Genomic DNA, 72,089 nt, shown 5'->3' with positions numbered 1-72,089 from the left:
TTAGCTTTTTGAATGCCATCTTTATCAATATCTCCATTCTTTTGCAAGATCAAGCGATATTACTTGAAATAATCACTTGAGGATAACTTCTTATGTCAGTAAACCTCGAGATTTTTTCCTGCATCGAATACATGAAAACTATTTTTGATGGAACACCAGAATAAGTTGCATTTTTCTTTTGAAATTGGAGTAATTTTAATCTCCGATGTGGTTTCATTATAGGTTTTAATGATTCTTTAGAAGAAAATGAAAATAAAAAATGTCAATCTATTTAGTTGTGACAGTGCAGGTCAATACAAATACATTTTGTGAATCTCTCATGTTATGCATGCTTAGAGTATCGTAGAAGTTTAAGCAGTTGTTTGGCTTGTACTAAAAAATTTTGAACTATGTAACTATATTAAAAGGGTCAATACAAATACATTTTGTTGATAGCCTAGAGTGATATCAAGAGCATGGAAAAAACCGTCGTTGTAGATGCGTTTGCAAAAATTGTTGCGGTGCTACGGAAAACAACTATAATGGAGTAATAACATGAATTGTGGCCAATGTGGTATGAATTTTTGTAAAATAAAAAAAAAAACATATTGAGGGGATAAGAGAGTTTTGAGTTTGTAAATGCTTTTTTGTTGTTGAACTATTATTATGCATTGTTATTGTCATAGTTGGTATAATTGCACTATATGAGGTACTATGGTTTTAGTGGATGATTATAACTTATTAGTTGATTATTTTGTTTAACGATTGAAATTTTAAGTAACTATTACATAAGTGATATGTAATAATTAAAGTTAATGGGTATTATTGGTTTGTTAATAGGAGATGTTAGAAGAAATTCCTTTTATAACCTCTTCTTGACAAATAACGTTGTAACATCGAAATATTCGTGCGTAACGTATAACGTAACATTCTACACAGAGTTTTGACGATGAAAATTCTTGCGCCGTTATGTAACGGGATTAAACGTCTTAGTAACTCTCAAACAGGTTACATAACGGTAGTTTCATGACATAACAAAGGAGTTTTTATTCCATGATCAAGATTGAAGAGTATTGAACATTCCAAATCGTAAAAGTTTAGAACTACGCTATTACTTATGTTGTTTCTTCTTGTATTCCTATTTTATCTTACTTTTAGTACAAATTTAACTCAAGATTATTTAATGAGCTATTGTTGTAGTCATGTTGATTGATGTATCTAGGTAATTGCAGTATCATATTTGTATAATTATTTTAAGGGGCTGAATCTATTTGAGTATACCATATGGATGATATATAGCATAAAAGAGGATTTAGTCTTACGAAATTAATGTGAAATGAGAGAACTGCTTGAAGTTCGTCATTTGCCTAGTTTCCTAACATTTCGTACTACCAAAAAAATGTATTTCCTTGTGTACTTAGGCTCAACATACACACACCGATCAGGCGATAACACACCAACATCTTTTTTGGAACATTTTTTTCTGTTTTTAAAAATTGTGCCAAAAGTGAAAGTTGTATATAATTTCGAGGAACGGAGTATAAGGATATTGTTCGCTGTTAATATTGGAATTGTTTGGTGTTGCAGGAGACGGACGTTGAAAAATTGCAGCTAAGAGATTATTCAAATCTTAAGGTGGGTTATATGGTGCATGTTACATCGCATAAATTCATCTTCATTCTTTTTTATGCCTGCATTTTTACGCACTATATATCTTCCACTAGATTAAAATGCTCATATCCGAGTATTCCTTTTGACCCTCTAATATTGGCAGGACGCTAGTTTACTGCGCTTTTTGGTTGATATGCGGGGCGCTGATGCTGATGACCGCCAGGTACAAAAGTGTAACACATGCTAGGCCTTTATTATTAAGGGTGTGTTTGGCAAACTAGTTTATTGGGCAATTTTAGTCTATTTTTGATACAAATTGAGGGTCGGGTAGTCAAACTATCCAATGTTAATGTAGTAATATTTTGGAAAATTAGCTAGTTGAAACAACTTATTATGAATACGCTGTTTTTGAATAAGCTGCTCATAGTAGTAGGTTCAAAATCAGCTAGTTAAACCAGTTAATAAAATCAGTTGGTCAAATCAGCCACTGTAATCAGCTATCAACTACCAGCTAACACCCCCTTAATAAAAGTAATAATATGTCCAATTTGTTAGTTCCCCATTTTTTGACATTTTGAATGTCTCTGACACTCCGGCGATCCAAGTTCTTGTGCATCATCCAATGAATACCCATTATTGCTGCTATTGTCCTATAACCATTTCATTTGTGTATTTCAAGATCGTTTAAGTCGACAAAACTATCTAGTTCTAGAAAGTAGATTTAACGACACTTCATGTTTATGTGTGTTTTAATCATTTGGGCAGCTGAGGGATGACCTGATGACGATGTTGATAGCCGGGCATGAAACTACAGCTGCTGTTCTTACTTGGGCCATTTTCCTTCTTGCTCAGGTATGACTAACCTTTATAATTTCCCGACACAAATTAAACCGGATTATCGTCTTGTTTTGTGACCCTTTTTGGCTTTTGTACTTTTGCTGGTCTTAATTCTGCTTTTGTTGCAGAATCCTTCCAAAATGAAGAAGGCTCAAGCAGAAATTGATGCAGTGCTAGGGAAGGGAAGAATAAGCTTTGATTCCCTTAAAAAATTAGAGTATGTACTGCTATTAAAGTTACCCTTTAATGTGCTAGTAAATTTGTAATGTAGTTCATTGATTCAATAATTCTTAATACTTGATTAATTAGTTACCCTAATCCCTATTTTGGGCGTTAAACTTTACCTGATTCAAAGGTTGACCCAATGTGTTGGGACTTGCGAACCATAACCAACCTGAACCTCACCTGAGTTGATTCGTGAACCAATAACTTTGTGCTCAGATGTGACATGCACTCGACCCAAGAACAACCTTCATGACCACGCCCAAGATCAATCTATTTTTCGACTGTATGATGTTGGTCGGAAATTCCGTCTGATTTCCTACTAAAATGAAATACTAACTACATTTATTCCGATTGTTTAGTATAGTCGGATAGTTGTCCGTATAGAGATTTTTTTGTACTGATCGACCTAGAAATCTTGATCACAAAAACTTGGACGAGACAGTCTCATTATGAGACCGTCAATTTGAGCCGGCCCAATTCGCGCGTGTAACAACATTTTAGTTTCTAGGCATTTATCAATTTTGACCTTAAAGGTATCAATTTTCAAAATTGATACCTTTAAGGTCAAAATTGATACCTTTAAGATCAAAATTGAAAAATGCCCAAGGTTGTTACACGCGTGAATAGGGCCGGCCCAAATTGACGATCTCATTATGAAGCCATCTTGTCCAAGACCAGTTGAATCTTGATAGCCAAATTCTACTTGTACGCAACTATTATCGACCCAAACTCGAATATCGATAATAGACGATAAATATATCCGATAAAACCAGTGTCGCAGTGACCTAGGATCCAATTTGATCTGACTTGTAAGTAACGAATCCGCAATTGACCCAACATGATGCGACAGACTCTGCCTAATATAAACCCCAACTTGACCTCAAATTAAACAAATTTCTTTAATTAGACGAAGTTTAACTAGAAGTATAATAATACAGATACAAATCAACTTGACTTGGCTTGGTAATGACCTGACTTGACTTTGACTTAACACTCCTGAACCTGAGTCTGAGCCTGATTTGGCATAAACGTTTGAGTTAACATGACCCATACCCGACCTGACCAGACACGATAGTACCAAATTGACCTAGTAACCAAATTTAGAACCTTAGTTATTATAGTGTCAGCTCATACAGCATGGAATAATGTGTAATCTGCTCATATATTTGACTGTATTACTAAATTAAATACTTGAATGGCTTACCATATTCCTTGATATCAGGTATATCAGACTTATTGTTGTAGAGGCTCTTCGGTTGTATCCGCAGCCCCCTTTGCTCATCAGACGTTCACTTAAACCAGATACATTACCAGGTACGTATGTGTTTGATGCATATATTGAAGTGAACATACCCACATTTATTTTTCCCGTTTCTTTCACCAAGTTACATGCTGGTTTGGTATCAGAAAAGTAATTGTCAAAAAATTTTGTGGTCAATTGTCTTTTTGGGGTGTACTTGAACCATGGTGTAAAAATGTGGTAACGGTCGCGATTGCAGTAACAAAACGCTGATGCGGTAATGGGAATGATGTGCTTCTCGACTTATCGTCACGCCTAAATATCGGTTGAATCATAAGATATCTTTTGATGAGGGCCCAGAATGTGAGTTTTTTATACCTTTACAATGTAGGTTTGTTTGTTTTGAAAACCTATACAACGCGGTAAATTCGATGCGATACAATGCGGCCTTGTTTTTACACTATGACTTGAGCAGTATTTAGCTAAGTGCCTAGTTGTAGTTCAGACTTCTATGAGATTTCATGAATTAGACATTGCTCGAATCTTGCAACTACGAATTATATTATTGAGTGGTCTTTGTTGTTCCCATTTCATATTGGTGTCATGTGCACTTCTAATACACCTGAAACAACAAATGATGTTTGCAATCAAGGGTCAACCTCTGTGTTATTAATTATCATAATGGCAAGGCTGATTTTGTAACTTGTCGATTGGGGCTCGTGTAATATGTTATGAACTTTTTGGTTAAGAGTACTTGGGTATTGTTATTTATATAGACTCGCCCCTCTTTCGCTGTATTATCTATCCGGTATTGTTCTCCAAGCGTTGTTGATTTCTCTCAACTTAGCGTGAGTGCATGTCTACACGCTGGCTTCACTCTTAACAATCATGTAATACGTTCAGTTATATCGATTGTGGCTATGTTGAAATTACTGATAGAAAGGTTCTCTGATTATGCAGGCGGATACATGGGCTCAAAAGAAGGATACAAAATTCCTACCGGAACTGATATATTTATATCTGTAAGTTAACATGATTCAGTACAAGCTCAACTCCATAGCGGAGATGGCTTTATCTGTTGCCTATCTTTGACTAAGCGAGGGATGACATGTACGCCAATTGTGTAGTATACGAAAAAATCCTATCCGAAAATATTCGTAAACGTGGTGAAACTCGTTTGAAATTAACATTGTAGGTATATAATCTCCATAGATCTCCATTTTTCTGGGATAGACCTGACGAATTTGAACCAGAAAGATTCTTGGTCAAGAAAAAAAGCGATGGAATAGAAGGATGGGCTGGCTTTGATCCATCTCGGAGTCTGGGTGCTTTATATCCTAACGAGGTAACATAACTCAGATTTTTAGTATAAACCCTAGTCCTTTTTTTCTGCAAAACAGTATTGGATTCATCGTGAATTTGCAAATATCAGATCGTATCAGATTTTGCGTTCTTGCCGTTCGGTGGTGGACCGAGAAAGTGCGTGGGAGATCAGTTTGCACTGATGGAATCTACAATTGCTTTGGGTATGTTGCTTCAAAAGTTTGATGTCGAGTTGAGAGGTTCGCCAGATTCAGTCGAACTTGTAACCGGGGCAACCATTCACACCAAGAATGGACTTTGGTGCAAATTGAGGAAAAGAGCGAACTCACAATAGATATCGAGCAATAGTCGATGTAATGCGGGATGCATATTCAACATGCGTCCCCAAGTAGGATGTCGGGTTGTGCAAACAGTGTCAGACTGTTAAGTAAATGTACATTATTGTATCCCTTAGGGGGAAGTTCTGTAAAAAACCATGTACATTACTGTATTTTTATAAATGACAAGTAAATAGAATACTAAGAATTATTTTACTTCAATAAATAAAACTTATTGGTATAATTGTAGTAAGGCCAAAACTAAGGTTATTTGTTATCAAAAATTATAAGAATAGACATTTTTGAGCCATACCTGCAATATTTTCTCCATCCCTATAAAATAAGGTTCCTTTTTAAGAGTTATTAGTTACCCAAAAATTTATGGTGGGAGAATATAATTTTGTTAATGCGATTTAAAGAAAGAGAAGCAAGTCAATTGCCAAAAAAAGAAAATAATGCTAAGCGGTGCCCGTATTATAGATAGCATTCCGGTAAAGTCACAGCCTCATAGGCCAAAGTCATACGGACTGAAAAATCAAAAGCAGCAGAGAATCCGTGAATAAGGACTAGCAAGGCAGAGAATCCATAATTAAGGTCACTCCGAATGTAATTCGAGTCAATAAAAGAACATCTTAAAATTCGGTAATACAAGAAGCCGCACATGCTGGGCTATATCAAAGCCAAATTAAGTCTGGGGAATGAAATTTGATGGTAACAGGAATTACATATTACTCCAAACGATGGACAAATAGTGAATTACAATCCACAATCTTCATAAAGCAAGAGCTCACTTCAAAAGCGTCTTGACAATGGACTTCACATTGAGCTTCTTCAAGTCGGTGTATGACTGTCCACAACCCACAAACATAACAGGAGCCCCTGATATATATACCATGGACAAAGCAGCTCCAACCTAAATGGTTCATTCAAATAAGTTAGGACTTTAGGAGTTTGCAAGATAATACCTCATAATGAAATGCAAAAATTACCCAATAGCGTTATAATATTCAATACACAACTTTCAAGAACTTCAACATGAACACATTGTCAAGTTTTCCATTATACTCTTAGTTTAGTACTTGGAAACTTATATGGCTAACATTCAATAACATTTAACTACAGAAAGTTCACTGAAAATAGGCACAACTCACTTCATCTCAACTCAAATAATGGTATTGCAAATTCAGAGTGATCAAAAGCAACACCAACAAAGTAACAAAAACAAATTATTATTCAAAGTTGTTTATAGTCATTCACCAATTCTGCCAATTTCTTATAGAAGAAAAGTTTAGCAGAGAATGCGAGAGAATGACAATAAAGTCGTGAAAGAACATTTTGTAAACACTCATTTGGGACTTATGATAGGGTGTCAAGAGTAGTTAGAAATCTTAGGACTATTCTGGATGAATCAATAGTTTGGACTTTACTCGGGGATATTCTTCATTTTCATTTATTCTCAAAAGTCAAGTGATCAGTATATATGAAAATGGAGTGGGTTTTTATTTCGGGGGTAGGGGTAGGGGGGGGGGGGGGGGGGGGGGGGGGGGGTAATTACATACCTTATCATCTATGGTGTCAAACTTGGTAAGGAGAATGCCATCTATCAATCTTGGATTAGGAGAGTTTGATAGATCAGCAAGTTTCTGCACCAAAGTAATAGATGTTGCAAAGATTCTACATCATACATAAATACAGAGTATAAATATCAAGGGGAAATGAAAGATTAAAGCCCGATACAAACCTGATTGAATTTTGAAAGTTGATCCACAGCATCATTACCAACAAGTGCTTCACCAACAAACAAGACAAGATCTGGATTGTTTAGGTATATTAGCTTTGACAGTGCTCGCATCAATGGCTCATTGTCCTGCAAGATAGAACAGCTCTTAAAGCTACAACACTGGAGGGAGCAAACAAATATACCTCAATTTGTTTCCTGACAACTAGATGCACAGAAAATTAGACTTGTATGCTTTGCGACTTTATACTAGCAGAGTTCAGAAAAGGTATGAGCTTAGGATGGAAAGATACCTGCATTCTACCAGCAGTGTCAACAAGAACCACATCCGAATGATTGCGGGTAGCCTCTTGGATTGCTTCCTTTGCCACAATAGCAGGATCCTTCTCATAACCTTTCTCAAAGATTGGAATCTGAAAACATGATTCAACTTCAGTTTTAAAACAAGCTTCAGGTAAATTTTTTTGCAGTGAAAGCAAGATACATAAGCTCATACATACCTTAAGTCTGCGTGCATGAGTGCGAAGCTGCTCCACAGCTCCAGAGCGAAATGTATCACAGGCAGCCATCATGACACTAACATTGTGTTGCTGCAGCCAGTATGCAACCTGTAGAGTAAACAGAAAAGACTTGAGTAAAAATGAGACCAAAATTCTGAAATACATTATTTGACCAAAATGTATGTCTTTTAAGGTTGTTAATGACAGCACTGACATATAAAACGCACACAAAACATATTCCCTAAATAATCAACCATCTAATCTTCAATTCACCCACAAAAGCAGCTTGAACCACCTCTAAACTGCCCAGACTAGCACTAGCATGGCTCTTAACACCAAGAAAAGACCCAAACACGAACACAATCAAGAACTCAAATCCTGGTCAACCAACTACAAGCGATAAGAAAATACAGTCAAACAACAAGTACATGACATATTTTAAATCAACTAAATTCAAGCCTCCAAAACCTCATATTATTGCTACCTAAATCATCATGAGTGTGAACTTCACACAATTCTATATTCATCAGGGGCGGTTCTAGGCCCATTCAAGGTGCCCAACAGGCTAAGTGTGGGCCTCATATATTTAAAAAACTCTTTATAGTTCACCAGTTACAACTACGCGTAGCTCGATTGGTAATGTGCATTCTCACAATATTCTTAAGCTTTTTTTCTCTCAATCCTCACACTAAAGATATCTTCTTCCAACATAGAAGGATATATGAGGATAAGTGTTTGATTAATTTGCACTAGATTTTATTTTGTTCCATTTATTTATAAATAAGTACTACTTGTTTACTAGTTTTAGTTACTTTTGTAGTTATATTTAATTTTTAGGTATATGGCATTAAAGTTTTAGCTATTTTTCTATTTATTTTATTTTGATAGTTTATATCTAGTTATTTGGTACAATACTAAAAATATGGTATAAATTTTTTGTCTAAGGCCTTTTCTAAACATCAAAAAAGTAAATATGGCCCCTATACTCTTTGCACCTCTAATATTCACATTCAAGAAAATCAGAAAATTGATTATAACTCAAGTTTTAAAAGAGATTTTGGTAATGAAATCAACAGTTCATAAAGAGGACGATATGATGTGGCAAGAGGGAATTTAAATGAAGATAACAGTTCACCTTAGCAAGGTTAGTGGACTTCCCGACTCCATTGACACCTACAAACACGACGACGTATGGCTTCCCTTGTTCTTTGGCAGCATGAACATCCCTCAGTATGTCTATAGAACGCTTAGGGGTAAGGATGCGAACAAGCGCATCTTCCATAGCAGCCTGAAATAGCAGAAGAAAGGCAGAAAAAAATTCTTTAAAACAGTACAACAGCATTATATAACAAGATAAATATAACAGTATAAGTTCACACATACCTGCACAGTTGATGATACCCTTGTAAATGAAGCCAACTTTTTACCTTCAAGGCTGGTTGCAACTGATTCACAGAGTTTCTCCGCTATCTCTTCAGCCTGTCATCACCAGACCCTCATGAATTTCATAGATATATTTTCCCAAATAATCACCGCAAACAAAATCAACAGTCACTCACATAACGCTGACGGTTATGGATTAACTTTTCTAGCTTAATGAAAAAGTATACGAAAACGTACCACATTCTTAGACATAAGCCTGTCCTTCAAACCTTTCAAAGCTGGCTCAAGATCAGCCCTATCCAAATTGGCGTTTCCTGCAATACTGAGATCCAAAAAATGGAAGATAATGTTTCTAATAATACATAATCAAAGGAAAAGAAACACAAGAATAGCATATTACAATTTCTTGAACTAGATTGCCACACAGTAAGTATCAAGAGTGAAAATTTTCCAAGTTCCATTGCATCCATTACTCGGAATTTCACAAGTATCAATCAAGTTTGTTCATTAAAAATATTAGTAATTCAACCAAAGCAGTCAATCAATCTAATTACTTTTAGGACAATCCGGCAACTGACAAGGACAAGATCATAAACCAAACACATAATTAACATCAATCAATCAATTTACAGATCGACTTAATTAAGGGAATTTCAACCTAGTTATATACAACAATAAAGCCAAAGTCTTAGTCCCCAAAGATCAAATCAGCTACATGAACCAATACCAGTGGTCGCCCACATGAATTCTCAAACTCCAATCAAGTAAATTATATAATCAATCCAATATTTTAGGACAAAAAACAGCATCACAAATCAAATAATTAAGGGATTTCAACAAAATTACATAAAACAATGCCAAAACCTTGATCCCATCAGATTGGGATCCACTAGATGAACCAGATCATTCCAATGGTCGCCCACATGATTCTCCCAATCAACCAAATTACATAATCAATCTAGTATCTTTAGGACGACAACATCACCAATCACAAGTCAATTAAATTAAGGGAATTTCAACCAAATGCAATGGATATGTGCATACCTGTGAAACATTGAAGAAAACCACCCCTTTGACTTAGACCCAACCTTAGAGCCATTCCCCACTTGCTCATTTTCTTCATCCTCACTATCACTACTGATAACCTCCTCTTTATCCATCATACTCTCACCCTCATTAACTGCAACACCATAATTCACATCTTCATCACCGTTCTCAGTCACAGGATTAGTATAATCCAGCTTAACTTCTGGGGCTTTTTCATCCCAAACTCGATTCTTCTTCGTAACCTTTTTCTTAGTCTCCACCTTACCACCCTTATCACTACCAAAACCAACCGTATTATTCTTCTTCCCCGCCTTTGATCGTAACTTTTGAAGCTTATTTACATCAAATGCTCCATTATTAGAGCTCAAATTCTCCTTATCATTTACACTGTCTTGATTTTTTGAAATCTCAACAACATTTCCTCCCCCATTTACATATCCATTCTCCAATTTCTTATCCCCTTTGCCATCCTCACCATCATCACTCCTCAAATTTCCACCTTTTTTACTACTTTGATCAAATTTCCCCTTTCTTCCTAGTTCCTCCTTCTTACTAACAACTCCTTTTGCCCCCAATTTCGATGATTTCTTAATCTCCTCAGCTCTAGCCTCAGCTTCCTTCATCAATTGTCTATAAACATCATCAAAATCCCCATAATCCATCCTAGACGGATCATAAATTTCCGAAAATTCACGCTTAACAAGTGAAAGCAATTCATCCACATAAAGCAAGTGCAGAATTTTCTGATACACAGCAACAAAAACTAAACCTAATTCATTGTGAAAAGTCCATTTTAATGTGTAAGATGCACCAGGCGCGTCGTAAGTATACGACGCTAATCCAGATCGTTCTTCTAAAAGACATGATCGGATCAAAGTATCGATAGGTGAGCCTCTCAATGCATTGCTTAGCTCTTTACATGTCCAGAGGATTAATCCTCCTCTTGTAAAGATCAGTAATTGCTCCAACATGATTGTACCCTAATTCAAAACCCTAATTTTACGAAAACCTGCAGAAATTCGAAATCGATGTATCAGAACAGAGATAAATTGATCGATCTATATGAAACTAAATTAAATTGCGAGAAAAAAGTAAGGGATTTGATGGAAAATTGACGGATTTACCTAGACGAAAAAGTCGCTGAAGAGAACAGGGAAAATACCCGAAAAAAAAAAAAAAGAAAGTGTGGAATTACTATGCTTAGAGGTGTGTTTGCTGGTTTATATATGTGGCGTCGAGGAATTGGAATTCAACGCGGAAGTCCGATTTGGGTGGCCAGCGAAACAACAAATTGCGGAGATTTAATTTTTTTTAAAAAAAAAAATTTACGTGGTAACTTGAGATTTTGGATTTTCACGTGGTAATCAAATATTTGAATTAATTGATTACACTTGTAACAACTACTTTATCAATGGTCACCTTTGAATTCCATATCGACGATGTTCCACTAAAATTGCATCGTAAATATTTTGTCTTCATACGATTTATACACAACATTTTTCTGAATTCTCTATAATAATTCCAATTTTTTATAAACTATGAATAATCCCTATTTTAGAGTTATATACTCAAGAATATTGTTGCCCAAATAGTGACCTGTTTTTATAAATTAATTGCTAAAAAAAAAAGAAAAATAATTAAAAATTAAAAATCAAAAATCAAAAAATAAAATTAATTGATTTCTATTTTAAATTTTTTAAATTTTTTTATAATTTAATTCTGCATTTATTTTTTATTTATTTATTTTTACAAAATGACTTGTTGAATAGGTAAAGAATAGGTAAGAGTTTACCTTTGTGCATCTTTAGCAAGCACCCCTTATAGGTGGGATTATTCATAGTTATCAAAAGTTGGGATTATTATAGGAAAATTAGTAAAAGATTAGATTATTTTGGATAATTTTTTCTATTCTTATTTAAACTAATAATAATTGCATTCCTTCAAAGAAATATAAATAATAATTGCAATTACATATAATTGTTATCAAATTATAATAATTTTAGTATGAAAGTATATATAAATTTAAATTTCAAAACAAAAGGCAATTACATATTATTGTTATTAAATTATAATTATAAATTATTTATAAAAACGTAATAAATACATACTTGAATAAATAATTATTGACTATATATATTTTATCCAGATTTTGATATTAGTCAAATTGATGTTAGTTTTAAAATTTTCTGCGTAAAAATTTATATCTGCTTGCAATAATTAATGTCTACATATTTCAGTAATTCAATCATTTCCAATATAAAAAACGTAAGATTAAGTTCTTTGAACATTTTATTTGTCATTCCCAACAAAATTAATGATGTGCGTGATATTGATATTCTTTAAATTGGATAAAATAATTTAGGAGTATATTATAAAAAATAAGTATTGACATATAAAATAATTTATAGAAGTATTTTACAACCAAAACATTGCTATATTTGATATATTTAAGATCTTTTTATGCATATTTGTTATGCAATCATACATTGGTACGTAAAGTAATCAAATTAAATTTAATTTGTTATGCATATTTGATATATTTGATTTAATAAAATCTTTTTAAAAACTTACCTTAAATACTTATGCAATCACATAATCACATTTTAACATGTAAAAGTGTTCTATTTGGCAATGTTTTATAAAGTCGTTATTTGGAATTTTCAGCAAGTCTTGTATAAAACGAACCCATACAATATGTCCATTTTTTTAATTAAACAATTTAAGATCATAAGTGATCAATTTAAGGTTAAAAATGATCACGTTTAAATTGTAGGTGATCATTTTAAAATTATAAGTGATCGCTTTAAGAATATAAAAAATAATCACTTCAAATTACAAGTGATTTTAAGGTCATATTGATCATTTTATGATTATAAGTAATTATTGTAAGTGTACCTTAAAAGAAATGATCTTATAACTAGATCGTCTTATTTGAGTATTTGTGATACTCTAACATCCTACAAAGGATGACAAGCGGGTAAAATTTGTTGGATAACGCGTGAATATAGGTATGAAAAGTCTTATCCATCATGGGTAATGTGTAAGCGATGGGTATAAAGCCTTACCCTTTCCATATAAAGATGGGCATGATTCGTATCTTGCTCGCATCAAGCAAGATTCATGTTTAAACTCTATTTTTTATTGGACCCAAGTCTAAATTTAGATTCATAGGATTTTTAAAATTTCAACCCTCATGGGAGGTCTAAGGTTTGGATTTGGATTTCAAACTTTTTTGTTATACATAAAACTATCAAATATTATATATTGTGGAATTTTCGTCCATTCGTATAAAATTATTTAAACATTTTCACAAGTAAAGATTTTCTAATACTTTATATCGATTGAGTTGACCAAATAGATGAAGTTTTTCAATATTCAAGTTCTTAAAAGAAAATATTCATCAAGTTTTTCGATTTTTAGAGTACAAATACAATAACCACATTTTAAATTATATAAACCAACAAAGTTCCAGTTATACAATATTCTAAAATATAACAAAGTTTTAAATCAAACAAACATCACATGATAGTTTTTATATTTTTTTTCAAAAAAATAAACGTAAAGGAATTATCAATCTAAAATATAACAAAGACCATGAACCCAGATCCCATTCGAATCTTAGGATCCAAAAATAGGTTGATCTAGATCCTTATAATAAGATTGTGTCGGGTTAGATCTAGATCCTTAGGTTTCAAGATCCATGATGCTCATTCCTAGTCTCATATACATTTGCCCCACCCCATACCTACTTGATTTGCCCATACCGACATGCTAATAATTTTGATCTTATTATATTGTAAGAATTAAATAAAATTCAACGCGCGTATAAGGTGGATACCCATAATGAATATACCTAATTGGTTATAGTGGGTGGAAATAGGTATGAAAACATATCCAGGTGAGTAGGTATTGATATCAAAATTTTGCCCACCATGGATGATGAGTAGGTGGTAAGTATGAAAATTTTAGGTGGGTATGAATATGGGGGAGGACATACCGCATCAATTTTTGCATACCTACTTCCTACTTTTAACACTATAATCGAGTCTTATTTCAGTTGAAGAGTAAATATCACTTTTCATAAAAGGTTATTGGGTTGATTCTTACCTAGCTCCCCCTTCAATTAGCAACTGCCTTATGAATAGTTAATAAAATTCTATATGCAATAATTGTGTAAGGAAAACAATCTAAACATTTAAAAAAAACTTGAGCATATCAATTGGTTTCATCTCTTCACTTGGCAAAATTTCTCTTAACTTTAACTTAAGATACAATTCATTTTCAATATCAGATTGATCATTTGTAACACCCTGTTATTTTATGACGTTATTATTTAATATTATAATAATTTTTAAAGATTTTATAATTATATTAAATTATTTAAAGTTAATTTTAATAAATTAGCTTCACATATGAATTTAAATGTCAACACATTTTTATCAAATATAAATTCACTATTACTAAAATAAAAAGTTCAAATTATAATCATACTTGTATTAAAAAGGGTGAGCACAATAAAAGTGAGTTTGGTTAGATGGGCTTTGTGAGAAGATTAATCTAGAAAATAAATAAATTAATAAAATAAGAAGATGAGTAGGATTTTTTTTTTAAAGTGAGACCACACCTTTCCTAACATTTGAAAACCGCATACCCTTCCCTCCTCCTCCTTGCTATTTCTCTTCTTCTCTTCTTTCTCTCTCTTTCCCTTGCGCCGTCTGTGAGCTGCTGTGCCGCCACCAGCAACCGGCCAGCCTGCTGCCACGACCTCCACCAGAAGGCCGGTTTCTTTTCCTTCCCCCCACGACAGCAAGCAGCTGCTGTGTTTTTTCCCCTGACCGGCAGCAACAGCTATTTTTTGGCCCCACCATCACCGTGCTCCATCTACACCACCACCACAACAACCACCTATAGTTTCACCCTTTTCTAGTCTCACCTTTGTAAGCCATCTTCTTTCTCCCTAATTAATTTTTCTAGTTTTTTTTAATTGAAATTGTTATCAAGTTTATGAGTTTAGTGTTGATCTTGTTTCAATTCTAGTAAATTTTATTGTGGGTAAGAGTTTGATTGATGATTTGAATATAACCATGAAATAGGGTTTGAAGTATGAATGAAAAGATGGTTGTGTGTTATTTTGGTGGTGTGATGATTGATTGAATAATTTTACAAATAATTTTAAAACTTAGTTTGGTTGATTTTTTGCTATAACATAGTTGGAAAAGGTTTTGTAATGACAATGGAAGTGATGTTTGATTGCTAATTGGGAGTAATAGTTATTAATTGTTATTGATTGTTGTTGATTACAAGTACTCTTGTTAGGTTGTTAAGTTATAAATAAGGTCAATGAGTATGGTGTCAACTTATTGTGATCGCGATTCGATAACGTTAAGATTTAACTTTATCGTTATATTAGTGTTATGCTAACATTGTGAAATTTAAGTGTGATTTGTTATTTTATTTTAAGGTGATGCGAATCGTTATAACTCAAATTTTGTTGATATAAAGGGATGATTTCCATAATCTTTTTAGTTTCTTAAATTGATGGAAAGACTTATGTTGTTCAAATAACAATTATGATTGGCGTTGAATGAGATGTGTGCGTGCTAGAGTAATTGGAAACTTATCTTAAACGAATGATAGTGATTACTTTGACATTCAATTGGTACGAGAAAGTAGATAAGTGGACTTATTAGTTCTACTCACTTATATAGGTGCCCATTTCATTAGAGGAAGGTAGAACTTTAGTTGAGTGATTTTTATGACTTGTGGTCGTGCAGTGACGCTTACAGGTACGTACACGCAGTAATTAACTATCATATTCATTGTTTTAAAGTATTATCGATATTTTGTGATTATATGCACTGTATTAGAATTATAGAGCGCCAGAAAGTCAACTATGCCATCGAAAAGTCCTAATAGTGGTATAGACAAGTAGATAGAAATCATTAGTGAAATATGAGAACAAATTCCTCAATAGTAGAGAACGAATTATGATTTTGTGTGGTATCGAAATGATTCCCTTTTTACTGAGCCTTGATTATGATTAGTCGGCGTTACTCAACTGGATTTATGTCTAATTGATTTAGTAGTCTCCTAACTGAGATTCGATGGGATCATTTTACGGGGGGTATGAGCATAATTTTGTCATTGGATGCCGGGTGGACAATATCGCCTCTTGACCGAGGTGTTACCATGCGGGTCTTGCAAACTCCAATATGGTGGCCTCTTCACTGGATTGGTACCTCAGTGTGTTAAAGTTTCCCGAAGGTAGAACCCGAGAGGGTCAGCTGGAGGGGGTATGAGCTCATACTTTGTCATGGGCGTAGGTTGGCCAATAATGCCCTTGGCCTTGTCACTATGCCATGAAGTAGAGAAAAAATCCACTACTTGTGAACATTCTTCGAGGGATTAGAAGTTTTGAAATAGAATTTGTAGAGTAAACGTGAAGTGGTTAAATAGATAAGTAGAATCTTTATTGTCGTGCCTTGTTAGGATTATATCCTTTTGTTCTATGACTCTAATTATTATAAGTTCATTGATTACTAACATGTACATTTTGTTCTTGTTGTTTCACCATGACTTTCTATGATGTTTCTGCTATGATATGTTTGACTATGGTCATTATGTTTAGCAGCAGGAGGATCATAGTTTGGCATAACAAGTATTCTTTTGCATTGCATTGGGGAAAGAATGGAGTACGATCGTAGCAATTGTTATACAAGTAGCCTAATGCTTTGTAGTTTTTATATTACTTTTAAAGTTTTTGAGTTGTATAATTCTTTTGTATGGAGTCACGTGACTTCTTGTTTGATTCATAGTTCCGCTGTGTAGTTTTTTTGGATGTATGGTTGTAAGAATACTTTTTTTGTAGCTGTCAAAAACCAATGCATTAACACTGGAACCACGATCCGTGTTGGAGTTGATGATTTGAAGAGCCGACGATGATTCATTCCTTTGTGACATATTTTTGGAAGGCATTGAGGCCTTAGATTAGTTTAGTCATGTTATCTATCTGCCTATCTTTGTCACAAATGCATTAACACTGGAACCACGATCCGTGTTGGAGTTGATGATTTGAAGAGCCGACGATGATTCATTCCTTTGTGACATATTTTTGGAAGGCATTGAGGCCTTAGATTATTTTTTTTAATAGAGACGTTGCCAAAATTTCCAATCACCTCTTTAAAGTTAATCTTTAGCCTATATTATATTGCTTTTCTTTTATATAACACCCGAATTTTCTTTCGTTCTTTACGATTTTAATTTCTTTTAAGGGATTGATAATTCAAGGGTGTTACATCATTATATTGTAATGCCTTCACAAAATTAATACAATGAGACTTTATATTTGCATCATCCAATGTTCTTAACTTCTGATAAATAAAAAAGAAACCAAAAATCTTTTCATACTCTTCATATTGCTCAAATCTCTAACTAAGAAACACAATAGCATGATTAACAAGGTAAAAAAGTAATTAAATCTAAAAGCTTCGTCTCCCGTGAACTTAACAAATGTGTATTCGAATTCTCATCAAATGTCTTTTATTTTTGCGTAAAAACATCAATGACAATGACCATAGCTTTTGATTATAAAATCTTGCTAACCACAATATTTCAAACCAAATAATAAATAGCAATCATAAACTGAAAATTATCAAGCTCATTAGTGGTTAAGGATTTTGCTTCACCACATATTTTGGAATATTGAGATCATTGTCCGACACATCAAGTATCGCTTCTCTAAAATTCGATAAAATCTTATAACTTTAAGATTATCTACGCGACTCTCCCAACGAGTAAATGATAATAATTTTAGAGTCAATATTTTTATATTTTCTTTTAAAAATTTACTATCTTAGTAGAATTAGCAAAAATTGTATAGATATATTGACTGATTCTAAAAAATATTTAACTTCATCACAAGAATTAGCCATATCACATTTTAAATTAAGACTACGACAACCAAAAGGATTACAAAAGGCTCTCACATGACATTGTAAAGTAATATTCTAATAGGATCCGCAAATTAAAACCCATGAAAATAAAAAGAACATACCTTTTAAGGCTATATGAAAAACAACATTATCTTTACGAAAAGAATAAAGACTTCAAAACATTTCCTGAATTATGAATTAATTTAAATTAAAAATAACCAATAAAAAAAGGAAATTATCAATAGTACTCTTGAGTTTTGACACTTTATCAATGGTATTCCTAAGTTTTTTTTTTATCAATGGCACCCCTCGTATTATTAAGCGTCTTACAACCGTCAACTTTTTTTAACTTTTTCCGTTTATAATCGTCTAAAATCGTTAACTATTTTAATGTTTTAAATTGAAAAATAAAAGAAAAAGAAAAAAGTTAAAGGTTTTGGACAATTTTAGATGGAAAAAACTAAAAAATATTACAATTATAACTTAAAAATACTATTAATAAAGTGCGAAAACTTAAAAAGAATGAAATTTTTATGGGAATTCTAAAGGTCCACTTTTTTATGATACGTTTCCATCGTACTGTAGTTCAACTACTGTTATTTCTCTTTTCCTTGGTTTAGCACCAGTCATGTGTCGGGTTTGAATTGGATTCAACTGAACTCAATCTAAAGTAATTAATTTTTGTGGACCATATTTGGATCGGACTCTAGGGTCAAAATATTTTTACCCAAACTTAGACCTGTGGGGTCTGATGGGTTTATTAGGATTCTAAATGAGTCTTGTTTTAATTATCACAAATTCTTGTGAGAGACAAAATCTAATTGGCCGGTCCATCATATATTTTTTAAGATATTATAAGTATGCATTAAGAATGATGTAAGTAGACATTTAAGATATGGAAAGTAGGCATTAAGGATAGGTATGTAAGCATTAAGGATAATGTAAGTAGGCATTAAGAATACGGTAAGTAGATATTAATCTTTGAGGGACTGGGTTTGAGATATGTCTCTCAAGAGACTAGCTGTTTAATTATTTATATTTAAATTTATTTTATATTTAAAGGCTTTATTAGTACTAAAATGGGTCTATGAGTTCTATATAAGTCTTAACTAAGTGCAAATAAATATTAAAATAAGTTTAAAATGAATTTAAATATGATTTTATTGGGTTATATAAGGTTGTTCGAGTCTAGAGCGAGTCAGATGGGTCTGAGATGAGCCTATCGAGTCTAGGTCTAAAATGAGTCCAAAAAGACCGTCTGGTGTGTGGGTCTAAAGACCCAAGACCCAGATCCAGTCCTATTTATTTTTTTTGACCCGAGATCAAACTCATATCCGTTGAATTAAAATAAGTTGACCAAGACCCTAAAAATAATGGCGAATCTAAAGCGAATTCAATAAAATTTTAAACTCATGACTAGGCCTGTGCAATAGGTCGGGTCGGGCTCTAGTAGAAATGGGTCGGGTCTTGTAAGATAGAAAACTGGGCTTTAAACGGAATGGGCCCATTAAGCCCAATCCGGCCCCGCCCATTTATCTTACTTGTTCAATTTTTAGAGAAATATTAAATTCTCTGACTTTATATACGATTTAAAATTATTATACAAGTGTTGGCTGAACTTGATCAGCTGACAAAATAAGAAAATAGGGTGATTCATTTTGTTACAAATTTTATTGTGTTTGTAATCTGATATTACAAAGTATATTACTAGCCAGAATGCAAAATAAGCAAATATGGCTAAGCTTGGTTAGCTGCAGAAATAAGCAAAATATTATACAATGCTTTAATTAGTGTATTGAACATAATCAGTACTAGCCATAATGCAAATTACAAAGTACTTCTATATAACTAGAATCCAGCAGCAGTCAACAATTGTATTTTCTCAGAAATGTGGTATTCTTAGCAAGTGTTAACTGTATATTAATAAAGCGCATTTTAAATTTATAAAGGTCCGTTTTCAATCCTCTTATAATCCGCTCCACTTTAATAGTAATAGATACCGTTTTCAGTCTGGTCCTTACAGAATCCTTTTAAAAACGGATCGAATAAGGAATGAAAACGAGGACCGACCCGTTGAACACCCTACTCATGACCATGATCTGCCTTTAGAGTACTGTCAATTTTGAAATTTTGGGTTCCTTTTCCCTTTGAGAAGAAAAGCCAAACTCTTTGGAGTTTTGGGGCCCTCAACCAAGGCCATGTTTGCCCATTGAGATAGACGGCCCTGGGTTTATAGGGAGTAATAAGCAAAATTTGACTCGTAATCCAAAAACTAGTCCACTTAATTTTTTTTATTTTGTCATTTTTTTAAGTTTGACATTATTATTTCTTTAGGAATTCATTAATGTAGTGTTTGAGAACATGTATTTCATTTTTAAATTATAGATTTTAATTATAAAATCATAAATAAAGAATTTGAAAAATGACAAGATTTTGGTAGTCATTATTAAATTTTCAACTTTAACTACTTTAAAAATAATGGTTGAATTTAATCAAAATTCAAATTTGAAAATTTTTAATTTACCAAACAATAAATTTGAGTCAATTCTAACTTTCCAAATAAAATCATCGTTCCCAAACATGACATAATTTTTTTTTTTAATTTTAATTTTCATGTTTTGAGTTTATATGTCTTTGTTGAAGCCATAAAAATAATACATTAACCGTCCTTTCATATTTAAAAAATCATAAAAACCAAAAACAAATTTTTATGTTTTTTTGTGAAACTTTTAGTGACAATAAAATATTTTTAAAACTTTTGACTTGTGGGTTGTCCAAAACTCATTAAAACTAAAAATAAATAGATTTAAAGCTGCCTTGACCAGAAATTCCTTAACTAAAAATGACCTGACTAAAATGATAACCAAAGCACAAAATAAATCATCTTATGATCCATAGGATTCTACAATTTCATTTGTAATAGATCCTCCCTTAGTTAGACATAAGCGTATTGATATTTTAATTATTTACCCATCCTAAAGAAATAAACCATGCAAATTTAAACTTTTTTATATCGATTATATAAGTTTGAATTACTTAAAATAATTGAGTTTTCAGATAAATTAAATAATTTAAGTTCAAACGAGTAGGATAGAGCTCCAATGAATGCCAACATCAATAATCGTTCTTTTTTTTCCCCGCATTTGATTAAAATTTTGATTAAAACTTTGCACGCATTTGATTAAAATATTTGGATTTTTGTTACAATTATTAGTATTACTCTCCTAGTAAATAAAAGAGATAATCCCATTAGCCTAGAATATATTTTTTTATCCTACATTTAAATACAATAGCTTACTTTATTCTTCTCCTTTTCTTGTGTCTAGTGATAATCCTCCATGTATTGACACTACAAATAATTATCGAAATAGCGAGATTGGTTGGTCGTCAGTGGCGAGGGTAAGTCACGTCGCCAAATGGAAAAGCAAATAAGCGACGGGACGCGTGGTCGCCAATCCGTCGCTGCAAGTTTTTATTTTTTTTATTTTTTTAAAAATATTTAGCGATGAGGGTTTTGGTCGCCATATGGTCGCCACCGAAGACAGTAATTTTTTATAAATATTTAGCGACGAGGGTCGTGTCGCCATATGGTCGCCCATACAGAAGACAGTATTTTTTTTATTTTAATAAATATAGGCGACGGTGGCTTGGAAGCCATTTGGTCGCCACCACTTTTTCAATTTGAATTTGAAAAGATGGCGATGGGTTTCTATCGCCGTATTGTCGCCATATTTTCTATATTGTTATATTTAATTTTTATTGTCATTAATTTGATTTTTTTATTATTTAATTAGTACATATTTTATTTCGTTTGTTATTTACTTGAGTTTTTTATATTTTTTTATTGTTTTATATTTTATTTTTATTGTCATTAATTTTCCTTAATAATTGTTATTAGAATAATTATATTATTATCATATATTGTTATTTTCATGAATTGTTTTATATATTTTTATTGTCATTAACTTACTTTACTAATCAGTTGAATAATTATATTATTATATTATATTTAGGTGTTAAAAATGAATTTTAGGCAACAAAGAAGTTCTGAGATTAGATGTCCTTGTAAAAAGTTTAAAAATTATTGTTATAAGGAACTAGATGAAATAGGAGAACATCTAATGAGAAGGAGGTTTGTTGAAAATTACTATGAGTGGGAATATCATCAAAACACAGAGATAGGAACAACATCTAATGTTGTAGCGGTAGTGGGAGAGCAATCGTCAAACAATCCAAATCCATACTCACAGATGGTGCATGATGCAGTAGCTAGTGTGTTTTCAGACAATTACCATCAGTTTCTTCCCTCATAGTATGATGTAGTGTCAGTAGATAATGAACCACCGGTACACATTGACGAATATCCAAACCATCAGTGCCGACAGTTCTTTGAAATGTTAAATTCTGTAAATAGTCCTTTATATAAAGGTTGTAAAAATCACACCAAGATGTCTATTATTGGTCGACTTACAAACCTGAAGACTGTCATGTTTTCATGCAACGCTTAATTCCAATTTGCATTCAGAGAATTGCTACCGGTGAAGGTTTGGGAAGCTCTTACCGAGTTGAGCTTATATTTCAGAAGTTTGACAACCACAAAGCTATGTGTGGAGGATTTGAGGAAGATGGAAGCATATATTCCGGTTATCATCTGCAAACTGGAGACTATATCATCTGCAAACTGGAGACAATAGTGGAGTGTGCGTCAAAGCTGCTGACAACAGTCGTGACAAAGAAGATTTTTACGGGCAATTGCTTTAAATTGTAGAGGTTGAATACCCGGGGATACCTATCAAACAAGTAACGTTGTTCAAATGTCATTGGTATGACCCAACTACTATTGGAAATAGCCATGGAACAAACATTCATAAATGATATAAATTAGTTGACATACATCAGGGTCGCTCGTATCGTTTATATGATCCATTTGTGTTGGCAAGTCAAGCACGTCAAGTATATTATCTTCCATATCCGAGTACAAGACAAAATTTAAAAGATTGGAGAGCGGTTTGCAAAGTCAAACAAATTAAATTTGACAAAAAAATAGAACAAGAATCCAAAGATGCGGCTTTCCAAGAAGAAAATAGGGACCGTATTGAAATTGAACAAGATGTTTCCCAAACATCGCTTCTTGATCCATCTGGCGAAATTGTTGAACAGGTGCATGATAATGATGAAGAAACTGAAGAAGATGTGGATCTTGTACTGTCAGAAAACGAAGAATCCGAAGTTGAAGATGTTGAGAACAACGAGTATTTTAGTGATGAAGAGTAGTTTAATTATTTATATGTAATTATTTAATATTTTGTAATATTTAATACAATTTTATTATATTCCTCCGAATTATTATTAATAATAATAATAATGAAAATAACAATAATAATAATAAAAAAAAAATAATAATAATAATAACAACGCTGTAATAATAATAATAATAATAATAATAATAATAATAATAATAATAATAATAAAATAATAATAATAATAATAAAATAATAATAATAATAATAATAATAATAATAATAATAATAATAATAATAATAATAATAATAATTAAAAAAAAAATACTGCAGCCGATTTTTCCTTACTGCAGCACGCAAACTTTTTTCATTTCCGAGGACTGGCGACCAACCAGGACCAGTAGGGCGGTCGCCAATTTCAGAAAGTCAAACCTCCTGTCATGTCGTTGCAGTTGGCGACCAGCCAGCGACCAAAAAGGCGGTCGCCAATTCCCAATTATAAAAACCGTACTATTTTGCCCTCATTTCTCATTTCCTACAACTTTATCTTCATTTACCTTATACTTCTTCAATCCTTATACGCCTCATTATCTTTCCAACTCTAAATTTTCTTTTCATCAATTAATCTCATTCTCTATTTATTTTCTTTTCTTTCTTAATCTCATCCTCATCATCTTGTGGTTACAACTCATTTTCAACTCTAAAATTCTCATCTTGTTACTAAAAGGTTAGTGTTTATTATATATTTTTTTGCCCAGTTTTTGTTTCATGATGTTTTTTTTTTATAAATTCCGAATTATGGTATAACTTGAGCATGTTTAATGTTATTTTTTTGCCTAGATTTTGTTTTATGTTATTTTCGACATATTTTTATGTTTTTTTTTATATTTTCGAATAATGGCATTTTTGAAACATGTTTAGTGCTAATATTTTCCAGTTTTTTCTTTTTTTTTCATATTTAGTTTTAAATCGTTTTTTTTTAATATTTCAAGAACAATTGAAAGGTCAAAGACCCACAGCCTACGAAATATTTACAAGAAGCACGGCAAATGGAGTTCAATAATCAATTATGGGAAGCGGTGCGAATGGGAAATGTTCAAGACTGCCTATGAGACTCACCAAAGGCTAACTGAACAAATTCAAAGAGAACGAGAAGGAAAACTCTTTTTGAAATTCATTCAATCCCATCTCAATTTGTATCAACCCTCTCCTCCAAATGAATGATTAAATATATGTACTTTTTGTGACTTTGTAAATAAACTTTAATTTTATATATATTTCTAGCTCTTTATTTTTATTTACTTGTTTTATGTGTGTATATATATTTATCTTAATATTACAACAAATATAAAATATATAAATATAATTAATAATATATAAATGTGTAAATATAATTTTATATATATATATATATATATATATATATATGTATATATATATATATGTATGTATATATATATACATACATATATATATATATATACATATATATATATACATATATATATATATATATATATATATATATATATATATATATATATATATATATATATATATATATATATATATGTATGTATGTGTGTGTGTGTGTTTGTGTGTGTGTGTGTGTGTGTGTGTATATATATATATATATATATATATATATATATATATATATATATATATATATATATATATATATATATATATATATATATATATATATATATATATATATATATATATATATATATATATATATATATATATATATATATATATATATACGGAAAGCTGGTCGCCAACAGGCTACCAAATAGCTAGGAAAATATATATACATACATATATATACATACATATATATATATATATATATATATATATATATATATATATATATATATATATATATATATATATATATATATATATATATATATATATATATATATATATATACGGGAACTGGTCGCCAACTGGTCGCCAAATGTTTCTGAAAAAAAGGCGAGGAGAAGGCGTCCATTTTTAGATTAGCGACGTACGAATTAGCGACCACTTCGGATCCCGTCGCCCGCCCGTCGCCTGGCCTACTTTTTGACCGTTTAGCTATCAAAAGGCGACGAAATGCGTTGTCGCCAATTCGATAGTTATTTGTAGTGTGAGCTCTTAAAACCCCATTGAATTTCTACTATTCATCAAAGCTAGTCACCATCAACGACATAACTCAAGTTGGGTGAACCTTATTAATAATTGTTTTGTCAACTTAATATAATTGAATGATGGTGGATGATTATACAAGATTTCGGTATATTATTATATATATGTACGAGTTTTACCGTCTTAGAAGTGCTTAAGATGAATTTTGAGTAGGGTGTATAATAAAAATGGCATGTAAATAGTGTATTTATTTGTCAACTTAATATATCGTTATATAATAAATAAGTTTTGTTCATCCAAGAGGATATATCTCTTTGTCTATCATTGATTCAAACATTTTTTTTTGTCAAACGCAGTAGGGTTTTAAGCATGTTCAACATATTCGATTGTACATAGGCTCAAATATTTTAAGGTTTTAAATTACACAGAACCTTTAAAAAATTTAACAAAAAGTTTGTATTGAAAAACATAGTTGAAGAATATATTATAAGATTGTACTTTCGCTCTTTTATTGTTTAACACAAAAGCCCCAACGCTAAATATTTAACTTTTGAGAGTGAAATAGATTTAAATTCGTGATTTTTTTTTCCTTTATTCCTTATAAGTTTTATATAATTTGTATGGCAGTCTTCCCCAAAGAATTTTATCCTTGGTAAATCTTGATTATTTCGTATTTTTTTGTGATTGTTACTATTTCTCGTATTTTTCCACTATATTTGGTATCATTCTTTTCAATTAACCAATAAATTCATACTTACACCCTAATTTATAAAAATTAACTAATATTTTCGTTTTCAATGCAATTTACTTTTATTTTATGTAATACACACCTAATAAAATTTAATGACATTATTATACTTATACTTTAATATTATTTTATAAATATATAACTGTATTTAATATGTATTAATTATTTGTCTTGATTTCTTTCTAAATTTCAAATGAGAAGATAAAAAAACCGAGAGAGTAATTATTATGCAAGTAAAAAACAGAGGAAATAAAAACTATTCCCTACTATTCTTTCTAATTGTCCGATTTATTTTTCTCATTTGTCAAGATAATATTTTTACCTTCAATATCTCTAATCGTGTATAATTAAAAATTATGCAAAATTAATATTAATAATCCTCGTTGAGACTTGAGACGAATGAAATAAATTTTCATTTAAATATATTTACATATAGATTAAAAATAAGATATATATTTAGAGTGATATGTGAAATCAAAAGTAAATCAGAATACTAGCAACAATAGGTGAGAATGGGTATTATTTTATAAAATCTTATCTTTCATTACCGACCTAAAAGATACGAAGACCTAATTCTCTCAATAAATTACACGAGGACAAAAAAAATTATGAAGATTTGTCTTTTATCTGATTATTTTTCATTAAATTAAAATTAAAATCTTGCTAAAGAAATTTCTACCATGTAATAATTAAGAGAATGACTTTTATTTACAATTAAAAAATGGAATGATAAAATGTAAACGACACTCCAAATATGTCGCACAAGGTAGGGTGGGTAGAGGAGTTTTTTTTTTTTTTTTTTTTTTTTTTTTTTTTTTTTTTTTTCCTAAAAGATACGGACAAATCATACCTCTTCTCCCAAGGAGGGAGTATGGAGAGATGTGCGTAGGCAAGAAACCTCCAAATAATACCTGCACCCAGTAGAAATCGAACCTCAGACCTTCTGCTCCACATGCAGATGGTCTATTTATTAAAAATTTGACCTTAAAGAGTTGTAGAGGTTCATTTTCTTTTTTCATACAATTTACGTTGATACTGATTTTTGTTTGTTCGCTTTTTAGCTTTTATGGTTATAATTCTTTTTTAAAATGAAGATGATTTTGTTTTCTTAATATCTTTTACATGTTAACGTATTTAATTTGAGATAAGAAAATTAATTGAATACTACTCATTTCACATTCTTTTCGGATATATAATTTCAAGAGTTCCTTTCGACGCTCAAGCTAGTAAATACATAATGAGAACTCCGAATGCTTAGTTCTAAGTGCACAGTGTCCTTTAGATTGGATGTACAACTAGAATTTGTCTATGGTATAAGACCTAATTAAGTTGTTTCTCCAAATTAAGTTCTAAGTGCACAATGCTTAGTAAATGTTATTTCTCCAAATGATTGAGTAAATAGCAAACAAAGAGTTAATGTGAAAAATTTAAGGTACTTTAATGGTGAGATATGTTGGTTTATTTATAACAAATGATTGTCTTGTAGTATTGTTATACAAGTGGGTATAACAATGTAATAACATTGTTCCATTGTTATGAATTTGATGCTACGTTCTTTTAGTGAATTAAATTAATAAATATATGTACTTTTAAGGTGTCGTTTCAAGTTTTGATGGTCACTCTAAAATGATATGAACACATTAAAACTATCGATGAAATCATACATCCTACTTCTAATGGTGTTTGCTATTTCATGGGCCTACTTCTAATATGTCAACCTTCAAGCTTATAAAATATACTTAGTCACCTAAAATAATTTTAAAGAAAATAACTAATATTTTATTCAATTTAAAACAAAGAATTCAAATCGATAATTGATGGGGAGTTACAGCTGTTGATGTCTCACTAGCATATCAAGGCCAGAATATGTAAGGGGTAATACATGGAAGTTATTGACTGATGCTATTCTAAATAAATAGAGAAGCTTATTACAAACAGTAAGTCTCTTGAGAAACCGTCTCTTGAAAAGCCGTCTCTTGAGAAGCCGGCTCCCAAAGCCCAATCCAATTCATTTAAAAAAAACACCTACTACGTGCACGTATTTAATAAAACACCTACTATAATTTTAGTAGGTATTTGGTATACTAAAGTAGACATATAAACACTTATAGCACATAACATAAACTCCTACACTAAATAACCTAAATACTTACAACACATAACATAAACTCCTACGGCACATAACATAAATACATACAACAAATAACCTAAATACCTACAGCACATAATAACAAAAAATACCTACAACACATAACAAAAACACTCACAACAAATAACCTAAACACCTATAGCACATAATAGCTACTTGACAACTTCAACATGTTTAAAACACCTACTTGACACACTGTGAACGACTACTTAACATATCCCAAATACCTACTTGAGATATTCTAAAACCCTATAAGTTAACCGTGTAGTTACACTATATTTTTTTTATATATAAAAATCTAATGTGCTAGCCCATGAAAAATTTTAACAAGATCAATTGAAAATGCTATGATCTATTTGCTATTGAGGATATGCTTGAAAAGAATGAAAATTTGTTTCATGAATATATATCTTGAGATCTACCAAGTGATATTTTTATTAAAAATGGTCATAATAAGCTAATCATAAAGGAGTTTTATTATGACAAGGATTATTCAAAAGTTAAATTACATGAGTTCCATTGATGATAAGATAACAAGCCTTGATTTACAATGAAATTACCAGAGCCATTGAAATAGGTAAAGGAGGTGTATTTTTTCTGTATTGATAAAGTGGCACTAGCAAGACATTTTTGTGAAGTCTAAGATTAAAGGGTGAAATTGTTCTCCTTGTTGCCTCAAGTGGCATAGCATCTTTATTACTTCTAAGGGGAGGACTACACATTCAAGAATACCTCTTAATGTTTTCTATTTTTCTTTGTGCAGAGGTATAGAACCTAGTAGTCAGTTGTTATACCTCTTTAAAAGAACCGAGCTTATTAATTAATATGAAGCTCCAATGACTCATAAGGATTGCTTTGAAGCTGTAGACAAGAGTATGCGGTTAGATTCGTTATCCTAACTATAAGCCATCGGAATTAAGCTTGGAAGGCAAGATTGTTGTCATCGATAGTGATTTTACACGAGTTTTTTCGGTGATCTAAAGAGTACAAGACAAGATATTGTCTCCCTAACACTTATATATTCAAAGATCGAGAATGATTTCAGGGTGTTAAGCATATGAAGAACAAAAGATTGTGATCAAGATTTGCCAATCTTGATGAACAATGAGAATTTGCTCTGGATTCTCAAAGTTGGGATAGAAAGTTTGGAGGACCTAATGATGGATAGGCTACTATCAATATACCTGCAAATCTATTAATAAAGGATACATCTGATCCGATAGATGCAATTTTCGATTCCACTTATCTTGGAATTTCTAAGGGCTCAATTGATTGTTTGTACTTTTATGAGCGGGCGATACTAGCACCAACAAGCGAAAGGTCGATGTATATGTATTGTCAATTTTTTGCGGAGAAGGGCGGTTATACTTGAGTTTAGATACAATCGACAAATCTGACAATAACTATGTTAGCGACGACGATGCATTTTCAATTGATTTTCTCAACTCAATACGTGCATCAGGAGTTCCAAATCATAAGTTAGTGTTAAAATTTGGTGCTCTAACAATGATGCTATAAATTAAAAGCAGTTAGCCGACTTACGCAATAATGCACGCTTATTGGTTGATGATCTTGGCGGCCGGGTTATGCAAGTAACTGTTGTATTCAGATCTAACATTTATTATAAGGTTTTTATTACAAGGGTTACACATACAACGTTGGATAGCTTTAAAACCATTATTGCAATGACTATTAATAAGATTCAAGGATAATTATTATCTTATGTTGGCTTGTTCCTACCTAAGTTTATTTTTAGTCAAGGAAAATTCTACATTGTAGTTTCTAGAGTGACTAGTAGTAGAAAATATTCATAAATTCTCATATGTGATAAAGATGGTAAAATATGGTAAAATATTCATAAATTCTCTTATATGGCATCATATCTTTAATTTAAACATATATAATATTATTTTTATTTTTTTATTATATTTTATAAATTATATATATGTAAATTTACAATTATTCTTCACATCTATTTGTCAATTCTCAAATTACTATAATATTATTATATATCGATTACTCCCGTATAATGGAAAATATTGAAATATATTATACTAGTATTTTATGTTATTTTGTATTTCTTTATTTTGATTCATAGCTCACTCTTTCAATTATAACATTATTCTCGTTAGTGAACGTCCTGAACTATCAATTAGCTTTTTCCTAATAATATCATAACTAAATGCTCGTCATCCAATTATACTCATCATGATTTCTCTTATTAATTTTCTTACTATAAATTACATTATTGAGTCATGATACTTTTTTATTTTTCTATATACATTTTTAGTTTTAAATTTTTAGTTCATACATTGTATATAACCCTTATTTCCAATGATTCTACTATCATATATATAGGTCAAACCTTAGTAGAAAACTACTCTGTTCGTTTTTAATTTTCTTTCATCTAGAATATTTCACTATAAAGAGAGAAATTTGATTAAGATTTTTGAGACATATATAAAAAATAAAATATATCCATGTGATATTTCGTTAGATCTTTTCTAATATATACTTTTTTATTATATATTTTTTATAATTTTTTAAGATGCTTATTAAGAGATATTAGAGCTGAAAATTTATTTTAAAAACTGTAAAAAAAGTAAATGAAAAGAAAGAAAAGCGGAAGTACATTGTTGAGGTGGACGTACATATTATCATCACACATTGTTTATACTTCTAAATGGACTTTAATTTAATAATTTTCCACCGTTATTAGCTTATTTCTGTATGCCACACATTTTGCTATGTTTTTATTTTGAATTCTTTTATTAATTTTGTTATAATTCTAAAATTATATATGAGGCTATAATTTTCTTATTCACAAACTCACATTTTTTTTATCACATCTAGAGACTCTTTTCACCCACTTATATATTTATCCCTATTACTTTTAATAAATATCAAAAAAAAAAAAAATACTCTATATATAATTTATCAATGTAACAAATTACCTAGGACAATGGAAGATATAATAATTATAAATAACTAAAAGTAACATAATCCAAGCATGCATTACAATTCATGTCCATTTGTATATAGGCTCGTGGTTTTCTTACTTTAATCTTATTTAGTCAAAATCTTATTTACGAAAACTTTAATTTTCATCCACACATTTAACTTATCTTTTAATGAATCAACAGATTGTTCTCACTTTCTCATAAAAAAACATTTAAACTTTTTTTAATTTGTACAAAATTTATACTTAGAGGCAAATGCCATACAATAGAGGAAGTAGTCATTAAGGCATGCCAACAAGTGTAGTCAAAATATGAACAAGACTTGTATTAGGGTAGAAATGATAAGAAAACTAAAAAAATCTATTAGAAACACATAGTCAAAAGATTATCCCAAGTTGAATAGCAATACTAGAAGTGTCCCCACCTCATTATACCAAACCAAAGCAATGGGTGTCACCTTTTTTGTATACACAAATTAGTGTGAGGGATGTGAAGAAATAAAGAAAAAGGGGTTCTTGAATCACCCAAACCATATAATATAAATTAAAGTAAAAATTGGTTGGTGACCAAATTATTAGAAGTATCAAGTATTTATCACATACAAAAAAAAGGCATTGGAAAGTAAAAGCTGAAATTTGAATTGTGTCTCACTCTCTCATTGTCTAGTCTAACCTAAAGCATGTTCTCTTGTCCTAAACTTCATTCTTTTACCTTTTGCCTTACCATACCAAAACATGATATTATTAGTCTCTTCTTTGACAATTATTTTAGTCCCCCACTTGATTTGATTACCCCATTCACGAATACCACTATATTTTTCATGCTAGTTAGTTTGATTACCCATAACCGATAATAAACAGTAGTAATGAGAATAATTTATAATAAACAGTAGTAATGAGAATAATTTATAGTAAAAATGTTCATGATATATATAATGTCTTTTTTATTATAATGTCTTTTTTGATTATAAAAAAGTTTCTTTTATTTATAATTTTTCATTACCACATGATACCACATTTTCAAATGATAGCGCATTGAAATGAATTTTCTGAAGAAAATAAGATTGTTAAGAGAGAACAAGAATGGTCATTAAACTTGACAATAGATAATCCTATCAAAATTACACTAACTTTACATTAACATCTCACCATTTAATATTGTATCAAACAAGCCGTTAGTATTTACTACTTTTTCTGTCTCGTGAAAATTATCTCAGTGGCAATCAATAAGAAAACTAAGAAAAGTGAATAAAGTGGTATTTTATGAAAATGAATGAAATATGTGAATATAATGAAAATATATAAGTTAAATGTTTGAATGCAAATTAAAATTAATTATTTATCATAACCAAGATTAAAATTAGGACAAATTAAAAAAAAATCAAAGTAGGGCAAATTTGTTTATCTCGACATAATATATCTACCAAATCACTAGTAGATTAATTAAGAGGGTAGGCCATTTAAGCATTTCAAAATTGAAATGCTTATTTACTTTGTTGTTGTACGTTTGCCGTTTTTTTTTCCACCTTCCTTAATATTTCTCGTCGCTAAGAAAAAATGTTTAAGTGGATTTCCTTTTTGAGTAGTAATATTCTAATAATTAAGTTTTTATTTTAGGGTGTTAAGGGGATATTTGGTTTTGCAACCTCATTTTGAATCATATTTTGTCTTGTTCTTATTAATATTACGTAGGTTTATTTATTAAATTAACTTTTAATTTGGTATAAAGATAGTTTTTTTAATTATAATTTTGTTATTCGTGATTTTGCACCAAATATTTCTCTTAGAAGAATCTTTTTGGATTATATATTATGTAATGGTGCGTACAATATTTCTTTTTTCTACATTATAGATATAGACTTCTTCGATATGTGTTTTATATTTCCTTCGTTTTGTTTAACTTAGTCTTATAGTTACTTTTTGAATTATAAAGCTCCAAGTAGTAGGAAACAGATGGAATATATCATTGGGAACTATAATTTATATTTCACCACAGATCTTTAAAATCTCATAATCGGCCCTGGCTAATAACGACAAAAACTATGTCATCATTTGGTCATAGATAGCGATAGTTTTTCTTCTCGCTTGTTCATTTGATGATTATCATTGTCGCCAGTTCTTCCACACCTCTAGTCCAACTAACGATTACTACTTATTAATTTACTTTGATCAAGTAATCTAACAATTATAAATAAAGTGATTTTTCTCACCTACTACATAGATTTAAATTACAAAATAGATAAATTTATTAAAATTAAATTGATAAATATCTAAAAATTTATGACAGTTGTTAATTTCAGATAATATTACAAATTTTATTTAAACAAATTTTCTAATATTATTTATGAACTAGTACTATCTTGTTATGTTTTAAGTTGATGTACTCCATTTAAGAAAGCATAAAGATCACGGTGAATCTAACAAACTTATGTAATGATGAAGTCAAATTGTCAATTATTTTCTAAGAAATGTTTCAACAAATCATAATTTGTTAGAAATAATTACAATTTCAAATTTAAGTGGAGTCCTTATAAAAAAATTAAAAAACGTAATCATTTAAAAGATAAAACTCTATTTTGAAAATTGACTTTACTTGCTTATGGAGATAAAAAAAAAAAAAAGAAGGGAAAAAGAAACTTATAGGAATAAATTATGAGAGAATAAAATAAAATAAAAAGTTAGCAAATACGTATTTCACCAAATCATAATTTATAAGAAATAATAACAATTTCAAATTTAAGTGGAGTCCTTATCAAAAAATAAAAAAGTGAAGTCATTTAAAAGATAAAATCTATTTTGATAATTCACTTTACTTGCTGATGGAGATAATAAAGAGAGAAAAAGAAACTTATAGGAATGAAATTAATAGAGAATAAATAAAATAAAAAGTTAGCAAATAAGTATGAGAAAAAAAGGAGTTTATAAATTAACAACTACATCATTGGTTAAAATATATTTTATTATTTTTATCATTTAATCTGTTTCCTAATTTGCGCTTTAAAAAAATTATTATCCTTGTCAACGAATGCCCTAGGGGCGTTTGTTAGCTTTTTTCTTTAATTTAATCCAATTAAATATTCACAAAAATCCATTTATTGTTTGTTTGCGCACAAATTTTTTACAAAATTTAATACATATATAGGAAATTAGTATTTAGAGTTTTTGATTGTTATTTTACAAAATAATTAAAATTCATAGGAATTTATAATTTACACAAATGCCAATTGAACTAATTGCTGCATTAAAAACAAATTAAAATTTGAGTATATTAAAAATAAAAAGATGTCTAAATCCTGATTATTAAAAAAAGAAATTATGATAATTTTTTGTAAAAACAATTTAAAGTATTTGTGGCAAAAGTGGTAAAGCACGCAGTAACAATTTAAAGGTCATCTATCAATCTCTATTAATCTTTGCGATTTCAAAAGAAATATTACAATATTTACAAAGTAGAGTGCAGGTGAACGGCAAAGAAAAAAAGTGGGTTAATGTGATCTCAATTCCCAAAAGTTAGATACTTACACCCATTATACAAAATAATGTCCTGGTCTTAATCTCAAAAAATCGAAATCAAATATATAAATTAAAATATTAATAAATTATCGTCAAAATCGATAATAATAAAAAGAAATTAGATATTTTATGTATAAATTTTTTAACATATGAAATAAGTTTACATGAAAATTTATAATTTTTCTTGGATTTTTGTTGTTGTTAAAGTCCTAGAAATTATAATTCAATTGTATTAAGGTTTTTTTTATATTAAGAAAATTATAATAATATATATAGTTGCTCATATTCTAATCAATGTCTCGTTATAAGAATTATACAACAAGAATACAAAATCTATAGCACTTTTGTACGCTAATTATAGAAATTTAATAATTTCTCTTATTCACTATATCTATTCAATTCGCTTTTTAGATACTACTTGAATAAAACCTCATGTAATTCATGGAGTTTTTAATATTAAGATATATGTAAAAATATGATTTTTAGAGATATGTAATAAAAATAATTATATTAAATATACTAAAGATAAAGTAATAATTGTTAGGAAAAAAAAAATTAATAATCCAACCTTTTGCTCGTCCGCCGTGAACAAAGTTGTTAAAATCGGAATTCTAATTAAAATCGTTCGGAGAGGTAGAATCGAATAGTAGGATCGTAATATTCTACTATAAACCTAAATTTGCTATTTAGTCGTAATATTTTCATCTTAAAATTTTAAGTTTATGAATTAAAGTTTCATTTAGTTCATTTTTAAGGATGAAATGGAAAAATAGTTAATAATTATTTTGAATCTTCTTACCAATAATGAAATTTATTTTTAAAAATTATGGTGTTGGCTTGTTGAATCCTCTCAAAACTCCAATTTATGCGGAATATTTGGTTGATGACTTTAAGGAGATAAGGTCGAAGGAATAGTCGTCGGCATGTGATATGGTAAGCATAAACTCCTTATAAGAGAAAGAAGAGTATTTGTTTACATATTAGAGTGGAGGTCATGCTATGTAGAAGGGATTGTGCCATGTGCCAAGACTATAAGGTCCTATTGGGAGTGAAGTTGGCAACTCAATACAAATTGTTAGTATCTGTGGTTGGGATGAGGAAAAAAGTGGTTGAGAGAAGAAATAAGTTGGGGAAAAGGTTTTGTAGGGAAACCTAAAAGGGCAACCATAGTATTGCTAAACAAGATCAATTCAATGGGTTTTTCAAATTAAAGCAGGTGAAGGATGCTAATTAAATGTGGAAAAGTATGTACGAAAGCATTAAACACTTTGTAAAAGTGACTCCAAGGTTTATACGGGAAAGACAAAGATATATAAGAAATCATAGTGGTAGAATAAGGAGGTGGAAAACAAGATAAATGATACACATTAAAGATTTAAGGAGCTCATGGATTGTATGGATAAGAAGGATCGGCTAATTAAGAGAAAGGGGTATAATGAAGCCATACGAGTGGCAAAGAAGTCAAGAGCCGTGGCAAATAATCTAGTATATGAGGACTTCTATAAAAAGTTAGACAGAAAAGAAGGAAACATATGTATTTATAAACTTGCAAAGAAAAGGTCTATGAGGAGGCAAAACATCAAGGTAGTTAAGTATATAAGGATAAGGACGGAGGAGTTTTGTTGAGGCACAAAAACATTTAGAACTAATGGTGTGAATATTTGTCTTAATTGTTCAATGAAACTAAAGGGCCTACAAAGGTAAGAAGAGATTATACCAACTTACAAAGGCCTCATGAATATGTTCTTTGAAAGGAGATAACAATAAGGTGAAAGAAGCTCTTGGAAAAAAGGGGATAGGCGGTTGGTCAAAAATAATATTCCTTTTAAAGTGTGGATTTGTTTAGGCGAGAAAAGTATTTTGTGATTGATAGACTTTTTTAACATTATTTTGAAGACAATTAGAATTCCAAGGGAATGGAAAGAAAGCACACTTATACAAATATATAAGAACAAAGGAGAAGCTCAATAGGTGATAATTATAGAGGGATAAAACTTATATTCTACACAATGAAACTATTGGAGACTAACATAGAAGAGACACAGGAGAAAAAATAGTTTGCAAAGAGAATTAATTTGAGTTCATTATAGAAAGATCCAATACTAAAGTTAATCATGTCCAAAGGAGGTAGATGGAGAAGTATAGGGAAAGAAAGAAGGATTCACAGTAGTGTTCATTAATCCGGAGAAAGCTTATGATGGTGTATCACATACCATTATATAGATAGCTTTGAAGGGTAACTAAGCCCTTTTCCGGTAGAAGTGAGTTTGCATCTGGAATTGACCCTAAGCCTTTCTTATTTGCCATTGGATGATCTGTTCGAATACATTCGTGAAAGTGTTCCTTAGTGCATATTTGTTGAGACATTGTACTCATAGCAGAAGTAATTAAATAAGTCAATATGATGCTCAAGGATTAGAGGGTGACTCTAGAAAGAAAATGGTTGTTAATTAGTCATTCTCAAACAGAATGATTACCATACAGTTTTAGTGGGGGAAAGCATGAGGGAGAACCTCAGGTGAGCCTTATGAAAGATGTTGTAGCGCAAACGATCAAATCTAAATATTTAGGATTAAAAATACAGAGTGATGGAGACATTGGTGAAGATGTAATTTACCGATTAAATCCAAGTTGGATGTTTAACATGGAGTGTAACTATTAGGGTGTTGTGTGATAGAACTCTTCCGACTACATTAAGAGGTGAACTCTCTTGAGTTACAATTCAGCCCGCCTTGTTACATGGGACAGTGTGTTAGCCACTTAAGAAGATATTTTGAGCATAAGATGAAAATAGAGAGATGTGAATATGTGGATGTGTAGATACACCAAGATGAATAAGATTAGAAACCAAGTTTTGAGAGAGAGGCTAGGGATTATACCCATCTCTACAAAGATGTGTGAAAAGCCATCAACGCACTTGTGAGATAGGTGGAAAACATCACGGTTGGTAAAAAGAGAAGTCATGGTAAACCTATGAAAAATGGAGAGAGCACATTAGGAATGACATGAGCGTCTTTCACCTTTTTGAGGACTTAACTAGGGATAAACCTAGTTGAAAACGTTGTATTTGTGTCCTAGACCATCGATAATACCTTTGACTTGTTTATCGTGTCTTGCCTTCATGGTTGTGTTTTTATTCCTATGGTCTATGGATTTGCCTTATTACATTTGTTGCTTGGTTTTGTTGTCCTACTTTTTTTGTCTTGTTCGACTCTTTATTTTGATTTATAGGTTTCCTTCAGTCGAGCATCTCATTGTACGCAACCTTCTTATCTCCTTATTTAGCTCATTTAATAAGGGTAAGGTATGTCATCTTTCATCTCTTCTTAGACCCTGATCATAATTCTTGTGAGTGGAATACACTCGATATGATGATGATGATCTAAGTTTTCTTGTATGAAAAAACAAACATTAATGTTGAATTGTTTTCTTTATTATAAATCTTGTGCTAAAAATAGAAAAAATAGTACATAAAAATTTAATTGTAAAAATTGCTAATCCTAACCCTACTTGGAGATCCTACGAAAGATAGGCTTATCAAATGGGAAATCATGTGTGATAGTGGATGTGTCCTGTGTCATCAGGATGCTGAAGATAGAGATCATTTGTTTAGTACTTGCAAATTTACTCAGGAGGTTTATTATTATGTTGTTGTTGTGTTTTCTTTTCCCTGGCCTTTCTCTTTTGCTAATGCTGTTCAACTGATGAGTAAGCTTAGCAAGAGGAAGAGTGTACAGGCTCGTGTCATTGTGATGTCGGGGACTGAAATTTTTTTCCAGCTATGGCTACAAAGGAATTGGCGCATTTTTGAGGGCCCAATCTTAGTTTCTTGACATGTAGCTAAGAATGTTCTTTTTTATGTTGCCTCTAAACTAGATGATGGTAAGAAGGCTAGTCTCATTTATAGTTTGGTTAGTTGTTGGTTTTTTGGGGTTTGTTTTGGCCTAGTTGCTTCATTTTTTCGTATTAGGAAAGTGTTTTTTTCCTTTATATAGCCCCGATTGTAAAAGATTTTTTTGGAGTTAATATATTCTTCTTAATTGTCAAAAAGAATTATTTGTAAAATCATATTTTAAATATGTTAAGAACCTTATAGACCCGTGAACATATCTTGTCCAAAAGCTTGCAAAAAATTGGATTGTTGTGGTGTTGTGCATGCCACAAATACTTTTGCCTTGGCCATCCATTCATCAACTCAGATCTATAATCTTGGAGCAAACTTCCCATTTAATATTAATTACTAAATTAATTGTTTTCAGAATTGACATGTTTCTACCCTTTATTAGGTATAATAATAATAATATGAAATATGATAATTAACAAGTAAGTCTGTTTAATTTCTCTTTTATAACTCATCATAGAAATATATGCTTGCTCATATACCCTCTAAATTTAATTATTAGTATATAAATAAACTTGCAAAATAGCAAATTTTATATTTGTATCACTTGATTGGATGCTAAGCCACTGAGAGTAGGCGGTAGTTGATAGAAGATTGTAACACTGGATTGGGTACATGATTTACACGAATAGGGTGCGTACTTAGTAGTTCGGGTCCAAAAGTGTACAATTCATTTATAAACATTTCCCTAAATTATAATTTTAGCCGATATATTATCTTCAACTTATTTACTTTATTATTGTTCATAATAGAGTATATATAACATATCATGGTTTTAACCATCAATTTAATTTTTAGTTAAAATTTTCTCTTAATATGATATCAGAAGCTCATGTCATGAGTTTGAATCTCATCCACCCCTTCTTTCAAATAGATTAATGAGCGTCAGCCGCCAAGTTTAAGGGAGGTTTGTGTTGTATCCACACTTTTAACCTAAAGGTGAGGAGGCCTTATAGAGTATATGACAAACCATAGGATCTCAATGATCAGCTTAAGTTTTTGGCTGAGTTGATTCCTGTAGAAATACTAATGGATGATCGAATGCAACAAGAGGGGGGGGTGAATTGTTGTGTTGTTAGTTTAAGAATTTTTTGCTCAACTTTTTGCGGAATTATATCGAGTAAAGAACAAAACTTAAACCTTTAAAAAAAACGAAACGAAGAATAATAAAAGGAGACAAGAATTTTACGTGGAAACCTTTTGGGCCTAATCAAAAGGAAAAACCACGACCCCCCGGGATTTCAAAATTCTCACTATGTTTAGGCAATTAGTTACAATTACACAAAACAATGTTTTGCTTCACTTGAAGCTTCTCAATTCTCTAAACGCTTTACTCAAAGCTTCTCTACTTAGGCCTACTTCTCTTCTCTTCTCTTCTCTTCTCTTCTCTCCTTCTCTTTCTCTTCTCTCGATTCTATTCTCTATTCCCTTAGACTTCCCATAAGTCTAATTACAACAAAACACTCAATTACCCTTTACAAGGCCAATTCTCATTAAGATCAAAAATAAATAGTTGCTCAAGAAAAATATTATAAATTAATTGGCATTTAAAACTTAGAATATTTTTCTCAATTAATTCTCCCTTAGATGGACTCTCTCAATGCAACATTTTTTATTTAACCATCCATTCATACTGAACCGTAATTTCCCTCTTTTATAAGGAGGAACAGCAGACAGTGCACTCAGCCCATGTTCTCCACGAAATGCACATATCCCACGACTTCCACAAACTTACTTGCTCCCAAAGAAAACGGGAAGTTAGTTGTAGTTTAGAAGTGGAATGTAACTGCTGCTTGCACATGCACGGTTAAGAACATCATGGTTTAAGGAAGATCCTAAATTGTAGGAGACAAATTCAAAGTGTAGAATAAGTCCCTTTGATATCCGAGTTTATAGGAGATAAACAAGGAATTGATCTTCTCCATGTTTTTAGGCGAATTAAAAAATATTTTGCCAATTAATAAATAAATTTAATTAAGCAACTAATTAAATTTTAACCTTTTACATTAACCAAAAACAGAAAATATAATTTTCGTAATCTTCCAGTCAATGTCTTCTTCGGACCTGTATCGTGAGGAACAACACACTGTCTCCATCTACAACATTCGTCAGAACTTCAACTCTAGGAACAGTAAACTGTCTTCAAGAGCAATTTCCCAACTTCTTGGATATTTGAGACATGTACTTCTTTCACGAATCAAGTCATAGGCTTCATCAACGATTCACATTAAATCGGATATATACCTACAAAACAATCTCTAAAATATGTTTGTTTATGTAAAAGTAAAGTCATCATCAAAACCTTAAGAGGCCAACAAATTCCCCCTTTTTGATGATGGCAAACTTTATAAACAAACTTAAGTGAAATAGAGTAAAACAAAATTCATAGAGCATACTAGAGATTAAAGTAACTCTAATTAACTTAGCAAATCAACTTGTTAGAATATAATTTACCAAGCATTCATAAACAAACAGTTTACTCTAACATATCAAATATTTTTCAAAAGTTTTCAAAATAAATTAACTTAAAACCTAAATGAAATAAACTAAGTTAAACGGAAATAGATAAAGACTAACATAACGAAAATAAATAAAAACTAACATAATAAAACTATAATAAACCTAATAATAATAAACATAACTCATTAAGTATTTTCACAGAATCAAATATTCATGAGGACTTCATGAGAACTTCAACAAACTTAGCAACACAGATGATCACTAAACTAGCATAAACACAGCAGCACACATATCATTCATAAGAATCAATATAAATCAACAAGATATGTAACTGTGTATTCACTGCTCCTGTTAAGTTTGTGCATAATCTTCCCCCTTTTGTCATCAATCAAAAAGAAGTGGGAGTTATCAAATCTCAGCACAAACCATATAGATTTGTTAGTGATGAAAACAACAAACAATAATAAAAGCAAGTGCTATGAACAATGATTAAACCTGCATAGAGTTAATTGTCACAGACCATAAAAATAAAAGACAAAGAAAAGTAGCAATTGTTCAAAGTTACAATAACCATGTACCGCAGATGGTACAAGGCAAAAAGAGAAATTGTTTGTTAAGTCATACATCCAACAAATCATTAAATTTTTGAGCAGAGGGATCAAAGGTCAGTCTCTTCTTCATCAATGAATTCAGTCTGCACCTCCACTGTGTCCAGCTTGGCACCAAGGCGTTGTTCCATTTGGTTTAGCTGATCCACAATAGAAGCAAGTGAGACACGAATTTCAGCTTGAAAAGCAATGAAATGAGACTGTAGATCAAGGAGCTTGGAGAGTATGGAATGTAAGGAAACTGCAGGAACAGAGTCAAAGTTAGTACAGCCAATATTGGGTGAAGTGTGTGATTGTGGTGGTGGTGGAATTTGATGTGGTGGTGAATTGGCTGGCTTGGGAGAGGTAGGTTCATCAGGTGTGGGCTCAGGGATGGTGTCAGATGGTGTTTCATCAACCAAAGTAGCCTTGCGTTTCGAAGCCAACCTCCTACTCTTCCTTTGCATTGACTTAGCCTTTTTCCTCGTAGCCAACACAATCTCTTCATCGCTGGAATCACTACATAGATTGTGAGGGACATTTTCATCCAAGGCTTCCTTTTTCTTTTCCTTTTCCCCCTTACTTACAGCTCCATCCTGTTCCTCTTTCTCAGATTTTTCAATATTTTCAGAGGGAACAGGATCTTGTTCCTTTTCTTCCTCATTCTCTTTTTCCTCCTTTTTCTCCTCTGCCTCCTTTTCTTCTTCAACCTCTTCAGCCCCTTCATCTTCAGATTCAACTTCTACAACCCCCTCATGCATCAATACTCCCTCATCATTCAATTTCAAATGCAAATTTTGTAAACATTTAGCACCAATTTTCATATTGGGACCCATTGGGAACTCCAACCCTTCCAATGGGACCTCAAACTTCCTAAAAATCCATGTTAACAACCCTCCATAACCAATGAAACTTTTCTTTTCAATGCAGTCTGATAAATGAGAGATCATCAATGAAGGAAAATTTATTTTAATATGTTTTTCCATGCAGTAAATCAAGGTGGCATCACGCAAACTCACTTGACTACGTTTTGAGTTTCGTGGTAAAATAAATCTGCGAGCAACATTGTACAACAATTTATGCATAGGGGACAGAACATTGTGACTGATCTTCCCCTTTTGATCAACTCCAATATTTGTCCAACCCGAACCCTACAGTCATCTCCTTTGAAACTTCTTCTGCGCTATTTGGATCAACATGCTTCGATCGCTTAACTACTCTAGAAGATGAACCACCTGTTGACATTTTTCTTTTGGTACTGGTGGGTTCAGTGGAGTGTTTCTGTGATTCTTGTGTAGTTTCAGTTGGTGTTGGTGGTGCGTCCTGCAGTAATGGAGGTGGAAGTACTACCCTTAGTGGTTTTGGTTGATCGGGCATACAGGATTTTGGAGTTTTCTTGCCTGATTTAGAGGATTTGGGGGTTTTCATTTTTGAATTTTGTAGGTTTTTGTGAGGAAGAAGGACGGTTCTTGAGTGAGAGATTGAAGTGAGAAGAAGAAGGACGGTTTTTGAGAGAAGGTTTGAGAAGGTGACGTGAGGCAGGGGTTTTTAAATGATTGAAGTGACGGTTACTCCTCCAAGTCCCATCTCTTTATTGCTTTGCATTACTTGAAGAGGAACCGTTTTCCCAAAAGTTGTCAAACGGTTTGGCCGTATAAAAATATTGAATATGGATAAAATATAAAATAGGAAATAAGGAAATTAATTATGATTTTATGAATTATTATGAAGAAAATAATGAACATATTGCTTTGGTCTGTTCGAATTAACAACATGCAAACGTAAGAACATTCATAGTACAAACTTTATTATGTGTTTACCTGATCCATGCAATAATTGATTTTCAATCAAGATATTGAGATTGATTCCTGACCTCTTCATTTTCATGATGCTTCAATGGAAAATATATGCAACTAACTTTAGTGGAGCTTGATCATACCAAGTTCCAATCTCATTTTTTCATATTGTTCCCTAGGAAGTGGTTTGGTCAGAATATCTGCAACTTGTTCATTAGTGTTAACATGCTTTAATACAATGTTTTTGTGTTCCACATTATCCTTAAGAAAATGATGTCTAATATGTATATGTTTAGCACGTGAATGATGCACTGGATCTTTAGATATACATATGGCACTAGTATTATCACAATAAATAGGAATGCATTCTACTTTAATACCAAAATCTCTAAGTTGCTGTTTTATCCAAAGCATTTGGGAACAGCAGGCTGCTGCTGCTACGTATTCAGCTTCTGCAGTGGATAATGCAACTGTGTTTTGTTTCTTGGAACTCCATGAAACTAAACATGAGCCAAGATATTGTACCATACCTGATGTACTTTTTCTATTAACAAGATCACCTGCATAATCTGCATCACTAAAACCTTTTAAATCATAAACATCACTTTTAGGATAAAATAGGGACAAGTCGTCTGTTCCCTTCAAATATCTCAAAATTCTCTTTACTGCCGTGAGATGTGATTCTTTAGGACTTGATTGAAATCTAGCACATAAACCAACACTAAAAGAAATATCAGGTCTACTTGCAGTTAGATACAATAAAGAACCTATCATGCCTCTATACATTGTTTGATCTACGTTAGTTCCATTTCGGTCTTCATCTAGTCTAACATTGGTAGCCATAGGTGTATGATTGGTTTTTGCATTATTTAGTCCATATTTCTTAAGAAGTTCTTTAATGTATTTTTGTTGATGAATAAAAATACCATTTTCAGTTTGTTTAATTTGCAAACCAAGAAAGAAATTTAATTCTCCCATCATGCTCATTTCAAATTCTGTGCCCATAAGGTTAGCAAATTCTTTACACAATGAATCATTAGTAGCACCAAAAATAATATCATCAACATAAATTTGAACAACTAAAATATTAGAACCTTTATTCTTAAAGAACAAGGTTTTGTCGATTTTTCCTCTTACAAAGTTATTTTGAATCAAAAACTTTGAAAGTCTTTCGTACCATTGTCTAGGAGCTTGCTTCAAGCCATATAGGGCTTTGTCAAGCTTGTAGACATGATTAGGACAAGAGGTATTTTCAAAACCTGGAGGTTGTTCCACAAAAACTTCTTCATCAAGATAACCATTTAAGAAAGCACATTTCACATCCATTTGATATAGTTTAAAATTCATAAATGCAGCAAAAGAAATTAAGATTCGGATAGCCTCTAACCTTGCTACTGGAGCAAAAGTCTCAGTGTAATCAATACCTTCTTGTTGATTATAACCTTTAACCACGAGTCTAGCTTTATTTCTAACAATTATTCCATGCTCATCAAGCTTGTTCCGAAATACCCATTTCAAACCAATAACTTTCTTGTTTTTCGGTTTGGGTTCCAAGTGCCATACTTTATTTCTTTCAAACTCATTTAATTCATCTTGCATGGCAACTATCCAATCGGAATCCTTCAAAGCTTCCTCGTGATTTTTAGGTTCAAGTGATGAAAGGAACGCAAAGTGTGCACAAAAGTTTCTCAATTGAGATCTAGTTTGTGTTCCCTTATTTATATCACTTACAATTGAGTCAAGAGGATGATATCTTTGATATTTCCAAGGCTTAGGCACAAATTCTCTTGAAGGAACAGTAGCATGTTCTTGTTCAGCAACTTGATTGACATTCTGTTCATCTGCTGGATCATTCTGTTCATCTGTGGGAACAGCTGGATTGGGAACAGTCTGCTGATCCTGTTGTACTGGCAGTTCCTGGATTTGATCAGTTTCTTCTGCCTCTTCTTGTATCGACTGTTCACTTGCTGTTCCATGATCTTGCACTTTAATTCCTTCATCATCATCTTCCAAGTTTGCAAGACCTATTTTAATATTACTTGTTTCCTGTTCACTTGTTGAAAAGTTAGTTTCATCAAAGATTATGTGAACAGACTCCTCTACACACATTGTTCTCTTATTGTAAACTCTGTAAGCTTTGCTTTGTGATGAATAACCTAGAAATACTGCCTCATCACTTCTTTCATCAAATTTACCTATGTTTCGTTTTCCATTACCATGTACAAAACATTTGCATCCAAATATACGAAAATAGGAAATATTTGGTTTAACACCTTTGAGCAATTCATAAGGTGTCTTTGAAGTGATTGGTCTTATAAGAACACGATTCAATATATAGCATGCAGTATTAACGGCTTCTGCCCAAAAATTCCTAGGTAGACCACTAGCAATCAACATGGTCCTTGCCATTTCTTCTAAGGTCCTATTTTTCCTTTCTACCACACCATTTTGTTGTGGTGTTCTAGGTGCGGAAAAATTGTGATTTATGCCATGTTCATTGCAATAATTCATGAAGTTTGAATTTTCAAACTCTTTTCCATGATCAGACCTAATGTGAACGATTTGATTATTAGTAGATTTTTGTGTTTTATTAGCAAAGGAAACAAACTCATCAAAAGCTTCATCTTTGCTTGCCAAAAATAAGGTCCACGTGAATCTACTATAATCATCAACAACAACAAATACATACTTTTTGCCTCTACGGCTTTGTGTTCTCATTGGTCCACATAAATCCATATGAATTAATTCTAATGGTCTAGTGGTAGTCACAACGTTCTTTGATTTAAAGGATGACCGCACTTGTTTCCCTTTAGCACAAGGATCACAAACTTCATTTTTAAGAAATTTTATTGCAGGTAATCCTCTTACTAGGTCTTTTGATCTTAAAGTGTTAATCAATGAATAGCTAGCATGACCTAGACGCTTGTGCCAAAGAAGTGGGTCTTCTTCAATAACACTTAAACACGTTAGACTGTTTCTGGGAACAGTGTCCAGGTCCACAACATAGGTGTTCCCTTTTCTGATTCCCTCCAGCACAGGGTCTCCTGTACTGTTCCTAGAAATTATACATTTTTCAGAAGTAAACTTAACAGAGTTACCTTTGTCACAAAACTGAGAAATACTTAACAAATTGTGTTTTAAATTCTCGACCAAAAATACATTATCAATGGCATGGGAACTAGACCTTCCAACCTTTCCTTTGGCGATTATCTCACCCTTCATGTTGTCACCGAAGGTTACTGTTCCCCCATCATAGGCTTCAAGTGAGAGAAATTTAGATTTATCACCCGTCATATGCTTGGAACACCCACTGTCGAGATACCATGAGTTGTTCCCCCTCACTTGAACCTGCAAAGCAAACTAATGGTTAGGTGCAGGAACCCATTCATCCTTGGGTTCCTTGTCGACAATATTTGAATCACATTTCTTAATCCATGTACGTTCGACATAATTTTTATTTGCTTTGATATGCTGTTCCCTCTTTATACATTGATGTTTTAGGTGTCCACTTCTACCACAAAAGGAACAGATTTTATTACTAGGGAGATCTACGTAGAACTTTTTCTTTTTATCATTCTTAATAAAGCCTAGACCTTCTTTACTCTTGGCTTTAGCATTAAGAATCCATTTGGGAATTTCTTTGATTTTCCCTTTTCCTCTTAAGTTAATTTGATCTTTTAGGAATTTATTTTCCTTATCACTTAATTCTAATTTTAATTTCAATTCTTGGACTTTCGTGCTAAACTCATGAGTGATTTTATCATTTTCAACCGATTTTAATCCTAACAATTTGCTTTGATTTAATTCAATATTAAGAGTGTCAAATTCCTGTTTTAATTTTTCCAACTGTTCTTTTAAAATGATATTCTTATCTAATAAATCAAAAAATCTACTTTGCACATCGATTCTAAAGGAATTAAGATATGAGATATGATCTTTACTTAAGTTAAGATCTTTCTCTAACTGGAGACACTTAGCTGCTTTTTCATCTAGTTTGTCTTGTGTCTCTAACAGTAATTTGATTAATTTATTCTTACTTATGTTGAACTGATATTTAGGGGATGGACCAGAAGACGTTACCTCTTTTTCTTTAGAATCTTCATGAGATGCCATGAGACACAGGTTTGCTGTTTCCTCTTCCATTGTAGCTTCTGTCTCAGCCTCGCTCTCCGTATCTCCCCAAGCTGCTATCATTGCTTTTCTAAAATCTGTTTTGAAGTTTCCCTTCTTATATAGTCTTCCAACTTCTCTTGCTTTTCCCTTGCCCTTCTCATTTTTCCATTGAGGGCAATCCTTGATGAAGTGTTCAGTGCTTCCACACTTATGGCATTCAAAACTTGTCTTCACGTTTGTAGTTCCCTTTTCTTTGTTATTCCTTTGATTACCATACCTTCTGTTCCTGAAGAACTTTTTGAATTTTCTAGCCAACAAAGCTGCTTCCTCTTCACCAGTTTCTGATTCATCACTTTCATCTGCTGCTAGAGCCAGTCCTTTGTTTCGGGAACTGTCAGCTGTTCCCAAATGCAATTCATGGGTCATTAGGGAACCAGCCAGCTCTTCCAAATTGAACTTGGTGAAATCTTTGGACTCCTGGATGGCTGTAACCTTTGCTCTCCAGCGTTCGTCTTGAGGAAGACTCCTAAGCACTTTTCTTACTTGTTCATCAACGGGAATAATTCTTCCAAGAGAGACTAACTCATTCGTAATATTTGTGAACCTAGTGAACATTTCTTGAATGCTTTCCCTAGGTTCCATGACGAATCTTTCATACTTCGACATAAGCAAGTCAATCTTGGATCTTTTTACTTCACTTGTACCTTCATGGGTAACTTCGAGCAGGTCCCAAATCTGCTTTGCGGTTTTGCAACCCATAATTCGATTGTGCTCATTTGGACCAAGCCCACAGTGAAGTAACTTGATAGCAAGAGCGTTCATCTCCATCTTTTGAAAATCTTCCTTTTCATATTCCGTGATTGGCTTTGGAATTACTTCGTTATTGGAATTGATGTTCGTCACCTCAAAGTCTCCAATTTCGATAACTCTCCATACTTGGTAGTTTTCAGCCTTTATGAAGATTTCCATTCTATTTTTCCAGTAAGTATAGAATTTCCAATCGAACATGGGTGGCCTTTGTGTGGAGTACCCCTCTTCCATGCGCTCGTTCATCTTCAACATCTTTCCAGGGAACAGGATACTGCTCTCAGGGTTTCCTGATTAAATGAGGAACAGGGCTCTGATACCAATTGTAGAAATACTAATGGATGATCGAATGCAACAAGAGGGGGGGGGTGAATTGTTGTGTTGTTAGTTTAAGAATTTTTTGCTCAACTTTTTGCGGAATTATATCGAGTAAAGAACAAAACTTAAACCTTTAAAAAAAACGAAACGAAGAATAATAAAAGGAGACAAGAATTTTACGTGGAAACCTTTTGGGCCTAATCAAAAGGAAAAACCACGACCCCCCGGGATTTCAAAATTCTCACTATGTTTAGGCAATTAGTTACAATTACACAAAACAATGTTTTGCTTCACTTGAAGCTTCTCAATTCTCTAAACGCTTTACTCAAAGCTTCTCTACTTAGGCCTACTTCTCTTCTCTTCTCTTCTCTTCTCTTCTCTCCTTCTCTTTCTCTTCTCTCGATTCTATTCTCTATTCCCTTAGACTTCCCATAAGTCTAATTACAACAAAACACTCAATTACCCTTTACAAGGCCAATTCTCATTAAGATCAAAAATAAATAGTTGCTCAAGAAAAATATTATAAATTAATTGGCATTTAAAACTTAGAATATTTTTCTCAATTAATTCTCCCTTAGATGGACTCTCTCAATGCAACATTTTTTATTTAACCATCCATTCATACTGAACCGTAATTTCCCTCTTTTATAAGGAGGAACAGCAGACAGTGCACTCAGCCCATGTTCTCCACGAAATGCACATATCCCACGACTTCCACAAACTTACTTGCTCCCAAAGAAAACGGGAAGTTAGTTGTAGTTTAGAAGTGGAATGTAACTGCTGCTTGCACATGCACGGTTAAGAACATCATGGTTTAAGGAAGATCCTAAATTGTAGGAGACAAATTCAAAGTGTAGAATAAGTCCCTTTGATATCCGAGTTTATAGGAGATAAACAAGGAATTGATCTTCTCCATGTTTTTAGGCGAATTAAAAAATATTTTGCCAATTAATAAATAAATTTAATTAAGCAACTAATTAAATTTTAACCTTTTACATTAACCAAAAACAGAAAATATAATTTTCGTAATCTTCCAGTCAATGTCTTCTTCGGACCTGTATCGTGAGGAACAACACACTGTCTCCATCTACAACATTCGTCAGAACTTCAACTCTAGGAACAGTAAACTGTCTTCAAGAGCAATTTCCCAACTTCTTGGATATTTGAGACATGTACTTCTTTCACGAATCAAGTCATAGGCTTCATCAACGATTCACATTAAATCGGATATATACCTACAAAACAATCTCTAAAATATGTTTGTTTATTTAAAAGTAAAGTCATCATCAAAACCTTAAGAGGCCAACAATTCCTTTATATGGTATCAAAAGACAATATTACAGAGAACTCATGAGTTTAAATCTTATTCACCATTTATTTTAAGTGGAATATTTAGCACCATGTTTAACGAGGGCGTGTGTTGCATCCACACTTTTATACTAAAGAGTTCTCGTGTGAAATGATAGAATATATAACATACCTAGGACTTTAACCATTAGTTTAGGCTTTTGATTGAGAAGGGGTATTCAGTATTCAAAGTCCAATATTGTTGGAAACTACTAATTAAGTTTGATCGAGGGTTAGCTTTTGGTTTTAGGCTTTTAGTTGTATGGTTGGTCAACAACTAACAACATCTCATTAACCCAAAGGTATTAAGCGGCTCTCAAATAGGCAAAGGTTTAGGGGTTTGGATGTATGCAATCTAATTCTTTTCAGTGATAACTAAAAGGTCATTTTTGATTGATCTTTTTTAAAAAATATCATTTGTAATTTTACATGCATAAATAAGAAGTCCAAGTTTTGGAGAGAGTCTTTGACAAAGACTAGCGATGGTATTAAGGATAAGAATCAACAAGCAATAACTATCGGTAAAAACTAAGGGGGTTCAAAATTGGAGTTTGGATCCATTTGAATTTGAAAACCAGTATATCTGGTTTTGCAGATAGTAAAAATCATGATCCGATTTTGGCCCAAGTAAATCGCATATTTGGAATTCTGTTATTTGGTTTATCTCGGATTGGATATCGAATATTCGATTTAAAATTTTTTTTTTCTAGTTTTGTGCTTTTGTACACATAAATATTTAAATCTACTTCTCTTTCTTTTTTTAATCATAATTATTTGTATAGTATAAAACAAATCATTTTGGTAGTATGATTGGATGTTCAAAAGTCTAAATGAATTAACAATTGATAAGTTATGCAACTTAGTTGTAAATGAAAATTTAAATATTAGCATGTTCAAAAGCTTAAATAATATTTTTCTATCAAAAAAATAATAAAAATAAAATTTAAAACAATAGACATTTAAATATTCAAATTTTTTTAATAATAGTATGACAACTCATCATTCAAATATATATATATATATATATATATATATATATATATATATATATATATATATATATATATATATATATATATATATATATATATATATATATATATATATATATATATATATATATATATATATATATATATATATATATATATATATATATATATATATATATATATATATAGATATATATATATGTATAGATATATATATATATATATATATATATATATATATATATATATAAATAAATAAATAAATAAATATATATATATATATATATATATATATATATATATATATATATATATATATATATATATATATATATATATATATATATGTCCTTAGTCAGTGAATTTGATGATAGTGTGTAAAATTAGAGAAAATTAATAAAACTTAGTGAAAATTTAATATAACATAGTCTAATGAATGAGGTTTGAGTTTAATATAATTAAAAATACCAATATTAAGTACTATTTATTATTAATATATAGTCATAAATAATCTTGCATGAGTAGTTTAGGGATTTAAAATACCGTACCAGACCGAAAAGTAAAAAATCTTAAATATTAATTTGCATTAATTTATTTAATTATATATGCTGTTTTAGACCCTAAAAATATTTTAGAAAAAACTTGTGTTATATATATGAGACCGTCTTACTATGAGACAACTCTATATAATTAGCCTATTTATTTAATTAGTTACTTTAAAATTATAAATGATGACTTTTACAGACTAAATATATATGAAACAACCCAATAAAAATAATCTCAGCATAGATTATAAATTTAAGAATATGTGATAAAATAAACATAAACTCAAATTAATGATATTTAATGTTTGAATTCCATCCTTGCAATCTTGATATTTTTATGTATCAAATGCTTTTTTCTTTGGAAAAAAAAACTTCACAACGACTTGTGGTGTTCCTGGTGTCGAATGACATCACACTTGTAACAAGATTTACCAAATCTCAAACAATAAATGAAAAGAAAAATATAAAAGTTACTATTCTCTAAACTCTATCAACAAATTGTCACACTTTTTTTTTTATGTTGTTTATTTTATTTTGTTATAATTTCCCTTATGAAAATGTCCTTATAATACTCTTTTTTTATTTCTTATACACATAATTCAACTCTATTTTAATATAATCTACATAACTCAAATATACCTATTTTTAAAATAAAAATGTAACAATTTATCAAAGATCTACCCTAATCTGGTGAGAGATCGTCTTTTGCTGAGACAACCGCAATACAAAGAGCTTATATATTAATAATTATAGTAGTTAAACTATTCAACTCATTTACTAAGATAAAACTGTCTAACAAAAAAAGTCCTGTTTAACGAAGGGAGTATTATTTGTCATAAAAGGACACACTAACGAATCCCAACAAAAACATTAGCATGCTTTTTTCTTTTCCATTTTAATCCAAATCTCTTTCTTCCTTTTCCTCTTTCTAAAGGTTGACTGACCATTTATTAGACTTCTATTAATCCTCCATAATTATTCCTCCCACTTTTTTCTATTCCTATATATATCATAAATTTAAATCTCACCATTTAATTATACATATCTCCTTTTTCTTCCCTTTAAATTTGAAGGTTGAAAAAAAATGGCAGCTTACACTAACAGCCTCCATAACTCTTCCCTAGGTTGCTGGGATCTACACAAAAACTTGGGAGTTTTCAACGCAGACATCTCATCTTCTTGTATATTTTTCTCCATTTATTTTTTTTTTCATATTACTCGTTCTGTTCCTTTGAATTTACTAGCATTGCAATACACGAAACTGCGTGTAGTAAATTCGAAGAGACATAATTTAAAGGTTGTTTGGTAAATTGTTTTTTATGCAATTTTAGCTTGTTTTAATACAATAGAAGGTTTAGTGGTCAAATTATCCAATGCTAACGTTTGATAAATTATCCAATACAACTTATTGTCATGAATAAGCTGTTTTTAAACAAGCTGCTAATAACAGCGGATTCAAAATCAGTTGGACAAACTAACAAATGTAATTATCTACCAGCGACAAGTTATTATTAGTTGTTTGCCAAACAACCTTATATTTAATTTATTATTTGCAAAAATTAATGTGAATTATTATATAATATGAAGCAGATCTTCATATGGAGAACAATGCAGCATCAGACATGAGTAATAATTTAAATTTTCTCTCGAATACTGGTTATCTTGAAGATGCTTTGATCGAGTTCAGTGTTAGATTTAAACGAAGAAGATTAATGATTTCTTCAAATGATTATTATGATCATAATCAACATGATTATAATGATCCCTTTGCTACTCGTTTTGATGATCTTGTAAGTACTACATTTATTTATTTCTCTCTATCTTTATATAAGTTGCACATAACGGTTGCTATAATTACCTATTTGGGTTATAGGTTTGGCCCATTGACCCTATAAAGGGCCAAGAGGGCCCTATGGCTCGGACCTATAAAAAAAATTAGAGAAACGATATTTTAATATTTAATTCTTCTGAGATTAGGAGTTTATAATAATATATTAGTAATATTTTAATAGTTAATGTTTCGGCTCAGAGATCTCAAATCTCATAGTCATGTTGTTGTAATGGAATAATGAAATCTTATTGTAATAAAAAAATATTGTCTCCTAATCTTTGTTAAAGTTTTTAAAAAAGTCAGATTGCATATATCTAAATTTAATTTACAAATGATTATAATATATACGTTATTATAATATATACGTTATTATTTTCACTTTTTACGTGGACTAGGTAAAACTAATGTGCCCATTATTTTATTTCAGTCATTAAAATATTTTAAATTGCAGATTGCATTAATCATATTAAAAATCATTTATAATTGAATTTTTTTTTAAAATTTAATCCTATTTTGAGACCCTTATGTAGTTATGTGTCCTTTGCAATTATGGTCACCCCTCAAATCCGAGGTCTTAGTTTAAAAATGAATATGATGTATTGTTATTGTAGAGTTGTTGGAGTAACTGGTTTTCAAACTACAAGATGGGACTAGATAATCAAGAGTCAAGCCATGCAAGTCTACTCACTCATGATGACACCGTGCATTACTCCTTAGGTAATTATACTATCTTTTTTCTTAAATATAATTCTAATAATGATAATCACATTATTATTCATATCATATTTTTATTTGATTTTCAAAACTACTCAATGTCTTTTTGAGTTTACAATATATTGACTCAAAAAACTTTCACATTTAAGTCATTATATAGTGCAAACTCAAAAGACAGAGGGTCAGATTATATAATAATATCCTAAGCCCTTATCCATTAGCTAAAACTTTTGATTAAAATGGCTATTTTTAGTATCAGAAATCGACATGACAAAAGGGTAACAGATTCAAATATGACCCACCTCAACCCTCATTCAAAGTTGAATATTCAGCGTCAGATATAAAGAGAACTTGTGTTTCATCTAGATATGACTTATTAGAGTGTATAACATATCCAGTGTCGTTCTTGACATTTTATGGGCCCTAGGCAAACTGAAAAAAAAATGAGCCCTCTTTATAAAGTGTCGATTTTGAACTTTAACGAGTGTTTGGAAAAATAATAGAAACGAATACTATATACTATAATATCATTATAAATGTAGACATGTCATATACTTTTTAATTGATAAAAAAAAAAATCATATTGGAATTTTTTAGGATCAATGTCATCAACCAAAATTTTCAAATATTAAAATCCTTTCTAATTTAGGCAAATGTATATTTTGCCTATAATTAAAAACGACTCTAAACATATTCTAAAATCTCAACCATCTACAGAGTATTTTCGTTGAGCGTTTCTCCGGTAACATGAATATAAAGCTTGCAGTTATTTGAATAATGAACTGTAATGTATTGTTGATGACAGGTGGAGAAATAATGGAGAAACCAATGAAGGAAATGTACGAGGAAGTCCTAAATTATGAAGAGACGAACACATTATTATTAGATGAAGCAATTAAAAGTTCTTTGATCTCCAAACCAAGTTCATTCAATTCAAATTCTACTACTTTTGCTTACAATAGTGACACTAATTCTACTCATTCCTCCTCCATCTCAGGTATATTTCTCATTTCAATTACTATCTTCCTTCTTTTTTTCTTCTCCTTTATTTTTTTATAGTCTCCAAATTAAATTTTGAACTATAATATCCTTTATTTTTTTATAATTTTTAAAGTAAATTTTAAACTATAATATCTCTACATACGTATTATAAAAAATTATAAAAAATATATAATAAAAAAAAGATATATTAAAATGAATCTAATGAGATCTCACACGAATATATTTTATCATCTTTATATTAGAAAACGGGAAAAATATTAGAAAACGAAGAAAATATTATTAAATTAGATAGCGGAGTAAGTATGAAGAATCCCTACGACCCATAGTCGACCAGAATATTTTTAAATTTTATTTCATTGCTATCTTATGTATCACTTTGATTTTTAATATCTTAATTATCTACAAATACATATTAAGACAAATCAAATAAAATTTTAATTAATTTATTTTATTATACTATAAAAAACTATGTAATACTATAGGTTATGGCATATTTAGATTCTATTATACATTTATTAATAACTTTACTTTTATTTGTAGTATTTTTTTTTTTATACTTTTTCATTTTGTTTTTTTATGTTGCAACATGTTTTTAAAATTGTTCTTCTAAAAGAATGCTATATGATGTCATCTTACCAATTAAAACACACAAAAAGGGAATTATAATGAAGAACAAATGTGTAGGATGGACAAAAATTATATAGTAAGGTGAAATTGACTTTATTTTCGAATGGAGTTAAAATCGAAACTTGTGTTCACATTAATTTTTAATTTATTTTATTTTTAAAGTTAGATTATAATGGAATTGAACATATAAGATCCAATGGGATATTAGGAGTATCATGCATAAATTATAGTGCATGTGAATATGTGATGTGACTTTATAATGCGTTACAATGAAGGATACAACTTTATCAAGTAAAATTCATGTACCACTTGGGCACTACAAAAGTTACTCTCTTTGACTAGCTATAATCATCTATTTTTAATTATTACTTTTTTTGTTTTTTTAATGTTTTTTTTTTGAGTTGTCTTTTGTCTTATTTTTTATATTTAAAAATAAATTTTAATATTTTATGTAATATTTATACATTCTATTTTCTTTTAATTTATATAGTTTTATAATTTTTTATTTTAATCAAATTCTCGTTTTTCTTTAAAGACACCATATTTATTAATGATGCTAAATTGAAAATAACATAATAGTTTAACCTAAAATTACTCCTAAATAATGATATTTACTAATTTCATTCCCTTAAATATGCTATACTATATTCTAAAAGTCTTCAATTGGCTTTATGTAATATTTTATAATAAATTTAAAGTGACAGGAAAGTAAAAACTAATTTTATAAATTGAAAAGTTAGTGTATCATATTAGAAGTATTTAATTTTCATTAAATAAATTCTCAATTTTATTTTGATCATATTTTTATAAACTTATGAGTAAATTGAAATCACTCATTTGTCCCTGAGTTTGTTTGAATAAGTTTATTAAATATGTAGTGCAATTAGGTATTAAGAGTGTGGGACGTAGCATGTTGCAACGAAGATGTGGGGTAATTTCAAAAATAAGTAAAGGGCAAAACTTATAGGAACAATATAAAAATTAAAAAATGTGGGGCAAATTATTAAGAAACAATAATCAATATGAGTAATAATTTTTGAAAAATTTGAAAATAATTTTTATTAGATTAAATATGGCTTATTATTTTGTTTAGAATGTGTATGTGGTAATAAAGGCATTCTCATTTCAATCATCTTTTATATTTTATCATATATTCCTGTCATTTTCAAATCGAGATAATTTTAATTCGGGATAATATATAATATTTTTATATACAAGAAACAAAAGTACTAAGATATACCACCTCCAGTCTTTAATAGTTGCAACAGTTACTGTAACAATTATTATTCATTAATTGATCTTATTTGGCATATATTTCTCTTTGTTTAATGTAAAACATAGTTAAATGAAATTGATGTATATTTCTATAATATTAATTTTAGAATTTTTTTATATAAAATTAAAAATATTAAAAATTAAAATAAACATTAAATAGTGTGAAAAATTAGTAGTGTAGGAAAAGAAATTATATATTTTGGTAAAAAATATTTGAAATTGTTTAACTAGCATGCATCCAGTTAGTATTGAGCTGTTTCATTCAATTTATAGTTTTGCCGACAAGATCAAATATTGTGTCAACATAAAGAGGTCCCATGCTAATAAAGAGGCACATAACCACCAAGCTAAATAGCATTTCCCTATAATTGTCTCTTAATTCTACAATTAGTCAAATTTTTAAAAGTTGATTCATACTAAATTGTCAAATCCCATACCCATTTAGGTACATTTTTTCTTGAGAAATTGTCAATTATATTTTGTATATTTAGCGTTATATATGAAAAAAATATGTGTTGCATTTATAATGGACTCTTGTGTGAGGAGTTGTGATTGAATATAATACTCCTTTCGATCTTTTAATTTAGTCTCATTTCCTTATTTGGCAAAACCTTTAAATAAGTCCCATTTTTATTTTTGGCAATCCTTTTTTACTTAAATACCCTTAGTTCACACACGTAATTACGAATTTACCCCCATAAACCCTTAAATACCCTTACTTAAAAATACCCAACTACCACCTTTTACATGGACCCCACACAATCCTTAATATGCGTGCCCAAGGAAATGGGACTAAATTAAAGGATCGGAGGGAGTACATATTTAAAAATTTCAATTACCAACTTAAATTTTTTATTAAACTATTAATTAAATTGGTTGTTCAAATTTTTCAATATGATTTGTTGAAGTCATAAGTAGAAAATAAAAGATACAATCTTGATACTCACTCAATTACATATACTCTTTTATCATAAGACTTTTTACATTTCAAATCACCTACTCCATATATAGTATAATTATTCTTCATTTTTGTTTCATTTGTCAAGACATAGGCTAATATTTACTTTCTCCGTTATATAATACTTACTATATTTTTCATTTTTCGTAATTTTATATTATTTGTTAAAATTTTATTTTTAGTAATAAAACAACCATATAAATATTTATTTTAACCCTATTTTTATTCTACTCTATACCTCATTAACTTTTATATCTATTATATAAATATCTACTTTACCCCTATTTTTAGTACAAAAGTTGTTTTCATTTTTTTCATGTTCAATTTATAATTAAAATGGAGGGTACAATTGTCTTTTATATATTGTGCCCACATTTTCTTATTTCTTGTGCTCATGCAAATGTAGCAATAAAAACAAAACTGAACAAGTATATTTTAGTACAAATTTATTTTATTTTCTCTTAATTATTAAAATAAGCTTTACATATAATCAATAAAATAGTGACAACATGATTTTTAAGATGACAATGTTTTATTCTTATTTATTATATATTTTACATTTACGATGTTTTTATCTCTATATTTTATTTTTCTTTAGTGTATACTATCTCTATTTCATTGCAACGTTTGAATTCAAACAATCTCACACAAATTAAAATGTGCAATACATATTGGCAATATATACTATAATTTCAATGGGACAGATAATTATATATTTAATTAATGTCATTTCAAGTCTCTATATAAACCTTTATTTTAGTTTATTATTGAACTTTCAAACTTTATTTCTAGCTTGATTAAGACACCCTTTGAGCCAATAATCAACTCATTTCTTAAATTTCAATTTTTGTGGAATGTATTATTGTTTTTATGTTTATTATATTATATTATGTTATATTATATAATTATATATTAATGCACTAATTAATTTGTACCTATACTTGACACCAGTTCTTACAAGATATGAAAGGGAAGAAAAAAGGAAAATGAAAAAGGAATTAAATAATACTACAAAGATGGTATACCCATTTGGTTTAGTAAAGCCAGGAGGAGAAGAAGGGGATATTACCCTTCAAGACATCAACAAAAGGATTCTAATGCCTCCTACTAGACCCCTCAAACACCCTGTGGGGGACTTTGCTTGTCGTCCGGCCGTGTCGCCTGACGGGCCCGGTTTATCCGGCAAGGCCGTGGTGGCCTTGACTAGAATCCACACCCAAGGTAGAGGCACTATTACCATCATTAGAACCAAGGGTTAGTAAAAGTCAAAGATAAAGTTGATGACCTGTCAGCGCTCTCTAATATGTTATATGCTCTATTAAATTGATTATCAACGTGAGTGTTACAATACAAGATACACCTCATGATTTTAAGATCTCGAGTTAATGTTTTATTCAGATTTATAACTTCGTATAAATTATCACGAATCTGTGCTACAAAAGCAAAACACAAATTTAAAATACAACACTTAGTTACCAAATATGACAAGAAAAGAATTGTTGTTAATATATGTACCATTATCATGTATCATAATTCATAGTGTAGTATATTATTGTATTGTAGAGTAGATTTTAGTAAGTATACTAGTTATGAATGTCAATCTCCTTTTGACTTTTAGTTATCTCAATAAAATTATTTATTTTTCTTACAAATTTTTTAAATAAGATGGTTTCACAATAAAATCATAATTATAAGTTAGTTTAATGTACACTATTATCTTAAAGTTATTACTTATATTATTTAAAATGTAACAAAATATTAGCTTAAAAAAAGTAAATTTAAAATGCGAATGATAAGTAAAGGAAAATACTCATATTTTGTTCCTCTATGTTCTTTTTAAAACATAAATTATCAAATGAGACGGTTTCATGGACCCAATGTAAACCTGTTTAAAAGTGATTATTTACAACCTTAAAATAATTAATTATAATTTTAAAGTGACTACATTTAACAGTTTTAAATTAATTACTTATAATAACATTAAAATAATCACCTGTAATTTAAAATGATAAATAAAAGAATAAGCTAATTATATAGTAACATTTTTTTTCAGTTAATTATATAGTGACATTGTACAACAGTTTTGGTTTCTCACAAGTCTAAAACCCTTACATACACCGCATTGGCATACGTATACTTGTATTAGAGTAGAGACATGAGGATTACAAATTTTTTTTAATTCCATACGCTAGTTCACTCATAAACACATATACGTGTTGAATCGAATTGAATTTAATAAATAAATAAGAAATTTAATTTTCCAATAAAAGAAAAAAAATTGAATGAATTATATAATGCCACCAGATAAATAACTTTCTTGATACTTGCTCTGTTATTCAAATTTTAACTAAACAAAATCTAATAAAAAAATATTATATAATATGATAAAAAATATTTGTCTAATTAGAACATAAAAAAAAATGGAAAACTTTTAATTAGAAAGTCGACATGTTTCTAATAGTTTCTTCATTACTATAATGTACCTATAGATACATACAATTCTACGAAATACTTCAGATTGATTATATTTTAACTTGGGTCCGTTTTTATTTTATATTCTAGCTAACACTGTGCAACTAATTTGGTATTTATAGTTAAGTTTTTGAATATAGTGGAAATTGTTATTAACGATAAAAGTTGAAAATATTAGAAAAAAATACCCAAAATAATGGAACTTTTCATTCCTTTTCTACTATAATACTAAATTTTAATTAATCATGAACAATCTTAATTTTAGGATTACTTACCCATAAAATATTTTTGCCCAAATGGTGATCAATTTTTACAGGTTAATTGCTTAAAAAGGAATAATTAAATAAAAATTCAAAATATTAAAATTAAAAATTAAAAAATAATATCATTTAATTTCTTTTTAATTTTTTTTCCAATTTTTTTATAATTTAATTTTTTTTTTATTTTTTTTATTTTTATGCAAAATGAATTTTTATTGGTTAAAGGTTACCTTGGTGCATTTTTAGCAAACACTTCATATGATTAGAATTATTCATATTTGATTATGATTAGAATTATTCATATTTGATTAAAAATTAAGATTGATATAATAAAAATCAATAAAAGGCTGAATTTTTATGAATAATTTTTAAACATATTATAATAAAGTTGAAATTAGTGTAAAAGATTGAATTTTAATTTGAAAAATTGCTAAGATTAGGTAGGTTTAGTCAGGTGACGTTCTTATATGGCAGTGAGATTTTTTGGATGTCCAGAGTATGTCTGACTTTGAAAATGGAAATACAGGCACCACAAAGTCATGCACTACTTATCATTTCTTTTTCACCATCACACTGATTGGTCTTACTAATGTTGTTGCCTCTTTTTGAGCATATCCAATATTTAACAAAATAAATAAATAAATTTTAAAAGATAGTTTTCAAATTTTAGTCATTTTTAAATTATTTTCACAATGTTTAATAGTATTTATGAATAACAGTTATTATTAACTAAAAAAGTGCAAGCAAAATTAAGTAAATTAAGCAGAATTTGCATACATTAACTAAATTTAAGAGTGTAAACTTTTAACTTTTTCTTTTCCACTTTAGATAATTAAGAAAAAAATAAATTTAATTTAGCAAAATTAAATTCGATTTAGTAAATATATAATTAATTTAAGTAACATGTCTTTTGGAAAATGATTCAGATATTTCAAAACTCTCAAATTCATTATTATTAGGAAAACATTGTCTTGAATAATCATTAAACACCCTCTAAAGTTGGAATTATTATGATTAATTAAAGTTTGAATTATTATAGGCAAATGTTGTATTATTTTATATTTATCAGTCGTAAGCCTTTTAAATTTAAATTTATAATACTTTAAACTCTGAATTTAGCAATGTAGCGAATAGGGGTTCAACCCAAAGGAAATGCTAAAATTAATTTATATTTTTTTATCTAAGTTTATTAGAAAACGGACTAAACTGAAAAGAATATGAGAGAAATGTTTGTCATGAATTTATGATTTATCAATAATAATCATTAATACTATTAAAAGAACTATAAAATAACAAATAATAACTCTTTAAAGTATTGTCAAATATCATAATTTTACAGTTAATTGTTTGATTACATGACAAAAGTAGTCCAATTGGATAAAGATTCTTGCAAAAAAAAAAAAAAAACAGTAATTGATATATTTAGGGGAATAATCTAAACGTTAATAATGTAATGTTTTTGTAAATTATAATAATACTATATTATACTTCTATTAATTTTATTTATTAAAGTTGTTTATAGGATTATTTTTGGAGTAACATTTAAATTAAAAAATAATAATTATTGATTTAATTGACCCCAGTTTGTTACATCAATTAATTTTTTTTAAAAAAAACTCATCACAATAATCCTTAATTACCTTCTATTTCCAAATGTTACACTAAAAATTCATCAAAATATCATATCATATCATATCATCATACATACTAATAAAAATGTTGAAAAATGACAAATGTCATCCACAAGGAGCTTTGACAAATGGAATTAATTTAGCGGATAATAGTTCATTACATGAAATATTTACCTAATTTAGAATTTAATCTTTTTTGTAAATTGGAGCTAAATTAGGTAAAGTATTTATACAATTTATTATAGCAATTCTATTTATCCAACTTAGAATTTGATATATTTAATTTAATGAAAAAAGTGATTTATTCGATGAATAATTTTTTTAAAAAATTAGTATTTAATTTTTGATTTAAAAAAGTCATGTATTCGATAAATTTAATCACGATAATATATACTTGCATTATTCTTTGAAGTTAAATTTTTATGAAGTATTTCTTACTCATAAATTCGTCGCATTATACGAATTTCTATACTAGTTTTAAATATAAGACATATAAAATATCTTTAACTCGATTTTAACTCAATTAAGCTCATAATCCAATCAAATAACATTTGAACCACCAAAATAAGTATGAAAGTAGACCAAATAGGTGCTCAGAAACAGACCTATCAAACGGATTTTTACAAATTACACAACATAAACTGTTTTTTACAAACTACACAACATTAATATGATAAAAGTACACAACGTACATTAAAGACATCATATCCCACAAATTTCCATAAAACTATTTCTATTGAATTTGTTCAATATACATATACTATTTTAAATTGGTTATTAATAATTTAAAGTGATTACTTAAAATTTTTAATGTGATAAATTATAAAAATAGATTAATTATATAGGCTCGTCTCATAATAAGACCGTCTCAGACTTGCTGATCATATGCTGATTTTTGTGGTAAGTATGGGTGCACACGGTCTGGTTTGGTCTGATCTACATTAAAATCATACCAAACCACAAATTCCGGTCTGAAAATTTTACAGACCGGACTGTTTAAATCACTTGATCAGACCAAACTGTTCTACTACAGTCTAGTCTGGTCTACGGTTTATTATTTTAATATTTTTCTCAAATTAGTGTTTGTGTTAATGAATATTTCATACCTACAATCACCAAATATAATAATTTGTAATTAATTGATTGCATCAACATTATTCAAGCATGTATTACTATAAAAAAATAACTACATCTCAAAAAATCTAGGTAGCAACTTATTTTTTTTAAAAAAATTATGATTTTTGGTCATAGTACGGATTGCGGTTTGGTTTGGTCTGAAAAATAAAAAATCAAAATCGCACTGTAAACCGTAATCTAAAAAAATAAAATCAGACCAAACCGTTTAGACTGCAGACCAAATCAAATACTAAAATCACGATTTAATCCAATTTAATTTGCAGTTTAGACCAACTTTTTACAGCCCTTGTCGTAAGGTACTAACTACTAAGGTTAATCAATTATTTCTTTCTAGCTGTTTTTCTTTTTCTTGGGAGAAAATATTTGGGCCCAAAAAATAAAAGTGGGCTTAAGTATTAAAGCTGATGAAGAAGGAAGACGAAATCCCACACTACGGCCCACATGGCCCACAGTTACCTCGAACCAGTGGCAGTTTTGGGGTGTGCGGGCCTGCGGGGTGTTTAATATTACTCCACGACTATAAAAAGTGATAATATTAAAATTACAGCTAGTCTCTTGAGAGACCGTCTCTTTGAGAGATGTATTTCAAGTCCAGCCCATTAAAGATTAATACCTACTTACCGTATTTTTAATGTCTACTTATATTATCCTTAATGCTTACTTACCGTATCCTTAATGCCTACTTTTAATATTTTAAATATTTACTTACATCATTCATAATATCTACTTATAATAATTTAAAAAATATATATTCGGCTCAATCAGAGATCTACTCTCAAAGATGACCGTCTCGCACAAAAATTTGTGTTAAAATTATAAGTGATTACTTTAACGTTATAATTGATCATTTTAACACAAAAAATATATATTAAGTCAGCCCAATAAAAATGGTCTCACCGTGAGACCGTCTCATTTAAGAATTAGTGATTATATATTAACCTGTAAAAATACTTTATTTAGTAAAGCTCTAAAGAGTTGTCATTAGAAATTTTAATGTTAGATTTATTATTATTATTATTATTATTATTATTATTATATGATTTTAAAAATGCTTATAATTCTCATATGTTTCTCAATAATATTATTTTAACATTTTAATAATTGTGTTCATTATATTTTTCTAACTTTATTTTAATTTTTTATTACCTATAATTTTCTTATTTCTCTATTAATTTTATTTTTGATAAAATAATATCACAACTTTCTACTTTATTATTACTCTCATCTAAAATATTTTAGTAGTTCTAATTTATGTAAATATTCTATACATGACATCAATAATGGAGGGATTAGTATTTCTAATAATAAAAAATCTAGATTATAGAATTGTTTATCGTTCATATGATTGAAAAGATTTGTAGACATGTGCACCACCTTCATAGATTTTGATTTTCTTAATGTTCCCAAATAAAGGAAAGCATTAGTGTTATAATATTAATATATTATTAAACCTAATTAATATAACATGCATGTTAAATTCAATTATGTTCAAAAGTAAAAGAACAAAAAAATAAAGGCAATTACAGGGAAGGTGGTCCATTCATAGTGGGAGACAGTGATTAAACGGGCTTTGTCTCTTTTGGGACAATCATTAGTTTGAGTGAAGAAAAATCCTTTATTGACCTTTCTAAGGCATGCCAAGTTCCCAAATTTGTGCCCACCAAATCTTAATAGGTCAAGAGGAAATTTAAAAAAAAAATAAACTTATTCAAAAAACAATTCTCTAATAAACTTAGAGGAAAATATTAAAATTTTAAAATAAGCGTCTCTATGTCAAGGTTAGGTATTTGTTCGCTGTTAGTCTGTTATTATGATTTATAGGTGAACAAAAAAATTGGTCAAAAAAATTCAAAATTTTTTATTTGTTGTTACTAAGAGAGAATAGAAAAGAGTTGTGATCGTTTTCACTTTTAAAGTTAAGATGTTTAATTGGGATTTTGGGCTCGGTTGTGGTCTAATGGTGGTATACTGGTGTCACATCAGTGGTTCTACTGGTGTAAGGGTGGCTCTTTCGTGGACTAGAGAAGGGTAAAAAATGTTAAATAAATTCTGATTTATTTTTTATTCAGAATTTTTATGTAAATTTTTTAAATTTTTCTCTAATTTTACATTAATTTTTAGTTTACTTTTCTAGTGAATTACCTATTATAGCAGATTATCAGATTACCCCATTTTACTTTAGAAAAAAACCCTTAAAGTTAGAATTATTCTTGGTTAATCAATAAGTGAGATTTATTGTAAGAAAATCATAAAAAGATTGAATTATTATAAGTAATTTTTCCTTATAAATTTTAGAGAATAACTAATACTTTCCATGTAAAAATAACGAGAGTTTTGGAATATGGAAAAAAATTAAATTAATTTGGAAGAGTAGTATTATACACCATTTTATTGGTCAATTATATGGGACTGAAAGTTGGCATGTAAAGAAAATTTTTGAACATAAGATGGAAATTACAGAAATACGTATGTTGGGGTGGATGTGTGGGCACATATTGATAGATCGAATTAGAAATCAGGAGTTTAGGGACAAACTAGGGGTAACCCCTATTTCTGGAAAAATGCGCGAAAATAGATTGAGGTGGTTTGGACATGTGCAGAGATTTTCGACACCCCTGTGAGGAGGGTAGAAAACATTATAGTAGAGAGTAAGAGGAGTCAAGGAAGACCCAGGAGAACTTGGGATGAGCAAATAAAAGTCGACTTACATGAGTTAAACCTCTTGGAGGGGCTGGCCAGGGATAGGGGTATTTGAAGGCACCATAACTATGTTTTAGACTACTAATGTTCTCTTAGATTACCTTTTGGTGTTCTTGCCATCTTGCCTCTCGCGTTTCTTTATTATTATTATTTTTATTTTCTTTTTTTGTAATCTTTTGTAATTGGTTCTACTTATTTATTTATTTAGATGCATTTAATTTATCTTTCTCGTGTAGCAATGTGTCTTTATCTTTATCGAGTCGGGGGACTCCTTTGGTCGCACTCTCCTTTATGGGTATGAGCTGCCGTCGTTCTTCCCTTTCCAGACCCCGTCCATAGTTTTTCAATGAGCGGAATACACTGAGTATGTTGATGATGATTTATTGGTCAATAAAAGTTCAATTGTTACTAAATATAGAGAACATATAAAGCTTTAAAATGTCAAATACTTATTCTTCGACCAAAAAAAATTAATTTTTTTTTCAAAAATTTAATATAAAGAATAGTAATATGGCCTATTATACATTAGTCAATCAAATTGATTGATAATTGTTACAATAGTCCTATTTAACAATCACACTAGTAATACCACTTAGGTCTGGCTTCTTCTTCCTCTTCTGTTAGGTCCCTATATTCATACCACTCGCTTCCAGCCTTACCCACAGGCAAGGGAGATCGAACAAAAATTTCTACAGGTTTCGGAACATGAATATTAAATTGTAGTTCGTTGTCAACAAATTCGAGCGTTGAATCAGACATTCTGATTTCTTTGCTATTTGGTTCGATGGAGATCCATCCAAGACCAGAAATCGCTATATCAGAACAAGGTCTGCCATGGAAGAAAATGAAGAAAATAGGGTTTAGGTATCATTAAAATATTGCTTCATCATCTAATTTGTTGTGTCCTATAATGAAAAGTTATAATTATAAATTGAACTAAAAATTATGATTGAATACCTATCTGTGTCGTCGTATCGTAATTGCAACCTCCGTACAGTTTCAAGCCCTTTCCAGTCGTTCGTTCTTTGCTTTCCGGTTGGAGGTGTTAGTAAAACTCCTATTTCTTTCTGCAAAAATGAATATCAAGAACCATTAGTCATACAATTGATTTATAAATTCAAAGGGAGGAGCCACAAATGTTCCTTATTTTAATGGAATTAAAAATCTATAATTTTTTTTTTCAAATTATACGTGGACAGTGGACGGTAAAAATTAAGTGCAAATAATGGAATACTATATATTACCTCCGTTATTTAATAAAATTTCCATAAAGAATATTCATGAAAATTAAGAAAGATAGAATCTTTTAGATAGTAGAAATATTTTATTAAACAATAAATTTGATGAAGGAAATGTGAGAATCAGAGGTGTTCAATGGGCCGAGTTGAGACGGGGCGGGTCAAAATTTAAATGGGTCGGGTCAATGCGGGTCATGTCAAATGTTAAACGGGCATAGACAGGTCAAAGCCCGTTTAAATACGACCCACTTTGACCTGTTTTTTAAAAGTACATAAAATAATTTTTTTTTTATTATACTTTATGGCCCATTGGGTCAATTCAACTATGAATATAACAATATCATCTAAAATATTTAAAAAACTGGTAAAATATTTTTTACAACCAATTCCTATAATTATCCGGCCCGGCCTGACCCTTTATACAAAGGCCCGTTAATGACCCTACCCTTGACCTGTTGGGTCGACCCGCTCCGTTGAACACCTCTAGTAAGGATCATAAATATTAAAAAAAATATTCAAATTGGAAAAAATATACGGACCACAACTAATAAAAAAAACGCTTTATAAAGTTGGTGGGTAACATTATAGGAACCATAAAAAATATTAAAATTTTAAACTGGATTTAGTGAAAAATATGTGAGGACCTTAAACATTATTAAAATATTAAATTGATAATGAGCAAGATTAATTTTGTCTAAAATTTGTGATATAAATGGAAAGATTCTACATGGAAACAACAAACAAAACACTCCAAAATGGAAAATAAAAACTTCTTTAAGGAACAGAGGGAGCAAATAAGATGCGCTTTTAAAATTAAAGCATAAGTTTTATCGAACGATCATTAGACATACACTATTATATGGATCAGAATGTTAGACTTTTACAATGGATAATAATGGAAAGATGGGAGCAGTTGAAATGAAAAAACTAAACAAACAATTAAAGAGAACTGCTTAAAATGATGTAGGCATGTGCAAAGACGGGATAATAGCGAACCAGTAAGATATATGAAAAGTTGGAGTTTAAAGGACTTAAAAAGAGAGCAAGGAAGACTAACTATGACTTAACAGATTGGAAAATAATAGGAAGAATATGGACTTACAAACTAAGATGGTAGAAATTAGGAATGAACAGAGAAAAAGAATTCATATGATTGAGCATTGGAACAAATTTAATGGTTTATGTAGCCAATTCCAATCTTTTGAGATTAAAGTTCTGGCATTATTGTTATAATTATCGATGGTTTCGGATAATAATAGACTACTATAGTGAAATCGCTCATTAAATCACATGCACTTTTTATTTATTTGAAGTTGCAAAAATAACCTTGTAAAAGTCGTTAGCTTCTACTATCGGCACCATATGAATCTCCAAAGCCTTCGGTCCATAGAAGGTCAACCGAGTACACCGGCGAACCTAAATATTTTGACAACAAAAATTCTAAGTTGAGCATAAATGCAATTATCTATCACATTTTGTACATGATTACTATTAGAACGTGAAGATTAAAACCTTTAAGATATCAATTCTGACAAGACCGCCCCAGAAAATGGAGAAACCATTCAATCCACGAGATTTCAAAATGGTTTCTTTGTTGCTCTAACACATGAAATTTACGGTTAGCTAGATCAATCAAAGGCAACAGAGAGAAAGGAGGGGACAATAGTAGAAACATACTGGAATCGATAGACCCTTCAGACGGCTCCGAGGGGCTAAGGCTGGTAAATCATCCGAGTGGACAACTGCGCCTTGCCTATGGTGAAGATGCACCCCGGGGGTGTCATATAATTTCTGCACTCCAGGTTTAATATTAGTGGGAGCACAATTATTAGTAAATATAGAAAAATTCTATTACAAAAATACATACACAAAATTATCAAAATATATATCAAAATAATATTTTTTCTGGACGAGTGCCCTCACGTTGCGGCACTGGAGGGCACCTAGGTCTGCCCCTGGTTTCTTTCGAGATTCTGAGAAGTCTAGACAGTGGGTCTTCTTAAGAGCATCAAACGAACTAGCGGTGTTCATTTCGGTTATCGGGTTCGGTTATAAAGTCGGGTGAATATCGGAATACACTGAGTATGAGTTGCCGCCTTCTTTTCCTACCCAGACTCTGATCATAGTTTTCTATGAGCGAAATACACTATGTATGATGATGATGCTGCTGATAATGATGATGACAAGTATGTTTTGAACACCTCTAAAAAGAAGAAAATAAAGGACAACTGACAATCACAAACAAATTTATGGCTTACCCCTCCTCCAAAGAAGGCATCAATGGGAATAGGACCCAAGGTAGTTCCTGGAACAGCAGATTGAATGGGCTTATACTTTTGAGCTGCAGCAGCCACAGGATCCTTTTCTCCCATCATCACTATGTTTAAAAGCCAACAACCAAGTCAACACGAGAGGAAAAAAATAGCTTTACCGGCTAATGTAACATGACTTAAGCAATCAAATTCTTTTATCAGAGAGAACGAGAAAGATGAAAGAACAAGTGGTTTAGCATTCACTCAAGCTTGATTTAACTCAATGAGCTTAAGAGTACTCCATAAATGGAATTACAATCACATTACATTACCCAAATCCCCAACACTAATTCTTTATTAAGGCCGTCTCTCCGTGAGAAGATTTCAATTATCTCAGCCCAAACTATTAAAAAAACTGTTTCCTGTACAAGTGTGAATTCAGTTTTCATTATTTTTTATGTTTTTTTACTAATAGGCTACTTGTATGGGTCTGTCTCACGGTGAGACAGTCTCATACAAGACTTGTTGAATCCCCAAACCTTGTCTAGTTGAGAGCAACACTTAATGCCATTGGGATAATAAAATGTTGTACTTGGCCAAATGACATTAAATGGTTTTCATGTTTCCCCTTATCTCTCACCTAAGCTGCAATAAGCCTCAAGTCAAGAACTTGATGTACTTGTCTTTGCATCCTATTATCCAAATACTTTCACCAACAAAAAACTTCAATTCCTAGTTTACCTCAAAACAACAAGAGGTTTTAGTTTTGTAAATTCAGACATGGTTGCGGTGGGCGATGACTAAAAGAACGGGAAAAGAAACAAAAGCACAAGAACACCACATTGTGCGCGCACACACAAGCAAACACACAATAGAGCAACCAAGATTAAAAAATCTTACTTAGCATAGCATTTATAAAAGCCGATTTTCCAACATTAGCTGAGCCCTACAAAAAAAAATCATAATTAAGAACAGGATTACTTGGTATTAACCAAAACGGGAAGTTGCACAAAGAATATACACAAAGCTAGCATGTCGAAAGTCTAATAAAATCAAGCAAAGATGCCAACAAAGCCAAAGCCTTAATCTCAATTGTGTGAAAACAATATGAAATGCAAATATAATTGAAGTAAATGATGATTCTACGTACCAAAATGTATACATCCCGTCCCTGCAAAGAAACAAAGAAAGTCAACTGAGAACAAACAGCTTTCTAAAATGTAATGAATAGCGCAAATTCGCAGACAGAAAAGTAGTGAATAGGGTCTGGATATAGGTTGAGTTGGATCCGACCCAGATTTGACCCATGTCCATCTCTAACCGAGTACAGAAGCTTTGGGTCAAATATGAAAATATATTCAAGAAAGTCTCACGTTTTCATAAGACATTAGAGCAAATGCAGTGGCACCAAGCACTGCCCATAAAGACAACTAACAAACCGCTATTATTTTTATTATTTGAATGATATCCATGAAGAAATCAATAGACCTTTTTCTCTTGCTGAATTTCTGCAACAACTCCAGCTATTCCAACCAAAGATTTTGAACTCGTCATATGAACACTTAAGACACTGAAACAAAGAACGAATCCCATTAGAGCTAAATGAACTCACAACAAAATTACCGCACACTACATTGAGAAAAATGAAGAGATGGGGAAGAAAGTTCGAAAAACGATATGAATTAATGTAGACAACCACACAACAACATTCCATTACTCCAATACCATCAACTATCAAGTGCTTCCCACTTAGTTCCCATCCAGACAAGGTTTGAGGAGATCAGATGTACATACTCTTACCCTTGCTAGTGATAACAAAGAGGTTGGTTTTATTGCAGAGACGCACACATCAAGTAATATATGACTGGGAAAAAATCAGAAGGCAATAGCATCGACTATATTCTCTCCCCAAATGTATAAGAGAAAACAAAATCAAGTAAGATATTTCCAAAATACTACTCATATTAAGTGTCTAAAATTTTTACTTTATACACAACAAAAAATATTAATGAACAAAAATAGTACGCTGGAGGGCTTCTAGGAGAAAATGTTACAAGTATATTGAACCATGTAAAGTATATTTTAGTGGAGAGGGAGAGTATGATTTTATGATGCTAAAGTATTCATCCTTCATTACACATTCATAAACCAGTACAAATCTTTTAAATTTCTTGAACTGAGAACAAATTATTGAAGAACGCCTAAAATACGTTTGGCAAGGATTCCATGTGCATATAACCCCACATG

The 72,089-nt window shown here is 30.5% G+C and overlaps 4 protein-coding genes and 1 long non-coding RNA gene across 7 annotated transcripts in view; 3 read left to right on the top strand and 2 right to left on the bottom strand.

Moving 5' to 3' along the window:
* LOC130824650 (cytochrome P450 97B2, chloroplastic) overlaps window positions 1-5,842 on the top strand; it is an 11,001-nt gene extending 5,159 nt beyond the window's left edge. The window contains exons 7-14 of the mRNA XM_057689737.1: window positions 1,567-1,614; window positions 1,754-1,813; window positions 2,356-2,442; window positions 2,556-2,644; window positions 3,875-3,966; window positions 4,853-4,914; window positions 5,088-5,237; window positions 5,325-5,842. Coding sequence (XP_057545720.1) covers window positions 1,567-1,614; window positions 1,754-1,813; window positions 2,356-2,442; window positions 2,556-2,644; window positions 3,875-3,966; window positions 4,853-4,914; window positions 5,088-5,237; window positions 5,325-5,549 — 813 coding nt within the window. The 3' untranslated portion in view covers window positions 5,550-5,842. The remainder of the gene's footprint in view (window positions 1-1,566; window positions 1,615-1,753; window positions 1,814-2,355; window positions 2,443-2,555; window positions 2,645-3,874; window positions 3,967-4,852; window positions 4,915-5,087; window positions 5,238-5,324) is intronic.
* Window positions 5,843-6,092: 250 nt separating this feature from the next.
* On the bottom strand, window positions 6,093-11,466 carry LOC130824649 (uncharacterized). Its single transcript, XM_057689736.1, has 10 exons — window positions 11,325-11,466; window positions 10,198-11,209; window positions 9,391-9,475; window positions 9,154-9,249; window positions 8,906-9,058; window positions 7,771-7,878; window positions 7,564-7,683; window positions 7,274-7,399; window positions 7,092-7,175; window positions 6,093-6,445 (listed from the first exon to the last, which is right to left on the bottom strand). The coding sequence occupies exons 2-10, from the start codon at window positions 11,169-11,171 to the stop codon at window positions 6,320-6,322; spliced, it is 1,872 nt and encodes a 623-aa protein (XP_057545719.1). The 5' UTR covers window positions 11,172-11,209; window positions 11,325-11,466; the 3' UTR covers window positions 6,093-6,319.
* A 3,352-nt stretch (window positions 11,467-14,818) lies between these two features.
* Window positions 14,819-17,146, top strand: LOC130824167 (uncharacterized). 2 transcript variants are annotated; one of them, XR_009046683.1, is made up of 3 exons: window positions 14,819-15,137; window positions 15,909-15,986; window positions 16,832-17,146. It is a non-coding gene; the product is annotated as an uncharacterized LOC130824167 (long non-coding RNA). The 2 variants fall into 2 exon arrangements; XR_009046682.1 differs by having other exon boundaries at window positions 15,909-17,146.
* A 35,610-nt stretch (window positions 17,147-52,756) lies between these two features.
* LOC130823663 (uncharacterized) lies at window positions 52,757-59,770 on the top strand. 2 transcript variants are annotated; one of them, XM_057688382.1, is made up of 5 exons: window positions 52,757-52,926; window positions 53,336-53,535; window positions 54,188-54,293; window positions 55,096-55,287; window positions 59,104-59,770. In XM_057688382.1, exons 1-5 carry the CDS (start codon window positions 52,830-52,832, stop codon window positions 59,409-59,411), a joined length of 903 nt encoding a protein of 300 aa, XP_057544365.1. In that variant the 5' UTR covers window positions 52,757-52,829; the 3' UTR covers window positions 59,412-59,770. The 2 variants fall into 2 exon arrangements, with proteins under 2 accessions (XP_057544365.1, XP_057544364.1); XM_057688381.1 differs by having other exon boundaries at window positions 52,763-52,926; window positions 53,333-53,535; window positions 59,104-59,764.
* A 7,037-nt stretch (window positions 59,771-66,807) lies between these two features.
* LOC130823662 (putative nitric oxide synthase) overlaps window positions 66,808-72,089 on the bottom strand; it is a 9,418-nt gene continuing 4,136 nt past the window's right edge. Inside the window, exons 5-13 of the mRNA XM_057688380.1 lie at window positions 71,331-71,412; window positions 70,993-71,013; window positions 70,743-70,788; window positions 69,849-69,967; window positions 69,268-69,381; window positions 69,103-69,189; window positions 68,917-69,006; window positions 67,310-67,419; window positions 66,808-67,181 (exon numbers count right to left, since the gene is read on the bottom strand). Of these exons, the coding sequence (XP_057544363.1) occupies window positions 66,932-67,181; window positions 67,310-67,419; window positions 68,917-69,006; window positions 69,103-69,189; window positions 69,268-69,381; window positions 69,849-69,967; window positions 70,743-70,788; window positions 70,993-71,013; window positions 71,331-71,412 (919 nt within the window). The 3' untranslated portion in view covers window positions 66,808-66,931. The remainder of the gene's footprint in view (window positions 67,182-67,309; window positions 67,420-68,916; window positions 69,007-69,102; window positions 69,190-69,267; window positions 69,382-69,848; window positions 69,968-70,742; window positions 70,789-70,992; window positions 71,014-71,330; window positions 71,413-72,089) is intronic.

Source organism: Amaranthus tricolor, chromosome 9 (genome assembly GCF_026212465.1).
Source record: "Amaranthus tricolor cultivar Red isolate AtriRed21 chromosome 9, ASM2621246v1, whole genome shotgun sequence".
In the NCBI taxonomy this organism is placed as follows: Eukaryota; Viridiplantae; Streptophyta; class Magnoliopsida; order Caryophyllales; family Amaranthaceae; genus Amaranthus; species Amaranthus tricolor.
Note: the sequence above shows the minus strand (reverse complement) of the source record. Positions and strands in the feature narration are given on the sequence as shown.

What these genes read in the sequence shown, in the direction of transcription:
- LOC130824649 (XM_057689736.1), bottom strand. Translation starts at nt 11,171, where the DNA reads ATGTTGGAGCAATTACTGATCTTTACAAGAGGAGGATTAATCCTCTGG. An exon ending in ACACTGCTGGTAGAATGCAG is followed by an intron (nt 7,400 to 7,563) that starts GTATCTTTCCAT and finishes TCTATCTTGCAG; the next exon opens with GACAATGAGCCATTGATGCG. An exon ending in TTGACACCATAGATGATAAG is followed by an intron (nt 6,446 to 7,091) that starts GTATGTAATTAC and finishes TGAACCATTTAG; the next exon opens with GTTGGAGCTGCTTTGTCCAT.
- LOC130823663 (XM_057688381.1), top strand. Translation starts at nt 52,830, where the DNA reads ATGGCAGCTTACACTAACAGCCTCCATAACTCTTCCCTAGGTTGCTGG. An exon ending in CGCAGACATCTCATCTTCTT is followed by an intron (nt 52,927 to 53,332) that starts GTATATTTTTCT and finishes TATAATATGAAG; the next exon opens with CAGATCTTCATATGGAGAAC. An exon ending in CTACTCGTTTTGATGATCTT is followed by an intron (nt 53,536 to 54,187) that starts GTAAGTACTACA and finishes TTGTTATTGTAG; the next exon opens with AGTTGTTGGAGTAACTGGTT.